This window comes from Hemicordylus capensis, chromosome 2, assembly GCF_027244095.1.
Source record: "Hemicordylus capensis ecotype Gifberg chromosome 2, rHemCap1.1.pri, whole genome shotgun sequence".
In the NCBI taxonomy this organism is placed as follows: Eukaryota; Metazoa; Chordata; class Lepidosauria; order Squamata; family Cordylidae; genus Hemicordylus; species Hemicordylus capensis.
In genome coordinates this window covers 102,680,163-102,752,251 of record NC_069658.1, presented here as the reverse complement: position 1 = coordinate 102,752,251, position 72,089 = coordinate 102,680,163, and the positions used below count along the sequence as shown (strand labels likewise).

General features: G+C 45.0%; 1 protein-coding gene across 6 annotated transcripts; it reads left to right on the top strand.

Annotated features, from left to right (window-relative positions):
- The first annotated feature begins 33,506 nt into the window (after window positions 1-33,506).
- On the top strand, window positions 33,507-68,465 carry GCNT1 (glucosaminyl (N-acetyl) transferase 1). Of its 6 annotated transcripts, none has more exons than XM_053287845.1 (5): window positions 33,507-33,681; window positions 56,103-56,211; window positions 59,328-59,487; window positions 63,967-64,037; window positions 64,423-68,465. In XM_053287845.1, the coding sequence occupies exon 5, from the start codon at window positions 64,504-64,506 to the stop codon at window positions 65,812-65,814; it is 1,311 nt and encodes a 436-aa protein (XP_053143820.1). In that variant the 5' UTR covers window positions 33,507-33,681; window positions 56,103-56,211; window positions 59,328-59,487; window positions 63,967-64,037; window positions 64,423-64,503; the 3' UTR covers window positions 65,815-68,465. The 6 variants fall into 6 exon arrangements, with proteins under 6 accessions (XP_053143820.1, XP_053143819.1, XP_053143818.1 ...); XM_053287844.1 differs by lacking the exon at window positions 63,967-64,037 and adding an exon at window positions 61,272-61,868; XM_053287843.1 differs by lacking the exon at window positions 63,967-64,037 and adding an exon at window positions 54,711-54,868.
- Window positions 68,466-72,089: the final 3,624 nt, after the last annotated feature.

Below are 72,089 nucleotides of genomic sequence, written 5' to 3'. Positions count from 1 at the left end.
AGTAGGAAAATTTCATACATTCTGATAAGTACAGCTTCTTAAAAACACTAAAATCATGATCTCTTTCATTATGCAGTGACAATGCCTTGCTGTCTAAGAAACAAGGCTTATACAGTTATTATACAGTTATAATGTATACAATTATACAGCCCAGACTCAGCAGTAAAGCTGGGGCCCTTCAAACTTTGTGGCTGGGGTGTGTCTGTTCAGTGTTTCAGCATGATAACAACCAGAAAGCGGACCCTGCCCAACCCCACCAAGGCTTAATGTCTTGAGGTACACCAGAATTTTCCCTCTTTGTCTCTGTGAAGACCACAAAGAACCAACAAACGGGAAGTACATGGTCATTTTTCTTACCGGATCAGAGAGGCTCTGATCGCTCCTACAGTATTTTTAATTGCCTAAATAGTTTTGTGCAACAGTATTCCCTCCCCCCCCCACTTCCCTGTAGCCTGTGATAATTTAAATTGGGTCCCTCCTGTCATCTTAAATGGGGTTACTTCACCATGCTAGCTTTCCCCAACCATGTGTCCTTTGATCCTTATATTTTCCTATGTGAAAAGGCTTTTCTGACCAGAGGCTTTATTAATTCATGTGTGGGGTTTTTTAAATAATAATACTATACTTTTAAGTTTTAGTTATTTGTTTCAAGTTAGACGTACTATAACAACCCTGTGAGGTGGGCTGCCTGTGAGGTGGAGTTTTCTAACTCCAGTGAGTTCTTGTTTTTAGAACTTGCTGGTGTTGCAGTTACAACAACCCTGTAAACCAATCCTGAACTATCTGGAATGTTGGCCTTTGTGAATGATATTAAAAATGATTTCCTGTATGCCTAAAGCAATGAGATATGTGCCACTCTGTGGGGAGGGGGTAGGAAGCCATGCTCTGATGATACACAGTCAGATTCAGATGTTGATCCTACAGATCTGTCTCAGACAAACTCATCTGCAGAAGCAAAAAACTATTGCTTACAGACAAGTTGGTACCAAACTGTCAGGCAGCTCTGAAGAATCAGATGTTTGTAAACTGACTAATTTTTTGAAACACCCTGTTAATCTTTTTCACTGAGTTAATTTTGACACATCTGCATGCATGGCATTATATTAAGGGACTAAATTCAAACAAGTATCCTCCCTGGCAAACTATGGACATGCTACCATATGTCTGTATGTCTGTATGTGAGTCCTTTTCAGGCATTACCAAGTACAGTATCCCTTGGCTGTGCTATGCAGGCCGCCCCCCCCGCCCCCGCCAACCAAGTGTCCAGCATTTATATATGAAGCACATCAGCATGGTGGTGGGGCATGCCAGTATGCTCTCCCCTAGACATCTGGGGATTTCATTATGTAACAATCTAGACAGCAATGATCTTCTACAATCAGAATATGTTGTAAATTAAAAGGAGACCACTGTAGCCATCTACATTGTACAGGTGAAACTCGGAAAATTAGAATATCGTGCAAAAGTCCATTAATTTCAGTAATGCAAATTAAAAGGTGAAACTGATATATGAGACAGACGCATTACATGCAAAGCAAGATAAGTCAAGCCTTAATTTGTTATAATTGTGATGATCATGGCGTACAGCTCATGAAAACCCCAAATCCACAATCTCAGAAAATTAGAATATTACATGGAACCAAGAAGACAAGGATTGAAGAATAGAACAATATCGGACCTCTGAAAAGTATACAGTGTACTGTGCTTGATTGGCCAGCAAACTCGCCTGACCTGACCCCATAGAGAATCTATGGGGCATTGCCGAGAGAAGAATGAGAGACATGAGACCAAACAATGCAGAATTGCTGAAGGCCGCTAATGAAGCATCCTGGTCTTCCATAACACCTCATCAGTGCCACAGGCTGATAGCATCCATGCCACGCCACATTGAGGCAGTAATTGCTGCAAAAGGGGCCCAAACCAAGTACTGAATACATATGCATGCTTATACTTTTCAGAGGTCCGATATTGTTCTATCTGAAGTTGAAAGGGGAAAACTTTCAACTTCAGAATCCGTAGTACAAAGTTAATGTGTATGGGTTCTTAAAATGCCGAATATACCCTATTTAGTTAATCTGAAGAGCATTTTATTTTCTCTCTTAAAAAAACACTTCTCTGGGGCTAACCCGAGGGTGCACAATTCAAATGTTTTGATGGGCTGGAACCAACCACAATGGTGTTCAGGGGTCAAGGTCAATTTTCAGCACATTATTCAATTAAAATTAATTATTAAAAATATTAATACAAGCAATTATTACATAGTTTTGGATCTTTCCCCCTTTGGCAAGGGACCCACAAATTTAACTAAGGATCATGGCCAGAAAATAGAGCCTGTATCCTTGCTCAGTCACTGGGGCATCTAGTGAGATCTCCCTTAAAAAATGCCAACCCCAAATAAATGCAAAATCCTCTCCTCTCTCTCAGTTGCTGTTGATTTCATGTTGCAATCCTAGTCATACTTACTTAGGAGTAAGCATGAATGGAAGACCTGTGGGGATATTTCCAAGTAAACATGCATAGGATGAGAGGAGAGCTGGTCTTGTGGTATCAAGCAAGACTTGTCCCCATAGCTAAGTAGGGTCTGCCCTGGTTGCATATGAATGGGAGACTTGATGTGTGAGCACTGTAAGATATTCCCCTCAGGGGATGAAGCTGCTCTGGGAAGAGCAGAATGTTTCAAGTTCCCTCCCTGGCTTCTCCAAGATAGGGCTGAGAGAGATTCCTGCCTGCAACCTTGGAGAAGCCGCTGCCAATCTGTTAAGACAATACTGAGCTGGATAGACCAATCGTCTGACTCAGTATATAACAGTTTCCTATGTTTTTGATGGTGCCGCAACACTATAAGCATTGAACGGCAGGGTGAGACCTACTTCCTATAGCTCTTCACATGTCAGGTGGGGTAGGCCTCATGGTACAGGAGGAGGGATGCTCTGGGCATGCCTGGGCATGTTCTCTGGAGGGCTTTCAACTCCTCCCTGCTGTGACATCATCATGCCCTTTGAAGGGCAGAACTTCAACTTGCCCTTACTAGGCTCTGGCTTCACCTTGCCCATAGTTCCTTGCCCTTATTAGGCTATGACTTCACTTTGCCCTTACTTAGGCTCCGCCTAGGTACGTATATAAACTACTTACAATTTTCACTGATGCTTGTTTTCATATTTTCATGAAAACCACTTCGCAAGGTTTACCTCAAAAGCAGCACATAAATTCCTAAACTACTGTATTCACCTGAATCTAAGACTAGGATTTTTCCAAGTTATTTGATGTTAGAAACTAGGGGGTCATCTGAAATGCAGAGTCCTCTTCCTTTTGGGTAAGTATTGGTAAAACCTGTACTTAACCTCTATTTTTAAAAAGGGGCTTGTCTTAAATTCAGAGTCATCTTGTATTCGGGTAAATATAGACCAAAGTACTAGCAAAGATGTCAAAGTCAAATACCCCTCTATTCTTTACTTTTAAAAGAAAACGAGCCTGTATTGCTCTGTCACACTGTTACTACAATTTTTACTAAGAGCAAAATCTAAAATAAATGTTCTGGGGTGGGGGGTGGACCCTAATGTAATCTTGACTAGATCTTGAATTTTGCTGTAGATGCTGTTCTGTCCTCCCAAATAAAACCTCAGGAGGGAATACATCTTAAAGCTTGTAGCTTCTGTGTACGAAAGAACACAAATAAGAATGCATAGAGTACATATTTATGTAAATTCAGAGAAACTGCATTTCTGAGGTCTTGAATATAGCTATTTAAAGCTGGCAATGTGGTTTCAGATTTTAAAAAAACATGTCACTCTAGATTTCTGGTCAACAGATAGTTTATAGAGAGGCCACTTTGAAGATGGGATGGAGGGTGGTAGTGGGACAGAGCCCCCTTTCTCTCCAAGACTGGACTGCCAGTAGGTCCTATGAATACAACCACTACTCACCCATTTATTTTGCTTCTGGCTAGGCAACTTGAAGGAGCAGCTAGTACTTCCTGCAAAGGCCAAATTTGGCCTGGTACCTCTGGTTTCACATCCTTATGTAGATGCACAGAAGAAACTAGGGATGTGTATGGAATGAATTTTGTGTTCTGTTTCAAGCTTGAAATGAAACACAAAATGGCTGAGACATTCTGTCGAAACAGTGGGTAGAGCTGGCTGTTTCAACAGAATAACTTGAAACATTTTGAGTGTTCCAGCCATAAGGAAGAATAGGGAACTCGAAACACCCAATTGTTCCCTATGGGGACACCAAAATGCATTGGACCCCAAAGGGCTGGATGGCTGTTACCCAGTTATGTAGTCACAAATTGAAGAAGTGCAGGTACTCTCCATGACAGCCCCCATAGCCACACCCACCTTGTCAGTCACGTCCCGTTGCCACACCCATCTCAATGGCCCTCACTTAGGTAGATGCTATAATTTAGGGTTTTCTGTTACAGGAAGTCAAGGATCATGTAGATTCTAGGGAAATACTAGAATAAATGACAGGGAATGCCCACTGAAAAGCACTGGTTCCTTCCATATGGCCATAGGAATGCATGGAATTTTTGAATGGCCATTGGCCATTTGGAAATTCAATGCATCCCACGACCATTTGGAAGGAACGAGTGCATTTCAGTGGGCATTCCCTGTAATTCATTTTAGGATGTTCTGGCACTAGTCCCACACAGGATTTGCATGCCGACAGTCCCAGGTTAAATCCCTGGCAGAATCTGCAGGAAGGGCTGGGAAAGATTCCTGCCTGAAACCATGGAGAGCTGCTGCCAACCAGTGTAGGCAATACTGAGCCAGGGTCTGACGCAGCATAAGGCAGCTTCCTATATTCCTCAGATAGGAAGAATGGTAATAAATGGATGGAATAGTAAAAGCAGCATGTTATTTCCATGCAGAAAGCCAAAGGCTCTGTGTCCCTACTGAGACCCTGGAGGGAAAAAGGTACTGGGACTGTGTCCCTGCCCATCCCTGTAGCACTACACCACTGGTGCTACCTACCACCCAACCCACAAAAGAAATGGGCAAGCGGGCAATTTTTAACAAATTTTTAACCTTTCCTCAAACCCCTATAGGATCCATAGAAGCCATGGGTGTAATCTTATGTGGGAGTCAGATGCACTTGGGCCAAACAGACATTGTGACTCAACAGCTAGGGGTAGGGTAGATGGGTGCCACTGCCAGGCAGGCACCCACCCACAAAAGTCAACAAGTTGTTCTAGTAAGAACTAATCTGCCTACTTTCCTTTCACTGTCTCTATATCTGGACTAAATCTGGTGCAAATCAAGGTCCACAAGTTAGATCTCTTGTGCCTCAAATGTTCATGTGTCCGCCATCTTGGATCAGGGTGGATGTCATCATTACAAACTGCACCATTGAGGTGTTCCTGTGTGTCACTCTCTACAGCTGTTCCAAATTTGGTTCTAATCAGTTAGACAGTCCTCAAGTTAGTGCACTCATGCCTCAAACGTTTATGCATCCTCTATCTTGGATCGGGGTGGGTGACATCATCACAAACTACAACTATGGGGCATCCCTATGTGTCCATTCAGCTGTAGAAAATTTGGTTCAAATCGGTTAGATTTCCACAAGTTAGTTGGATGACATCATCACAATCTTTGCTGTTAAGGTGTCCTTATGTTTCCTACAGCTGTAGCAAATTTGGTTCACATTGGTTAAGCAGTTCACAACTTAGTTCACTTGTGCCTCAAACATTCACACATCCACCATCTTGGATTGGGGTAGATGACATCAACACAAACTATGCCACTGAGGTGTTCCCACAGCTGCAGCAAATTTGGTTCAAATTGGTTAAGCGGTTCACCAGTTAGCCCACTTGCACCTCAAAAATTTGCATGCTGCCATCTTGAATCAGTGTGGATGACATCATCACAAACTACACCACTGAGGTGTCCTTATGTGTCACTCACTACAACTGTACGTAATTTGGTTCAAATCAGTTAGGCAGTCCACAAGTTAGCCCACCTGTGCCTCAAATGTTCATGCATCCACCATCCTTGATTAGGGTAGATGACATCAACACAAACTATGCCATTGAGGTGTCCCTATGTGTCCCTACAGCTGCAGCAAATTTGGTTCAAATCAGTTAAGTGGTTCACCAGTTAGCCCACTTGCGCTTCAAAAATTTATGTGTCCACCATCCTGAATCGGTGTGGATTACATCATCACAAACTATACTGTTGAGGTGTCCCTGTGTGTCATTCACTACCATTTTACATAATTTGGTTTAAATTGGTTAGGCAGTCCACAAATTAACCCACTGGTGCCTCAGATGTTCATGCAGCTGCCATCTTGATCTGGAGTAGATGACATCATCAAACACCATGCCATTTGGGCATTCATATGTGTCCCTACAGCTGTAGCAAATTTGGTTCAAATTGGTTAAGTGGTTCACAAGTTAGACCACCTGTGCCTCAAAAGTTTTGGTGTCCGCCATCTTGGATCAGGGTGGATGACATCATCACAAACTATGCCATTGAGGTGCCCCTGTGTGTCACTTACTGCAACTGTATGCAACTGCTTGCCCCTCAGATATTCACGCAGCCACCATCTTGGATTTGAATGAAAGACATCATCAAAAACCACACCATTTGGACATCCCTATGTATCCCTGAATCTGTAGCAAATTTGGTTTAAATTGGTTAAGTGGTTCACAAGTTAGACCACTTGTGCCTCAAAGGTTTACGTGTCTGCCATCTTGGATCGGGATGGATGACATCATCACAAACTACTCCATTGAGGTGTCCCTATGTGTCCCTACAACTGTATCCGATTTGGTTCATATTGGTCCAGGCGTTGCAAAGTTGATGGGAGGGACACACGGACACACACACACACACATAGAATGCCAGGTAATCTCATAAGCAACTGGAAAGTGGGCTAAAAAAGAAAGAGCTGGAGGGACCCCCAAAACACCAGGGAAAGACTACAGAGAGAGCCTGGCAGGCTGGGCACCAGACAGAAGTCACAGAACCCATCAGCATACAAAAGCAAAACATGAATTCCAATCCAGGCATGCAGCAGCAGCAGAGGTGCAGCTTGGGGCTGCAAAACAAACAAACAAACATTCAGCACAACACCCCAGTTATTAAAGCAAATGGGGGCTGCTTACAAGAAGAAGAAGGAACCCACAGAAGAACAAAAAATCCACCCAGCTTCACCCAGTTAAATTAAATCCACCCAGCTTAACCCAGCATCACCCAGTTAAAGCCTCCTGGGCTGCTGGTACAATCAAGGAAAAAATGAGGGGGGAGGAGCAGTTGGGTGGCACTGCAAAAAAGAAAAGAAAGAAAGAGAGATAAACCAGCAAGCACTCTCTGTTTCTCTCTCCACTGGGCCAGGCAGGCCGCCTCACCACCAGTCTGCTCTCTGTGCTGCTAGAGTCTTCGATCCTTCCTCCTCCTTATGTATCCTCTTCAAGAGAAGCACACTGTAATGGCTCTGTGACTCCAGTCCTTGTCCCCTTAAATACATTTTGAAATTCCATCCTTTGGCCTCCCCCCCCCCAGCCAATGGGGGCACAGTTGCCCATGACAACACTTGTTTTGTACGATAACAGGTCAACCAAGAAGCAAAGAGATTGCAAGCCAATTAGAAGCCAGTGCCAGAAAAACCAATCATCAAGGTAAAAACAGCCCTCCAAAATGGTGCTCGGAACACTTGAAATGTTCCAATCGAAATGGGGTGGTTCTGTTCTGAGCTCGAAACAGACCCTGCCTTTATTTGAAGGGTGTTCTGTTTTGAGCTTGAAACACTCAAAACGACCCATTGAGAGTTGGAACATTTTGCTGATGAAACGTTCTGCACATCCCTAGAGGAACCTGGTGGAAACAAGAACTTTCAACATCAACATGACAATTAGTGCAGAGAGCTCTTGAACCTCCTACTTGCAGGAAACCAAGTGCACGCTCCAGCTAGTCCTATGTGTCATATGACTCATTCAGCAGTATCCCAATTCCCTGTTTTTACCACATTGTGTGCCTTTGAAGCTTAAGCAAGTTAAGTCTCTATTAAACTTATGCAAATACTTTAGGTTTTTATTTGACAACTGCTCTAAGCTTCCTGCAAGCCTTACCACAAGCTATTTTCCTGTTTAAAAAAAGAAAAGAAAAAAGAATTGCAGCAACCTATATTTGTTTAGCGTGTGTATATACTGCCAAACACAAATATTTCTCGGCAGTTTTCAATTGGTTACAGGCCACTATAATCAAGAAAATCAAACCATTAAAACAGATGATTAAAACAAATTTATAATTCAACTAAAAGCCTGACTGAACAGCGACTTTTACACACATGGCTTCTAGTTCACATCTCCTCCGGAATGGAGGATGCAAGTCCACATATCAGCTGAATTTACCATAAGTCTTTGCGAGCTATCAGGGACCAGTCCACACACGATTCTGCTTTCCCCCGAATTATTGCTGCACATTCCAGCTTGGCCCAAATTATGTCCAAGGTAAAAAAAATCCTCTATTTGCAGCAGCTTTTAAAAAAAAAACAAAAAAAAACACCCCAAGCTTTCTGGTATGCCCCTCTGCTTCTCCCTTGATGTATGAGGGGCCATTGCCAGTAATTCAGCTTATTAAAAAAAAACACCTCGCACTTTCACAAGGTTAAATGAAGGGGAGTTTGACAGCTATGATCCGTATAGTCTGCTGTTTGAGTGGTTTGCAGTTGTGAGTGCTGGCGGGGGGGAGGGGTTGTGGCAGATTGGTGAAATTCTGTGGAAAGATTCCAGAAGGGGAGGGAGAAATTCCTGAGTTAGACGCACGCAGGAATGGGAATGCAAATGTGGGTCTTCCAATAAGGCTTCATCTTATTGAAGCTTGGACATCATGTGAACGACTGTAATTGTATAGAGTTCTGTACCTGTGTGCACTGTATGGTTGAACATACCTTGTGAGTGGGCCTAGAGAGGTTTGGATCCAGGGTACTCCCCAGCTGCACACTTGTTCTTTCCAGGGGAGTGCAACCCAATTCAGAACAGGCAGATCTATTCCAGCGTCTGGATTATGGCTTCCAACAATGAGCACCTCTGTCATTTGGATTCAGCTTCAGTTTGTCAACCCTCATCTAGCCCATTACTGCCTGCAACCAAACAGACATTTAGGGAAGTTAAAAGAGTCCTACTCCTCTTCTCTTTTTTTAATTTTATTTACATGATGTATTTCTTTGTATATTGGACTATGACTGTAATAAAGTTCTGTTCTGTTCTGTTCCAAGACTGCCTGGAGCTGAGAGGCCATCACCCTCTCAATCATCTTGCCAACCATGGGGCATTGGAGACAGGCCTATAATTGCCTAACACTGAGGGGGTCTAATGTAGGCTTCTTTAAAAGAGTTCTAATAATTGCCTCCTCAGGACTGGAAGGTATCCTGCCCTCTCTCAGAGAAGCTTTTATGATATCTACCAGGCCCTACAACAATCTCCCTGCTAAATAATATAAGCCAGGTTGAGCAAGGATCAAGCGAATCGGTAGTAGGCCATACCACTCCAAGCAGATTGTCCACAACCTCAGGAGTCACAAACTGAAACGGATTTAATTTGACAATACAAGGAGAGTTACTGGACACTCCCACAGATCTTAGCTCAATTGTGATACAGGGGCGTAACTACCATCAGGCAAGAGGAGACAGTTGTCTCGGGGCCCCACTGCCTTGAGGGGCCCCCCAGAGACACATCACATGACTCCCCACCCACCTATGTTGCACCCCCTATGAATTATGTTGAGTCTCTTGGAGATCGGCAGTAGCAGACAGTAAAAAAAGGGTTAATTTTTCTCCGAGCCCTATTGGTTCTCCTGGTGTCATAAGAACATAAGAACAGCCCTGCTGGATCAGGCCCACGGCCCATCTAGTCCAGCATCCTGTTTCACACAGTGGCCCACCAGATGCCGCTGGAAGCCACAGACAGGAGTTGAGGGCGTGCCCTCTCTCCTGCCATTACTCCCCTGCAACTGGTACTCAGAGGCACCCTGCCCTTGAGGCTGGAGGTGGCCCACAGCCCTCTGACTAGTAGCCACTGATAGACCTCTCCTCCATGAAGTCATCCAAACCCTTCTTAAAGCCATCCAGGTTGTTGGCTGTCACCACATCCTGTGGCAGAGAGTTCCACAAGTGGATCACGTGTTGTGTGAAAAAGTACTTCCGTTTGTTGGTCCTAGACTGCCTGGCAATCAATTTCATGGAGTGACCCCTGGTTCTAGTGTTGTGTGAGAGGGAAAAAAATCTCTCTCTCTCCACTTTCTCCATGCCATGCATGATTTTATAGACCTCTATCATGTCTCCCCGCAGTCGTCTTTTTTCTAAACTAAAAAGCCCCAGGTGTTGTAGTCTTGCCTCATAAGAAAGGTGCTCTAGGCCCCTGATCATCTTGGTTGCCCTCTTCTGTACCTTCTCCAGTTCAACAATGTCCTTTTTAAGATGTGGTGACCAGAATTGTACGCAGTACTCCAAGTGTGGTCGCACCATAGTTTTGTATAAGGGCATTATAATGTTAGCCATTTTATTTTCAATCCCATTCCTAATGATCCCTAGCATGGAATTGGTCTTTTTCAGAGCTGCCGCACATTGAGTTGACACTTTCAATGAGCTGTCAACCACAACCCCAAGATCCCTCTCCTGGTCCGTCACCGACAGCTCGGATCCCATCAGCGTATACTTGAAGTTGGGTTTTTTTGTCCCGATGTGCATCAGTTTACAGTCTTGTGCTCCTCCCCTGCTTGGAAGAAAGAGAAAATCCAAGCCCCAATATTTATATGGGGGGGATAAATCTTTTATAGGGGGGGAATTCTTGTTGCACCCCCTGTAATTTCCTGTTGGACCCACCCCTGTGAACTAGATATTCACCGTATTCATAATGGGGATGTGAGTGTGAGTGCACTATATATTGTGAAGGGTGTTTGTGTGTGTATATCAGCGAGGGGCCCATTTTAGAATCTTGTCTCTGGGCCCACTCCGACCTTGCTACGCCCCTGTTGTGATATCTAGTTCGGCTCAAATATGAGAGACTCTGTCTGCAAAAAAAACCCCACCTCATTGAAAGCGTCACAGCAGTCAACTACTACTCATCATCATCATCATCATCTTAGTTAGCCACCCCATAACAAATTGTTCACTGGGTGGATCACTCACACACAGCATTAAAACATCCAATAAAAACACACAACACATCAAATCACAACACACACACAAAATATAATAAAAAAAATTTTTAATCTTTTTTTTTTAAAATCAATTTTAAAAATCAATTTTATGAAGCTGGAGTGAACAGAAAGGTCCTCACTTGGTGTCTAAAAGAACAAGAGTGATGGTGCCAGGCAAGCCACACTGTGAGGCTGTTCCAGAAATGGGGTGCAACCACCAAAAAGGCCCTCTCCCTGATAGCCACCCAACTCACCTCATTTGGCAGGGCACATGGAGAAGGTCCTTCTAAGAAGATCTTAAGGTCCAAGTTGGACATATAGGGCAAGGCGCTAGGTTACCTAGTCCCATGCCATTTGGGGCTTTAAAGGTTAAAACCAGGACTTTGAATTGGGCCTGGAAATTGACTGGGAGCCAGTGCAGCTGATGAAGCACTGACGTAATATGATCAAAGCACTCAGTCCCAGTTAATAATCTTACAGCCCTATTTTATACCAACTGCTGTTTCCGGACCATTTTCAAAGGCAGCCCCACAGACAACACTGATGGTTCCAGGTTCAGGTTTGTAGAATGAGAGGGCTGGGTTAACCCCCTCACAACCTTAGACAGCCTCACTGGATGTGAGCTTTAGCGTGCAATGTGGGGAGAAAAGAACTGCTTCATTGCTGCACACATTGTCAGAACATAAGTCTTCAAGTGTGCTCTATGTTGCAATCTGTCAAATTCAAGACAAGTCTTTCTCCACTAGTCATCTAACTTGCACTTCAGCTCCCATAATCCTTCTGTATACCACAGGGCCAATTCCAAAGCAGGTCAGAGAGGACACTTTGGAGTGATTGTATATACTGCCCTATGAGTTTGTTATTCCGAACCTCCACAAGGGTATAAACAGAATCACCAGCAGAACCAATCTTAAAAACCTTCTAAGATTTATTGAAATCCGATTGGATCCAATAGCCTTCTTGCGTGGACACAGAGATATAAAATTTCTGGAAATTTTGAAGCCATGGGGGGGGAAACCATTTAAAAACACACACACATACCCAGAAATGTTGGGTGAAATTGAAATGTATGCAATACTCTATTTAAAGCTTCCTTTACAGGTCTAAAGTCACACTGTTTCTTTAGGAGCATTTATTATGTATAACCTGCTTTGCTCATAACACTGACCATGTTTGGTATATTACATTTAGAAGTATAGTTTATTCAGATATTTACTTTTAAATTTTATTTTAATTTTTGTTATAAATGGACTGCAATCTGCTGAACTCCAAGGAACCCAGCATCTATGTTAACCAGTTTCTTCTATTTTGTCTGATTTTCATCAACTGTTTAAGAGAAGCAAACAAAACGATAAGTTAATGTGTCTATATAACAATAATGTTATGCTTTGAATTTATATCCCACCCTTCTTCACAATGAACCCAAGGCAGCTAACAAGATGCAAGCAACCATAAACCACACACACACGTTTAACTTAAAGAACCCAGTTTGTTAGTTATAACCAAGACCCATTAAAATACATGGGACTTAAGTTAGTCATGACTGACTTGTCATGGCTAACTAGTTTGGATGTTGCCGGTAGTTAACAAAAGGCAACTACAGTAAGATACAATAAAAACAGCAGTGGAAAAACACAATTGTAAACTAGAGATAGCTACAGAGTTAAAAGCCTTGTAAAATACAAATGTCTTCTTCAGTAGCCAAAATTTTGGAAACAGGGATCTTTCCTGTCCAATCTCCTGTGCTCTACCACAAAGCTATTGGCTCTCCACAGAAAATCAAGAAGAACATGAAATTCAGCAGGAGTGCTTGGTAGGACACTCCATAACACTTTAATGAAAGTCATAAATATGCCAATTGTAATTTCACATGCCCAGGAACATCCAAACTAATTGTGATGAAACTAACTAGGAAATCAGTAAAAGTTTTACATATTATTTCATCCATTGCTGCCCTTTCATCCTGCCCTTTCTCCAGGGAAGCATACACAATTCATAAACTCCAGCCTGGGTAAAATGCAATATAATAAATGAAAGAGTTCTAACTTGCAAACTCTTGCTAACTGGCAAGGAGGCACTTTTTCAAGTGATGTCTCTCATATTTAGAAGGGAGAGAGCAACTGTTCATATTCAACTCAACAGACCCTCTCAGTTGCTATTTCTTTCTGGATTGTGAGCCCTTTGGGGACAGGGAACCATCTCTTCACTTATTTTGCTATCTAAATCACTTTGAGAACTTTTTTTTGTTGACAAACAGTACTGTATATACACATTTTAATGTAACAAAGGAAACCTTACTTTGTTGTACTTCCTTCTCTGAAGGAGGTTAGTAAATGTTAGTAAACTAACATTGGTTAGCGTTATCATACATAAAATGTTCCATAACTGAGTTCCATGAGCATTATATAATGTTTACTTTGATCAGTTACTAATTCTTAGATTTCTGTCCTTTTGTAAATTCAGCTGTAGGCACAATTGTAATAAACTCATTTTAACAAAATTAAATGTGACAGATTATAACTGTATTATTTTCCCATTGAACAAACAGATGTAAAAGGGCACCTGAAATACAGGCAGCCTTCATAATGTCCTGACTGCCTTGAGCCATTTGACCTTAGAAGCACTTCTGAGGTCCTTGGATTTGCTCCATTGCTTGTTCATATCATCCTTAGTAAATTGCATGTATAAACAAAGACAAAACAAGTTTGTTCTTTTCTTTTTGGGGGGTGGGGATGGGGATGTGGAGGAACAGAACCTTAAAAGGGAAGATGAATATTTTCCCATGGCAAAACCCCCTCAATTGCAAGAATTCACACAGATACAGAAAATAGGATATTACACTTCTTTATAGGGATGTGGGAACTGGTTCGAATTCAAACTGGGTCAGTTCAATGGTTCGAATTCAAACCAAACCAGCCATCAGCTTCGAGCTGCAAGTTTGAATTTGAACCAAACTGGGGTGGTTCAATTTGAACCAGTTTGAACTGGTTTGAACCAGTCTGAACCTCCAAAAGTGGGTGGGGTGGTAGCTGGCACTCATGGGTACCTACCACCCAAACCCCAAAGCAATCGGACACTCATACGATTTTTAAATAGTTTTTTGAATTTTATTTTTATTTTTTTCTCATAGGGTATAATGGGATTCAAACCAGCCCATTATCCCCTAGGTGGAGCACCTAGGGGCAAAAAATTGGGGTGGGTGGTAGGCACCTAGAGGTGCCTACCACCCACAAAACTCCAAGGCAATCAGACACTCCTCCGATTATTGGTGAATTTTAAAAGCAATTTTGAATTCCTCATAGGGAATAATGAGGATTGCAGCAAATGTATAGCTTCACGTCAGGGGCAAAGGGGTAGCCTAGAGCAGAATGTAGTGGCTGGTAGTTCCCAAGGGGGGCAAGGAAGCTACCAGAATTATTTGAAAGGAATTGGGCAAAGGGCTGATTTTTAAGTGATTTTTGAAGTTTACATGTCTTTAAGGTTAGCAAATGAGAGTGGATTCATGGTTTGTCATTGGACATTTCATATGCTACCAAAGAATCTACAGTCAGAACTCCCCAGAAACAACAAAAACCAGCAACCCATGGGGGTGGTTGGCACCCTCTGTGAACTAAACCACCACTCACTCTGGGCCACAACCCCCAAAGTGATGTTATGGGGCTGCTGAAACCTCCATTCTTCCCTATGGAGAAAAACCTTAAAGACACTTGGGGGGGGGGCGGCTGGTGTCTGATTGCTTTGGGATTTGGGTGGTAGGTACCCATGGGTGCCAGCTACCACTCCACCCACTTTTGGAGCTTCTAACCAGTTCAAATTCGAACTGAACTGGGGGGGGTTCGAGCAAAACCAAATTGAACCTCCCCCTCCTGGTTCAAACCCAGTTAGAATTCGAACTGAACTGGGCAAACCGGTGTTGTGCACATCCCTACTTCTTTAGTGAGCAATTCATGCAACCATTCTTTCCACATTTTAACTTCTGCTAGTAAGAAGCAACTGCTTATATAAGCATAGTTTAAAAGGGCTTAGCAGACGTATAAGTAATACCAGCAAGGCTGGTTTGGATCCTATCCAAAACTACTACTAGCTCTGACATAAACATGGTCTTCCAGTGACTATTGGGGGAAAGTGATACTCCAACCCTTCCTCACCTCTAAGTTCTACAAGAAGTAAGCATTGAACATACAGACAAGGTACTGTAAGACTGGCAATATTGACACAAACAGAAGCCAAGCCAGGCAAAACAGACTCTCAGAGCCAAAGCACACATTTGTGTAATTTAATGTTTTGTGAATTTTAAAAGTTCACATTCATTCCTGAAATTCTGCTGCCCAATTAAACATGGATGCACTACAGGAAATATTGCTGCTTAAAAAGCTGGCTCACTTCCTCTAAACATGCTGGAGTTCCAGTAATGCTATCTGGACACTTTGCTACATGCCAATGTCACTAGATAACCTGGGATAATAAAAGTCACAGCACAATCTTATACATGTTTATTCAGAAATAAGTCCCACTGTGTTCAAGGGAGCTTACTCCCAGGAAAGTAACTGACTGCAGCTTTAGTCTCCATGTCCCATTTGTAAAATGGCAAAGACAGAGATTAATGTGATAACTTTGCAGACAATATATATATGCTATAACAGTGACAAGTACTATTTTATAACTAATTTGCTTAAACCCAAAAGTTATAACTCAATTATGACATCTTTTAAAATCTGCAGATAGGTTGGAAAGACTCTAACCAAATCAGAAGACATGCAGTTGAGCTTGCTGTTCATTATTATATATCTTCCCAAAAGGATGACAACTTTAGATAGCTGTGATTGTTCTGCCCTAACTGGATAATGCTTACTAGAGTTGTCAACTGGCAGGGGTGGAAAAAGGCTTTCCTATTCCTGTCTCTTTAACAGAGGTTTGATCTGCAGTAATTGGTAGATGATGCTTTTCATGCTGGGGAACTCAACATGACCTGCTAATTGCTGCAATAAACCTGTTTTTTAAAAGGGACAGCATAAGGTCACAGGCCAAGAGTTGCTAACATCCAGTCTCCTAACTGGTCCCCCTCTCCATCCTGATAGCATTTTCATATTCTAGCAGTAGCTAGAATAGTAGCTTTGTGCAGTGATCAGAGAAGCATGCTCTGGAAACTTTTCCCTAGAACCCTAGATCCAGCCAATTACCAAAATGAGCACTATTACCTTTGATTGGCTGCCACTGATGCCTGTCCTACATTTCCTTTAATAAGGATGTAATAGTGTTGCTTTCAATCCTGACAGAGGCTGTCAGCAACATGGAAGGCAGGAATTCAGCAGATGAAGGGCATATTATGAAGAGGACCTGTTTGGGGGGCCCCAGTAGCCTCCAGGCTTGTGGTTCTCTGAACTCATGGGATCATGAGCTCACCATTTGCTTACATGAGCTAACTCATGAGCAGAGGTGTAACTAGGGAAAATGGCGCCTGGGGCAAGCACTGAAATTGCGCCCCCCCCCAACATCTGACACGCACTCTCTCCATTCAAGTATGTAGCTCAGCTTTCTCGTCCAGAATGATTAGCTTTTACTAAGCTGTTCCTATTTCTGTGCAAGCAACTCAAAGTAAATTTGCTCACAATTATGAATTATGATTCCATGTGGTTTCTTCCATGTGACATTTGCTTACAATTATGACTTATGATTCCATGTGGTTTCTTCCAGGTGACATGGAAGAAACCACATGGAATCATAAGTCATAATTGTAAGCAAATTTCCCTTTTTGCACTTGCAATATTTTTTTTAGTGAACATAAAAAAAGACTCACTTGATCTTCTAAATGTTGAAGTATATACTTTCTCCCCCTGCCCCAACCTACAATTAATTCCAGCTATTTTTTTCAAGGGCTACTAGTTTTATTTACAAACTGTTTGGCAGCACCATGCTTAAATAATCACTAATTGCTCCATAAAATTGAACCATAAAAGTTTTATTCACTGTTCATCTGATTTTCAGTCTAGTTAATTAAACTGGTGAAGGTTTAGACTTGGTGGAGGTTTAGACTTGGTTAATTAAATTGGTGGAGGTTTAGGTGCCGGGCAGCAGCAGGCAAACTGTGGCTGAGGAGAACAGCCCGTCCCTCCCCCTCCCCCCCCATTCCCTTTCCCGACTAGCAAGAGAAAATCTGTCTGTGCCAGTTACAGGAATGAGTTGGGCAGAGGAGGACAAGAAGGACAAATGGAGACTGAGCCTTTGAAGCTGCCTGCAAGAAGCAACAAGGGTGTGATGTTGCTTTGGGGGAATCAATGTTGTGATAAAAGTAGTAGTTGTCTTTTCTCTCCTTTGACATTTCAGACACACAATACTAGGGCTGCCAAATGGAAAAGAGAGCAGTCTCCTGTAGAGATGCAGAGAAGAGGGAATTTCAGCAGGTGCAGCTTGTCATGCAAGCGAAAGAAAAAGCTTTCCTTTCCCCACTTGGTAGCCCTACACAATACATTTCCAGTATACTTTTCTCACAAGGAAACGGAACACATAAAACACTGCTTTGAAATGTCCTAGTGAGCATTGACATATTTGTCATTTATTTACTGGTATTTAAAAAATGTGTGCCCTGACCTTCAGAATAGCTATTCTCAGGGTGACTGACAAATCATGGAAAACCAATGAAAAAAACCCACAACCAAGTAGAACAGCAGAACCATAAAAGCATAAAATAGTGAGAGAGAGAGAGAGAGAGAGGAAGGAAGAGAGAAAGAAAGCAAGTCAGACAAGAAAAGAGAGAGGGGGCAGAGAGAGAGAGAGGGAGGGAGGGCGAGATAGAGAAAGAAAAACAGGAAAAAAGAGAGAGGAAGGAAGGAATAGAGAGAGAGAAAGAAATTGAGAGAGGAAGGAAGAGAAAGAAAGGAAGGAAGTCAGACAAGAAAAAAGAGAGGGGGCAGAAAGAGAGGGAGGGAGGGAGGAAGTGATAGAGAAAGAAAGAAGGAAAGAAAGAGAGATGACTGAAGGGAGAGAGAGAGAGAGAGAAATTGAGAGAGGAAGGAAGAAAGTCAGACAAGAAAAAAGAGAGGGAGGAAGGGAGGGAGAAAGGCGCGGAGAGCCAGCCAGATGGGGTGATGCTGCACAGCAGAGGGTGGCAGAGCGCGCGCGCCCGGCGTGGGGGGGAGGGCTATTTCCACGTGCTGGGAAAGGGGGTCAGGTGCGACCCTGAGCTGCTTGACACAAAGAAGCCACCTCCGTAGGAAACGCGGAGCCTGAAGCCAGCCGGAGCTCTTGCAGAGAGGCGGCGGCGGCTGCTTTGCATCGGGCTCATTTCTCCTCACTCGGTCCCTCTGGCTTAACAGGCGACGGGCATAGCAGGTTTTCAGTTTATTCAAAAACAGCAACAACCCAGCAAACCCGCTGAGCCAGAAGGGTCAGTGGAACCAAACCACGTATCTTTGCCTGCGCGCTGAATGCCGACATAATTCACTTCATGCAATTCTCAAGTAAGGACTCACTCAGGAAGCTATTTCTTTAAGTCAGAATAAGAGATCAAGCTGGGACTAACTAATGCAGTTTGACTGAATTAAGCCCTCAGGGGCAGGATCACAGCTGGATTCCCCCAGCCCACACAATAGACTATTGAGCCCCCTAAAGCTGGGCTTTTAAGTCACTGCGGCTGGGAGGACGAGATTTCGCGAAAGAGAAAGAGATTATCTGATATCATTCACACACACACACCTATTGTTTCCTTGCTCAATGCTCCGTCCTTGCTTGACCTCATGCTCCTAAGCTGGCTGGCTACGGAATCCTTCCTTCCTCCGTCCTCCCCGGTCCACTCCTTTCCAGCCTGATGCACCGCACGGCAAGTGTGTGCACGTGCAGTCAACGAGCTCTCCCAGGCCAGACACGCATGCGCGACTGGCGTCAGAGGACTCTTGGAGTTTCGAGTGTGAAGAGAGACAAAGAGAGCTGCCTTGCCGATGCTGCAATTTGCAAAGCAGGCAGGCACTTCAAACGGGACGGCAAACGCAGCGCCCAGTGCCGGAGCTGGCGCCGGGACCGGAGGAATGGGAGGGGGTCTGACTAAAAAAAAAATTTTTTTTTCTTAAAAAAAAAAAAAATTCCCCCGAAAAAGGCAGGGGATCTTCGGGGGTACTTTTTGGCGCCCCCCACGTGGTCAATCAGAGTGGTGCTGGGGGCACGTGCACCCCCTGCCCCCCCTATCGTTACGCCCATGCTCATGAGGGTATGTTGCTTAGCAGGCAGCATGGGAAAGGTAACTTCAGGTCAAGCCTAATCCTTGACTGAAAGAGGACTATGCCTCATGCTCTTTGATTCCAGAACAGATGGGGAAGCTGAAGTAGAACACAATAATTAAGAACCAGAGGCATATTTAGGGAAAATAGAGCCTAGGGCAAGCACTGAAATTGAGCCCCCTGACCAAACATCTGACAGCCATCTTTCAGATAACTTTACCATAATATCAGTTGAAAAATACAACTCAAGCTCATTAATCTTTTAATCTTTCAAAAACTATTTAGCAGTGGATGCAGCCAGACCAAAAATGCTGGAAAACTACAAATTTCAGTATGCTGGGGCAGTGGGGCTCATGAAATATCCAAATACTATGTGGAGGTGTACTTGGAAAACTAAACAGAAGTGCCTGTCTAATTCTCTACTATGCATTGTAGCATCACTATTACATAAGTTTTAAAAATGAATGGAGAATTTTACTTTTCCCAGATACTCTGAAAATAATTAAAGGATATGCAGAATAAACTGTGTCACTGCCTGGAATGTATTCTAGTCTTTCAGAAAGACAGTTAAAATGAGAGAAAGAGAGCAAGAAGCTCCCAGTGGGCCTTAATACTAAGGATTTCACACTGATTCAAAGACAAACTCACCATTAATAGCCATATTATTAAGACATCACATTTAACTCATTTATCACAAGAAGCAAAATAAGAGCAAATGAATACAATCCTAGCTCATAAGCTTCAGCTCAGTATTCACAAGCCCTGATTCTCTGTACATAGTGCCAATCAGAATATGTGTACGTGACTTATATTATTTTTTTATTATTTTTTTTAACCTGTAGCCCCTTTGGTGGGCTTCCTAAAGGCCGTGAGGGGGTCTGAAAAGGGTCCCCCTCCCCCCACTGGCCTCTAGGGCCTCACAGGGACCATTTGAGCATGTGCGATGGCCATTTTTAAAAATAACTTTTTTTAAAAAATGGCCGCTGAAAACAAGATGGCCACCACACATGCTCAAATGGCCTCTGCAAGTCCTGGCATGGCCTAGGGCTTCACAGAGGCCATTTGAGCATGCATGGTGGCCATTTTGTTTTTGGTGGCCATTTTTTAAATTTTTTTTTAATTTTCAAAAATGGTGCCCCCTTCATGGGGTGCCCAGGGCATGTGCCCTGCCTGCCCTGCCTGCCCTACCCTAGATACGCCCCTGTTAAGAACTATTCTAACAGGGTCCAAAAAACTCCCCTCTATGCTGGTACATCAGATTAGCCTCCCAGCTTATCACAGGAATAACAGATAAGGTTTAATAGGCTCATGTCTCTAACAGAAGAGTTAATGGTTGGCTCAAACATTCCAATCACACCAGGTCTTCCTGCCTCAGGAAGACAACCTTTAGTGTGCCCATTCACTCTGTCCCATACAGGTTTCTCAAACCTATTCACTTCATTGTGCTGTTAGAGCACAACCACCAAAATCTGAATAGAACAAAATGTATTATTTTGTCTGTCACCACTGTCACCCTTTTCAGCAGAAAGGTGCGGTCAACGTTTGGCCCCAGGGCAAGATGTTGCCTATTTCTGTCTCTTCTCTGGATTCACCCACTGCATATGTTTGCGTCTGGTCACTAGCGAGACAATCTTGCTGTGCTTTGGCTCTTGTTTTTGTCCTCCAGATCGACCCCGCTTCCAGGCCCGATCTGTGCAGCACACTTGGCTGCAGCAAGGAACTGGTCTCTTTGGACTTTTACTTGCTTCCTGGCCTGCAAGTGGTACATGGGTCCCTGCTCTTGTATCCCATCCAGGGGCGTAACCAGAGGCGTAACAATAGGGGGCAGGGGGGGCACGTGCCCCGGGCACCATCTTTGTGGGTCACATGGGGGGCGCCTCCATGACCCCGCCGATCCCAATTTTTTTTTTAAAAAAAAAATAATTTTTTAAATAAAAATTTCTCTGGCTCAGCAGCAGCAGTCAAAGGAGCGCGTCGGCGCCCCCTCCCCCACAAGTGGTCCCTTCCGTGCCCACGCCCCCCCCCCCCATTACTTTGCTGGCCTGGCTTGGCGGCGGGCGCCTAGTTTCATGCTCACTGCTTACCTTGGCTTGCTCCATCGACGGAACATCAGGCCAGCCAGAAAGAGGCCCTCTATTGGCTTGCCAGCCAGGGTGCGGGTCTCTAGTCACGCACGCGCGACTTGGCCGGCGTGCCGAGTCGCTGCGCATGCGTGCGTCCATCCTCCCAGCTCGGCTCACCTTCTGCACGTGGCGCGGTCATGGAGGAGAGCGTTGCTGGGGCTGGGGCTGCAGGTGCAGGCAGGAGGACACGGCACGGACAAGAAAGGATTCGGTGGGTGGGTGGAACCAGACTGCAAGAGTCGCGTGTCATTATTAATTAAAGCGTGGTGGTCACAAGGTGTGTGTTTTCTCTTCTCTGTCGTGTCGTGTCTTGCCTTAATCTTATTCTTATCAATCCCCAATTCCCCGCCCATTCTGCCACTTCCTTCCTTCCTGCCTGCATCTCAGCCTTGTCTACATGATCTACGAGCAGCCCAACCCCTTCGTGAAACTTGCGGCCGCACCCCCCCACCACCACTTCAATCTCACTGCTTCCCCCTCCATTTGAAACCTTTTCTGGTGTAAATAGCACACGGTTTTGGAAAAGGGGAGTTTTTCTTTAACAGCGGGAGAATAAGGAATCTTTAGCACTATCACCCTAGTCCCTCGAATTACTCTGGAGTCTTTGGTTTCCGTTTTGGTAAAATATAGTCACTCACAAGGGAAAGTCAGGAACAGAACCAGGGCGTGAGGGAGGGGCATCATAATCATAATCATCATCATTGCATCATAATTCTGATGTTTGAGATACAAGCCAACTTCACAGGGTTGTTGTGAGGAAAAACCTAAGTATGTAGTGCACCACTCTGGGCTACTTGGAGGGAGAGTAGGATATAGAATGTAAAAATAAATAAATGGAAATACAAAAAATAAATACTATTTTCTCTCAAAAAACAATAATAGCACCTCTGCTGAGCTGACTGGAAGAACTGCAGGCACAACCAACCAGCACTTAGTAGCAAGCCTTCTAATGTAAGTGACTATAAATGTTTGCTTTAAGTCAAATGCAATTTGATGTTGAGCAGTGTAATTTATTGTAAATGAATTAATTTGAACACTTCAATCATGTCTCTCTCTAGTACTATTAATTGACTTGCATCATCCACAATTTAACAAACCTTTTAACAAATATTTTAGGATGATATTCTGTTTAATATTGCATATGTGTCAGTCAGATGTATGTTGGGGGCGTGGCGGGGGGGTGCAATTTCAGTGCTTGCCCCAGGCGCCGTTTCCCCTAGTTATGCCTCTGGGCGTAACTATAATCTGGCAAGGGAAGGCAGTTGTCTAGGGGCCCCTGCCTCTGGGGGGCCTCCCAGAGACATGTCACGTGTCTCCCCCACCCAGCGCCCGCTCCAGCTTCTTCCTGAATCATCATTTTATTTTATTTTTTAAAAAAATTCCCTCCTTGTTCGCGCCACCGTATTTCCTTGTCTCAGTTCTCCCTCCCTCCACCCTTTTACCTCGTGGGCTCCTCCTCCTTCCCCATCCATTGGCTAGCGGCGCCCCACATGATCCAGAAAGGCGCATGACTGGTGGGTCGGCTGCTGCCTGGAACATGCGCTGCCAGCAAGGAAGAGGCCACGTTGGAAGCCTGAGCTTTTCTAACTTATTTAAAAGTTAAAGAAGACATGGAGCGGCAGGAGGACTTGCAGCACTCTGAGCCCTCAGGTTAGCTGAATGGTTGTTGCTGCTTCTCCGCCCCCGCGTGTCCACATGGCTGGGCATTGGGCATTATGGACCACTTCTCTCCCCCTCCCCACCCACCCGCCCTGCGTGACCGCCGGCGTGGCTGAGCATGACCCGCTTGCTTCTCTCCCCATTCCTGCCCGCCCGCACGCTGCATGGCTGGACATGGCCCGTAGCTTTCCCCCTCTTCCCTGCCCACCCAGCTGCCTCATGGCTGGGCATGGCCCACTTGCTTCTCTCCCCCTCCCCGCCCGCTGCATGGCTGGACATGGTCTGCGCAGATTCTCCTCCTCTCCCCACCCACCCACAAGGCCCGCTTTCCCTCTCCCCCCCCTCCGCCTGACAGTGTGACTGCCTGCCACATGTATGCAGGCTCAGCCTGCAAAAGGGAATAGCCCGTAGCTCGTGGACACCAAGCAAAAGTGTATTTTTGCTAAAGCCTCTTGTTATGGGGGGAGATTCTCTCCCCCCACCCCACCCACCGCACCCACCACCAAATCAGCGCAGCCTCTGAAAGTTTCCTCTCAGATCCTGCAGCCATCCAGGTTTCTGCTTCCCTGCTCCCCCGCACGCCCCATTCCAGCGTTGAATGTGGCCGTTCCTCTCTTGCAGCTTTATAGAGTAGTCAGATTTCGGGGCTGGATGTGTGTGTGTGCTTGAAAGACTATGGGATAGGACCCGAGGTTGGGGAAGGTGCTTGGGTGACTTTGCCTTCTCTGGTAAGTGCTATCAGGTTAGGCTCTTTGAAAACAGAGGTCTTAGTGGGCTTGAAAACAGTGGGCTTGAAAGGGGTGTTGGAACCCTTTGAAAGTCAGGCAGGGAAGAATAGCCTATGCATTCTGGCAAAACTTCCTCCAGCACTGCTGTTTTGGCATAGATCTCTTTTTTAAAAAAATGCAGGTTCCCTATGAGAAATAATTCTACAACAGTAGCTGTGTTTAGTCTGTGGTAGCAAAACCAACAAGAGTCCATGACAGCTACCGTGTTTCCCCGAAAATAAGACAGTGTCTTATATTAATTTTAGCCCCAAAAAATGCACTAGGGCAATTAGCGGTACATCAGAAATTACTGCTAGGTCTTACTTTCGGGGTAGGTCTTACTTTCGGGGAAACGGTAACAGTTACTGGACAAGCTCTGGACAACCATGAAATAAACTGATTGCCCTTTAAGTAATGATGGTGGTATTTACTATGCTGTTTATCTCCTTAGATGATATTTCAGTGTGGGTCGTGCTGACTTTTATCTTGTACACATCTTGGCTCTACATAAGAATGTGACACGTCTACTACTATCCCTTATACTCTATGCCCATCTGGTCCCATGGTCTGAAACGTTTACTTCTCTATACTTATTCAGAAGTAAATCTGAGTTCAGGATAACTTACTCCCAAATACATGGTATCTAAAGACTGCACTCCTATTTCACATTGATATCTTTTCCCTCTTTGTTTTTAATTAGAAAGATTCCACCCCTCCCTGATGCTTTAATTATTTTTTTCCTTCATATTGTAAAGTAAGAAAAGTGGGCTGGGGTGGTGGTAATTATGATGATGTGCGTGGCTGTTGCTTAAATGAAAAAGGGTCGAATCGTTTTGGCATCATGGAGGTGTAGGATGAAATTATTAGTGCTTTCTTTTTTACTTTAAATATGGTTAACAAGGGTTAGAAGAGAACTTTCATGCACCAACATATTCTGGAGGAATAGATGGTCTGAATGGTCTTTGCCCTCCTCCCTCCCTTTGTGCAGGGGACACATCAGTTCAAGTTAGCAATCCTCAGATGAGGAACAAATAGTGTGTCTACAACATGAGAAGACAGAACTTCTGTCTCCTCATCTTGCAAACACACTATTTGTTCCCCATCTGAGGATTGCTGATTTGAAGTGATGTGCCATTTATTCTGTTGTATTAGTTGGTTAGAGTGCTGGACTAGGACCAGGGAGGCCCGAGTTCAAATCCCCACTCAGCCATAATACTAGCTGGGTGACTCTGGGCCAGTCACTTCTCTCTCAGCCTAACCTACTTCACAGGGTTGTTGTGAGGAGAAACTTATGTGTGTAGTACACTGCTCTGGGCTCCTTGGAGGAAGAGCGGGATATAAAATGTAAAATAAATAAAAATAAATACAAACTAAATTTACACCTTGTAACTAGTTGGGATATGTCACCTTAAGTGGCGCAGCAGGGAAATGCTTGACTAACAAGCAGAAGGTTGCTGGTTTGAATCCCCGCTGCTACTCTATCGGGCAGCAGCAATATAGGAAGATGCTGAAAGACATCCTCTCAGACTGCGAGGGAAGAGGCAATGGTAAACCCCTTCTGTATTCTACCAAAGAAAACCACAGGGCTCTGTGGGCGCCAGGAGTCGAAACTGACTTGATGACACACTTTACCTTTTAACTAGTTGGGATAGTTAGCAGAGACATTGGGCCAGGAGGAGAGGAAGGCAGTGATGGGGGGGGGGGCGGGGGTGTAGCTATAATTGGGCGAAAGGGTTAAAAGAACACGAGCCCCCAGCTCCTGAGGGCCCTCCAGCTCCACCCCTCCCTATTTTCTTCATTATCTCCCTCACTCTGGGGGGCCACCAGAGAGAAGGATGAACACGGGCCCCCTCTCCCCTAGCTACGCCCCTGGGGGGCCCATTTTAAAATCTCATCTCTGGGCCCCCTACAACCTTGCTATGCCCCTGATCCCATCTCCCTGCTTGTTCCGGGAGAGAGAGGGTCCATGGTATCGACCAAGCAACAAATGTCTGAACACACCACTGGAAGGAATCAGGTATACTAATCTCTGCTCTGAAATCTCTTGCTCCTCTCTCTCCCTACTCTCTTTAAAATCTAAAGCTATTCTCTAAGACTGTTTCTCTGGTCAACCTTGAGTGGCTGACTCCAGATTTTCTAATTCCCCACACAAGCCCCAAAGTTGGTCAGGAGTGCCTAGCCAACACTCCAGAGTAGTTTCATTAGCATGCAGTTCTCCTCAGTAAGCTATACCTGCTGAATATTTGCTATTAAAGGGAAAGAAAGGTCAATAACCCTTCCCCCTTTGGAGGCTGCCCGCTGGCCTTTTATTGGCTCTGCCCCAAGCCATTAACAAAGCCTTCATCCACTAAATTGTTGCTTATAAGACACCGTTAAGGGAACAGGAGAAAAAGTTCATTAAGGGGATAGCAATTCTATCCTCTATAATGTTCACTACTTTCTAGGGGGTTCAGGGCACAGTACGAACTCAACCTTTGCACACCCCTTTAAGTTCTGCTCTCCAGGTCATCACAGAAAAGAGGGTTGATGAAAGAGCTTTCCTTTACTAGGACTAGACTGATCGTCACACAACTTACTCAGATATGGAGACACAGGAACAGCAGCTAGTCTCGGCTCACTGCACACAGAGACTAAACTAAAACCATGCCCACAGAGGATCAAACAGGAAAATGGGCAGCTTTATCACAAACCCCTTGAAGGGACATAACAAACATACCACACCGTCATTGTGGCCAAGTCCCTGCAGCTGTGCTTCCAAGCTATGCTTTCTGGAGACCCATTGTTGCCTTCCCTATAGGTAGGAACATAGGAAGCTGCCATATACTGAGTCAGACCATAGGTCCATCTAGCTCAGTGTTATCTGCACAGACTGGCAGTGGCTTCTCCCAGGTTACAGGCAGAAATCTCTCTCAGCCCTATCTTGGAAATGCCAGAAAGGGAACTTGGAACCTTCTGCTCTTCCCAGAGCAGCTCCATCCTCTGATGGAAATATCTTACAGTGCTCACACATCAAGTCTCCCATTCATGTTTAACCAGGGTGGACCCTGCTTAGCTAAGGGGACAAGTCATGCTTGCTACCACAAGACCAGCTACACACATAATCTGCTCAATATGAGATATTTACTCTGCACTTAAGTGTTTCTATGTCTTGTCTTTTATTTCCCTTGATAGCAGCCACAGGAGATCCACCAATCCAGACTGCAGCTATGGCATGAGGAAACGATGGTTTAACCCTGTGGTTGCAGTCTAGACATGTGCCACTCACAGCTGCTATTTGTCTTAGAAGGAAAGCACCCATTGGCACCAACATTTCTTCTAGTTTGACCCCAAGTGCTCTGTGGTCACCAGGAGTTGACACCGACTCGACAGCACACTTTTCCTTTACCATCATTAGTGGGTACATATTTTAATTTTAAAATATCAAAATATTGCTTGGAGTTTAAGTTCTGTGTACATTAAGGACACATGCTCCTCCATTAAAAACACATAATTCTAGGTCTGCCTCAAAGGTTTTAGAAGAGAGGGTGTCAAAAGTAGGACTGCAAGATTTTAAAAAGCAAGAATCTTAGGTTTCCTTTGTTAATAGGGTCAGTATTACTATCACTGAAATCTCAGACCAAATAAGATTTGCAAGTGCATATTTTATGGCTGAAACAAATGCTTTCTTTATACAACTGGAGAAATGTTCTGAAGTATTGCAATCAGAAATATCTTCTGTTACAGCAGCTGCTACCAAATCAAGACTTAAAGTGTTTTCAGTTTCTTGCTTGCTGAGCTCAAGAACTCCACATACAAGTAGACAGTCATTACCTGTGGAATTTCTCAGCTCTTCAGGAGAAAGAACCCTCTTGTAACTTCTCTTTGGAAGCCTGTGTGAGAGAAACCACTTTCCTGCTGTCTAGCAGAGGCTTTTTGATTCAGAAAGAGTTAATGTTAAGCCATGCTACTAAGAGAAAAGTGGTGATTTTTTATTTTATTTTAAGGAGAGTAGAAGAAAACCAACAAAACCACACATTAAAATAATTGAAAACATGCCTGAACAGACAAGTTTTCTATTGGCAACCTACTGACCAGGGGTGTAGTTATAACTGAGCAAAAGGGTTCAAAGAACATGGGCCCCCAGGCTATAACTGAGCAAAAGGGTTCAAAGAACATGGGCCCCCAGCTCCCGAGGGCCCTCCAGCTCCACCCTTCCCTATTTTCCTCATTATCTCCCACACTCTGGGGGGCGCCAGAGAGAGGGCTGAACACGGGCCCCCTCTCCCATAGCTACGCCCCTGCTACTGACATACAGAGAGGGGGCTAACTGAATTCCCTGTGGCAAAAGGGACTGCCACTGAGATATTTTCTTTCTTGGGGAGGGGCTGTAGCTCAGTGATAGAGTGCATGCTGTGAATACAGAAGGAAAGACCATATTTCCAACCCTGGAGAGCTGCTAGCAGCCAGTTTTGACAGTAGTGACCTAGATGGACCAAAGGTCTGACTTGATATAAGGCAGCTTCATATGTTCTTGAGATGCTCTATATTCTGGGCACCCCATCCCCCCAAAAGCTGTCATCATGTACAAAACTTGCACTTCAGACAGACAGAGTCTTGGTGGACCAAACTGAGTAGGCAGGTTCATCAACAGGTTCTATTTTGATTCTTTCCTTATACCAGAGCATAATGAATCTCTTATTTAGAACTTATATATAGTATTGAACCCATAATTGTGCCTTAATTGAGCCCATAATAATTGAGCCCATAATTATGCCAAAAAACCCTAATGTTTCCCGTATTCCAAGACACATTCAACAAAATTTAAAATATTTATTTCCCCTTAATATCCTTTAAACACATCACAGTCAGGCAAATAAAAAGGTATACTGATAGGAATTTATTTATTCCCAATAGCCAGAATTTGACTGTGGGTTGTGAGATCATGATCCAGTGCTTTCAGTTCAGTATCTCAGTTTTTCAACTGTATGTTTGTAGGGGAAACAAACATACAGGCTCTACTTAACTTAAACAACTTTGGGTAAAGAATGAGAAATTCTTCCAGATTAAATATCACTAAATTCAAACACGTGATATGACAAGAAAGATCACTCCATCTTGTTATCACTCTTGTCACCCATAGAGATCTTCTTAAGAGTAAATGTTATGAAGAAAGAAAACAGCTCAGGACGAGGCACATCACATACTGGGATATTGACTTTTTTCTGGCAGGTGTCCTACAACCATAATAGTAGTAGGTTGTAGACATTCAATTAGTAAAACTTTCCTTCTCTACCTCCATATTAGAAAAAGCTTAACCTGTTGAATTTCTGCCCATGTTAGAGCTACTAAAGATGCAAGTAAGGTAAAGTGTTCCGTCAAGTTGATTTCGACTCCTGGCAAGTACCCACCCACAAAACCACCATATATAAGAATATATAGGAAGAAGACAGAAGGAGAACAGCTTGGGTGGGGCACTGACTGACTGCTGTCTTTGCCCCTGCCCCACCTTTCCTCAGGTGTGTGTAACATCTCCTTGGGCTGCTGCTGGGGCTTTGGCGGCGGCTGCTGCTATATAGGGCAAGCTAGCCCAAGGGCTCTCGTCCTTGAGGCTCTCTGCCATGGGGCGAGCTGCCTGAGGCCCAGAAGATCTCTCTGCTTCCGCCCTGAAGAGCCATCTTCTCACAATTAAGAAGTCAGCAGGAGACTACGCAAGCCTGGTTTGGTTTTGTTTTTAATTAAGCCAAGAAGCCGTGGTGGGTTAGTCTGGGGAGATGTGTCTGGGGGAGCAAAAAAGTGGGTCTGGAGTGAGAGCAGCAATATCACAGGTAGCAGGCAGAGGGAGGTATGGCGGTGGGAGCTGGGCAGGCCGTTACAGGGGAAAACGGTCCAGGCAATTGAGGCCTGTTCCTTTTTCCGGCCCTTCTCCCAACCCTCTGACCCTAGGGAGCTCTGAGATCACTCCTTCGAGGATTAGGGTGCTGCTGCTGAATGCCAGGTCAGTTAATGCAAAAACATCTCTCATCCACGATCTGATTGTGGATGAGCGTGCTGACCTGGTATGTGTGACGGAGACCTGGTTGGATGCGCTGGGCGGGGTCGGTCTCTCTCAGCTTTGTCCTCCAGGTTTCCAGATCGTGCAGCAGCCCCGCCTCGAGGGTCGGGGAGGAGGTGTTGCAGTCATCTTTCGAGAGACCCTCCCCGTTTCCAGGTGCCCGGTCAGGCCATCTCAGAATTTCGAGTGTTTGTCCTTGAGGGTGGGCCTCCGAGATAGGCTGGGGATTCTGTTGGTGTACCGACCACCCCGCTGCACTTCAGTCTCCCTACCTGAGCTGGCGGGGGTGGTCTCGGAGGTGGCCTTGGGTTCCCCCAGGCTTATTGTTTTGGGGGATTTCAATGTCCACGCCGAGGCCCCCCCTAGTGGGTGCGGCTCAGGATTTCATGGCCTCCATGGCAACCATGGGCCTGTCTCAATTGGTATCGGGCCCTACCCACGTGGCGGGACGCACTCTGGATCTGGTTTTTGCCGACCGGGAAATAAATGATCTGGAGGTGGGGGAATTTGAGACCACTCCCTTGTCATGGACAGATCATCACCTGGTGGGGTTTAGTTTGACTGCTCCGTCTGCCCTCTGCAGGGGTGGTGGGCCAATTAAGATGGTCCGCCCCCGGAGGCTTATGGATCCGCTTGGATTTCAGACGGCCCTCGGGGAGTTTCCAGTGTCCAGAGCTGGTGACCCTGTCGATGCCTTGGTTGATCTCTGGAATGGAGAGATGGCCCGGGCTATTGACACGGTTGCCCCCAAGCGCCCTCTCCGGCTTGGTGGAGCCCGTTCTGCTCCTTGGTTTTCCTTGGAGCTTAGGGCGATGAAGCAACTCGGGCGACGGCTGGAGCGATGCTGGAGGAAGAGTCGTCACGAATCCGATCGAACACGGGCTAGAACCCATTTTAGGGACTACGCCATGGCGGTGGGGGCGGCGAAGAAACATTTTTTCTCCGCCTCCATTGCATCTGCTCAGTGCAGGCAAACAGAGCTGTTTCGTGTGGTGAAAACATTGCTCCACACATCCCCTCGGACAATGGGGGAGGAGCCATCTACGGCTCTTTGTGATCGGTTTGCCTGTCACTTTGCAGATAAAGTCGCTTGCATCCGTGCTGACCTGGACTCCAGAGTTTTGGCAGTTCCGGCAGACGTGCCTTTGGTACCATCTGGTCCCGTTGTGTTGGATTCTTTTCGGTTGGTGCGGCCTGAGGATGTGGACAAGATCCTGGGCAGTGTGCGGGTGACTTCGTGCACTCTTGACCCTTGCCCTTCATGGCTAATAAAAGCTGCCAGGGAGGGGACAGGCAGATGGCTGGAGGTGATCGTTAATGCTTCGTTAAGGGAGGGCAGGATGCCATCGTGCCTTAAGGAGGCGGTGGTAAGACCTCTATTAAAAAAGCCTTCCCTTGATTCCTCCAGCCTGGACAACTATAGACCTGTGTCTAACCTTCCCTTTTTGGGCAAGGTGATGGAGCGTGTGGTAGCATCCCAGCTGCAGAGGGTCTTGGATGATACGGATTATCTGGACCCTTTTCAATCTGGCTTCCGCCCCGGGTATGGGACTGAGACTGCCTTGGTCGCTCTAGTGGATGACCTACGCCGGGAACTAGACAGGGGGAGTGCGTCCCTGTTGGTTCTGCTGGACCTCTCGGCAGCGTTCGATACCATCGACCATGGTATCCTTCTGGGCCGCCTCTCGAGTATGGGAATCGGAGGCACTGCGTTGCAGTGGTTCCGGTCCTTTCTTGAGGGGAGGGTCCAGAAGGTGGTGCTGGGGGACTACTGCTCGGCCCCGTGGCCGTTGGCCTGTGGGGTCCCGCAGGGTTCGGTCATGTCCCCCATGCTGTTTAACATCTACATGAAGCCGCTGGGAGAGGTCATCCGGGGATTTGGACTGAGTTGTCAGCAATATGCGGATGACACTCAGCTCTGTCTCTCCTTGTCATCTGATCCTAGGGAGGCGGTGGATGTCCTGAACCGGGGGCTGGAGGCCGTGATGGGTTGGATGTGGGCTAACAAACTGAAATTGAATCCGGATAAGACGGAGGTACTGTTGGTCAGTAGGAGAGCCAATCGGGATGAGGAGATTTTACCAGTTATGGATGGGGTTGCACTCCCCTTGAAGGAGCGAGTATGCAGCTTGGGGGTACTACTGGACCTGGCTCTGCTTTTGGAAGCTCAGGTGGAGGCGGTGGCCAGGGGTGCCTTTGCATGGCTTCGGCTGGTGCGCCAGCTGCGTCCCTTTCTCGAGAAGGCAGATCTGGCCACGGTTACCCACGCCTTAGTCACGTCACGGCTGGATTACTGTAACGCGCTCTACGTGGGGCTGCCCTTGAAGAATATCCGGAAACTGCAGCTAGTGCAAAACGCGGCAGAGAGGGTTTTATCCAGAGCTGCCCGTTGGGAACATATCACCCCCATTTTGAAAGAGCTGCACTGGCTACCGGTTCGTTTCCGGGTCCAATTTAAGGTGCTGGTTTTGACCTTTAAAGTCCTAAACGGTTTGGGCCTGGGGTATTTGAGGGACCGCCTGCTCCCAAGGGTTGCTGCCCGCTTGACGAGGACATCTGAGGGGGCCCTGCTCCGGGTGCCGACAATGAGGGAGGCCCGGCTGTCGTGCACTCGGGACAGGGCCTTCTCTGTTGCTGCCCCCAGACTCTGGAATGCTCTCCCAGTGGCCATTCGTTCCTCGGACTCCATCATGGCTTTTAGAAAGCTTGTAAAGACCTGGCTTTTTACCCAGGCTTTTACATAATCGTTTTTTACTGCTGCTTCTGGGTGTTTTTATTTGTTGTATTGTTTTATGCCTGTTTTTATATGTTTTTATACTTTTAACATGTTGTTTTTATTGTATGTTTTTAACTTTTGTAAACCGCCTTGGGGCTATATTTTAACGAAAGGTGGTATAAAAATGCATAAATAAATAAATAAATAAATAAAAATATATAGGGTCATGCCATTTTACTCAGTCAGTCCCAGAATGTCACCTATGCCCAGCTTTCTGCTCACACAGTAATACATATTTCACTTTTCCTTCACCCTTAAGCATGCATTGGGAGGATTCCCACCACAGTCATCCCCCCCCCCCACACACACCATCTTTCAGACCCATTGTGGGGGAAATGTTTGCTTAGATCATCAGCAGGCTGCATGTTTTTATGAGGGGGGAAAATCCCAAATCAAGTGTGCATAGAATTGTAGCTTTGCTTTGGGGACTAAGCCTCCTCATTCCACTTGCTTCCAAATAATAGCATCGCTCTGCCTCTTGTATTAGAGGTTCTAGCCTGCCCTTGCTCCAAGATGCTCAGTGGGGTGGTACGTGGTTCTCTCTCTCCCCACCCCGCGTTTATTCCTCACGTGAGGTAGAGATGCAGAGAGAGTGACTAGCAGCGCCGCAAGATCAGGAGAAGACCGTAGTCGTAGTGATGTGGGCAACAGGTAGATACAGTGGAAAGACAAACAGAGGAGGAGCTCAGCCAGCCCAAGTTCCTCTTTCTGCGCTCCAGCCTGAGGGGAAAGAAGCAAAAGGTTATTACCAGCCGGACTCCTCTCGAGGGGAGGGGCTTCTGAGGAAGCGGGCTGGGCAGGGGGAGGGGCCAGCGCCGGCAGCAGCACCACGCGAATGCAAGCGCAGGCTGGAGGAAGAGGTGAGAGGGGAAAAGTTCGCCACACCGCCTCCGCTCTCAGTCAGGACAGGAGGCAGCCCGGCTCGGATGTGTAGCTTGCTAGCTGCGCGCTGCGACCTCGTGGCTTGGCTTCTACAGGTAGGGGCTCCTTCGGTTGCTGCACCCCCAACTCTTTGGGGCAGCCTCGCGTTTCGCCTCCTTTTCTGCAACCTCAAGGAAACCGCTCGGGCTGAATGCGCGCTTGGTCCACCCCACTCTCTCCCCCACAGCCTCCCCAAGGGCCGGCTTCGGAGGGTTTCTGCTCCTTGTGGCCCCATGATTCGGTCTCAACTTCACTCCTCTGGCCGTTTGCTCGGGATTGCCCCTGCTTCGCTCCGAGAGCCTGGCATCCTTTATGTCCATCGGCTACCAGAGTTCAGTTTTGAAAATCTGCCGGCCCATTCCTAAACGGTTCCTTCCTCCGAAGTGTTCGTGGTTTAATGGAAAGCTAGTAGAGAGCGCATCGCAGCCAAGCTTTGACTCCTGCTTAACGGGGTCTAAAACATTAAAAACAAAAAATTTCCTCCGTTGATGAAAGTGCGCTCGCTGGAAGGAATTGTGAGTTTTTGCAAAACCTTATTTCCGAAATGAGGCTGCAAACTTCTTATCTCTGCGACTCTTTTTTCCGGCTTCGTTTGTCTCCCCGCCGGTGGGCTTTCTAGCAGAACTGGAGCCATTTAACAGCTGTTGGAGTCACAGGTGGTTCCTCTTGTGAGAGAGAGACTGAGACTTGATTTGAACAGTTGTAGTAGTTTTCCTGGTATTGTATTGGAGTGTGTGTTGTTGTGCAGGAAGAAACAATCTGCTTAATGCTATCATGGCAGTTTGGCATAATGGCCAAAAACTCAGTTTCATATTTTCTGTGCAGAGAAAGGGCAGAAACGATTGTTCAAGTATATTTATGAAAATGCCAATTTGGACTACTAAGTGACATTTCCAGGAACTTTATTTTGTTTTCCACATATAGAGAGGGCCCGTTTAAGATTTAAGTAGTTAGAGTGAAGGGGTTAGATTTTGAGCAAAGTTAAAAAGCCTGCTGTTTGACACATTTAAGATTAAACAGTGAAAATAAAATGTGTCTTCGGAAGACATGTATCAAAATACACTAGCAACATTATCGGCACAGGTCAAATACTCCTTTTTAAGCAAGGGGTTTGTATTTTTGGCACACACTGACGCATCTCATTAGACCTGTGCTCATGTTGTGTTCAACACACAATATGGCAATATTCAGTCATTGTGTTATATGTTTGTACAGATGTCTCTACACACAAACACACAGTTTGTGTAAATGGCTGTACATGCATTCACTTTAAAAGCATACAGGCACTCTAAATGTCAGTCAGTGTGCACATGGGAAACGTACTCCTGCATGTACATTAAACCTAATGTGTTGGGTGTTCAACTGACCTATTCACAAATTAGGTTCAATGCACATGCAGATTTGTATGCACATACAGTTATTCATACATTGAGTCTGTTAAGGCGGCACTTCATTTGCTATCCTTACCACCCATGATAAGGATGTGTAAAGGTAAGGTAAAGTGTGCCATCGAGTTGATGTCAACTCCTGAGTGACCACAGTGGTTTTCTTTGGTAGAATATAGGAAGGGTTTACCACTGCCATCTTCCATGCAGTATGAGATGATGCCTTTCAGCATCTTCTTATATCGCTGCTGCCCAATATAGGTACCTGCAGGGATTCGAACTGGTAACCTCATGCTTGCTCAGTAAGTCATTTTCCGCTCTGCCATTAGGTGTCTTATGTACACACCATGAATGTGCATGTCTCTCTTCCTGACTGGTTTTAAACTAGAAACTAGAATTTGTAGTGCATGTAGACAGGTAGTTTTGACTGAAGCATCCCCTGCATGATTAACAATCTGTGCTCCAGCATGGTGGAAGTGGGGGAGAAGGATATGTGCACATGCACATCTTTTTCATGCACTGCCAGGCTGGTGAGTGAGGTATTATCTGAACTGGCCCATTATGTTCAACACATATACAGTAGTATACTTCCTATCTGTACTCTGCATTAGAGGAAGCTTGTATCCAGGTTCACTTTTTAAATGAATACATTTGTGCAGTTATTGACTCACACACACAAACATGTACATGTGTACAGACACATATGGTCTAGAATTTATCTCTAATTTATATTGGTTGGCACACAATATCTAGAACCAGTGATTAGTCAGAATAATATAGGTATTACTTAATCAGTTGCGGCGGGTGGGGGGTTGCCCACCCTAAATGGTTCTTCTGGCCTTATAGCTGAAGTAGATCATGTATCTGTATTGGCAGATTTCAGTTCTTTTGGTTACTGAATCTAGAGGCAAATGTGATAGAGTGCAATTCTGTGCATGTCTATTCTATTCATTGCAATTATGTTTATGCTCCACTGAATTCAGTGGAGTTTACTCCCAGATAAGTGTTTAGGATTGCAGCCACATTGATCATAATTGGAGAGTGTGTGAGAGTGAGAGAGGTGGTGGTTGAATTACAAAGCTATCCACAGCTTAATACATTTTGGGCTTAAACAGCTCCTCATCGGAGAAGTATAGATTACCTGAAACACCTCCATTTATATGCTCCAAGAGGAGCTGTATAAAATGGAATTTCTCCATTTTAACCATTCTGCTGCATTTATAGTGCCAACAACATTATTCAAGGATGCTTAATGGAATAAGAGTGCTACCTGTCACATCTCTTCTGCTTCTGGAAGAAAGTACTGTGTGAATTTTTTTCTGGAAAATTTTGAATTGTATTTCCCCCCTGAAGACTTTCTTCTAACACCCTGAATTTATTGAGATCTGATTTAACATACTTTTATGTTAGTAAATTAAGCTACATGCATATAACATGTTAATTTTACATGCAGTTTAAATATTGCATTCTCCCCCACCTCCCTGCTGCCTAATAGTCAAAAGTAACTGAACTGAAATATTTGGGAGCATAAAACCATAACGTATGCTTAATGTTATTTACACAGTTTCAAACACATTTGAAGTTTTATTTTGAGTTATTTCTGTTGGAGTACTTCCCTAGCCTGGGTTATGGTGCATGTGAGAACAATGAATGGAAAAAATTCCTGTCAAATTGGGCAGTTTTAAGTTTGTAATTAACTTTAAACACACACGACTATGTCCTCACATTTCATCCACATTTCCAAATATGTAGAGGAGAACTGGGGCTAGAGCACCTGGTCCTGCTTGAACCTCCACACATCCCACAGATGTGAGAAGGGGCTCTATGGATCCAAGGATATACAGCCCCTTCTGCTGGATGTGTGGTGGTCAAAAACAAAACCAACAGGCTAATCCTGTTCAACCTCCATACACTGAGTGAATGCATGGAGGGCAGGTTCAGCTGATACTTTGCCTGACCAGCCCACCCCACTTGATTAAGAAGTGAGTGTGTCATGACACAAGCATGCATGTCACTCCCATAGCTTGCTGTTCCTTATGTTGCATGGTATTACTATAACATAATACTTGGAGCACATGTAGACAAACATCTCCCATTTGATTAAGGGATGCTGAACTGTAGGGTAACAGAGAGACATGTGTGCTCACAACATGCTCACTTGATCTCTTGGGACAAAGTATTGTCTGAACCAATGTGCGTTCTTTGGGCGTACTGAAATGAATATGTTAATTTTCACTGCCTAATGGAGGAGCAGGGAAATGGCTTGACTACTAAGCCAGAGGTTGCCGGTTCGAATCCCCCTTGGTATGTTTCCCAGACTGTGGGAAATACCTATATTGGGCAGCAGCAATATAGGAAAGATGCTGAAAGATGCCGCTTATTGAAGTGAGATTTATAGGTGATATTTGTGTACAAAATTCCCAAAGTGTCTACAGGTATTCCCCAACTTCCAAACACTTGTACTTACAAAGAGAGACCCACAACATATTATGTTAAGGAAGTTCCCAACATATAAACTCCAACCCACGCATACATACAAGTCCTCACACTTGGGTACTATATGCTTTCTGAGTTACGAGCCTCTGACTTGCAAACAGTTTTTTGGAACACAGCCTATTTGAAAGTTGGGAACTTCTTGTACAACTCTCTGTTCTCCTTATGAAGTAAGCTTCCTCTTTATGTTCCTGAGAACTGATTACATTCCCATTCTCTCTCATGGAAAAATTGAATGTAACCGGAAAATGTGCATGCTCAAGATTGAACAATTCTTTTAAAAACACCTTTGAACAGATTTCCTGCAAGCTTGTAACCTATTTTTAAATATAATCCCATCATAAATACAGTATATTCTTGGTACTAAATAACATGATCTTCATGGACAAAGCAACATAGGATATAGCTGTTCCATTTTTGTTGTCGAAACGTCCTTTGATGTTTAAAACTGATACTTTCTTTTGTGGCTTTCAAATATACTGTGACCCAGAATGTGTAGGCAACTAGAGATGTGTCAAAGAGTTTAAAGGCAACACGTTTTGGGGCTTTTTTTGGCTGTACTTAAATAGTGGATCTAACTTTCAATAAACCAGGGTTGCCAATTAGAACCAATGGCAATCCACCCTTCCCTTCCTATCCTGTGTTTCAGACTTTCAAGAGATGCTCTGTATCTGGACGATTTGCAGACTCTGTACACTGAAAGTCTATCTGTTTTACAACTTAACTGGGGTCTGTGTAGTAGGGATGCTTGCCAAAGATATAGACCCCTTTCCTTCAAAAAGGCTGCCTGTTTGTCCTGTGTCAAAAGCATAAAGTAACTGTAACAAATGTTCTTTAAAATGTACTATTTTCAATTAATCTTGATTTTAATCGCAACAAATACTCAAGTTGCCTTTTCACTTCTCAATTTCGAATGCTTCCAAGAGTAGACCTTTTGGACATTGCTGAATCATGCCCAAATGACTGTAATCTTGCTCCACCCAAATCTTAAATGGTGCCCCTGTAATTAACTACTTGGAACTCAAGATAGCAAGTCCCCAGGCAATGGCAAACTTGTTATCTGTTCACCTAGGCTTGATGAGTGGTTGGGAGCAGGCAGCTCAGTATTGATCTGGCACCATGCCTCCTTTTCTAAGCCGTTCTGAAAAGGATATCTGTTTAATGGGTGGTGGAGGGGTTAATGGCTTTTAAACAGGGGTGTGAGTTACCCATTTGGAGTCTGTGCTGTTCCAGACAGGTCTTCTAAATAAAGCTATAGGTAGCAGATTTCAAGTGTATCAAGAACAATAGATGCTGTTGTATCATGGCACAAAGACCTTTTCTGTTTTTGGTAGCTCTTGGCAGGCTTGTCCTTTTCTGCCGAGATTCTCTTATTTTCTTCTTTCCCTTTTTAATTTGTAAGAAGCAATTATTCTGCCATCACAGGATGGTAAAGGTAAGCTTAGGTTTCTTTTCTGAAACTTTAGAAGGTGGTGTCAGTAGAAGCCTTGATTGTCATAAGGAGCATTTGCGCTCTAGCTGGTCAACCACCATCAGTTTCAGTAGGGTGTGCATGAGAGTGTCAGCGACTTGGATAGCACTAGTGCGAAATGGATTGTTTTCACAAAGCACTTATTTGAAGACAAATATTTGACTTATTTGAAGACAAATATCATGGAAATCAGAAATAGCTGATCCAAGATTGTGCAATATAATTTATTCCGAGGCCCTCCCATTTATGATGCATGCCTTCGAAGCACTACCTTTTAAAGAAGCTACCACCTATAATGTCTTCCCTTATGAGATGTCTCTTCTCTAGAGGTTTTGCCATGCATCCATCAGTATTCACACCCTTGAATCTGTAGAATCTCTTGTCACAAAAAATAAACATTGAGAGTGTGCCAGACAGGGGCGTATCTAGGGTAGGGCAGGCAGGGCACGTGCCCCAGGCGCCACTTGAAGGGGGGCGCCATTTTTAAAAATTAAATTTTCTTTAAATGGCCACCAAAAACAAAATGGCCACTGTGCATGCTCAAATGGCCTCTGTGAGGCCCTAGAGGCCAGCGAGGGGAGGAGGGACCTTTGCAGACCCACCCACAGCCTTTAGGAAGCCCCCAAAGGGGCTACAGGTATTTTTTAAATTTAATATAATATGTCACTGTACACATATTCAGTTTGGCACTATGTACAGAGAATCAGGGCTTGTGAATAATAAGCTGAAGCTTATGAGCTAGGATTGTATTCATTTGCTCTTACTTTGCTTCTTGTGATAAGTGAGTTAAATGTGATGTATTAATAATATGGCTATTAATGGTGAGTTTGTCTTTGAATCAGTGTGAAATCCTTAGTATTAAGGCCCACTGTGAGTTTCTTGCTCTCTTTCTCTCATTTTAACTGTCTTTCTGAAATACTAGAATATATTCCAAGCAGTGACATAGTTGACTCTGCATATCGTTTATTGATTTTCAGAGTATCTGGGAAAAGTCAAATTCTCCATTTAATTTTAAAACTTAAGTAATAGTGATGCTACAATGCATAGTAGAGAATTAGACATTGGTTTTCCAAGTACACCTCCACATAGTATTTGGGTATTTCATGAGCCCCAGCATACTGAAATTTGTAGTTTTCCAGCACTTTTTGGTCTGGCTACGTACACAGCTAAATAGTTTTTGAAATATTAAAAGATTAACAAGCTTGACTTGTATTTTTCAGCTGATGTTATGGTAAAGTTATCTGAAAGATGGGTGTCGGATGTTTGGACAGGGGGCGCAATTTCAGTGCTTGCCCTAGGCGCTATTTTCCCTAGATACGCCTCTGGTGCCAGAGCTTTTCTCCATTGCAAGCCCTTTTGTTTGAACCTTAGATTATCTTCTTTGGGACAATGGTGGGCGGTTTCTTGCAGAAACTGCCCTTGTTTACATATTCCTTATCTACTAATTTATATTGGCTAAAAGTAGCCACAGTGCTCTTTGGTAATCTTCCTCCAACTTCTTTGTCATGAGGGAAAGAGAAAACTTAGTACAGATACATCTGAAAACTCAATGCATGTGCACATGACAGACTGACATTTTCAACAGGTACATTTGCCAGGGAGCCAGGATTGTCTAAACAGGCGTAGGGAGTTGCAGACATTATGTTGTATGTACATACAGGTATACATATTTTTCTGTGAATTACTATACATGCATTATTTTTAAAGTAAGCCTAGGTACAAATGCAGTCAAATGCAGATTACAGTTGGGAAGTTCACTGCTATGCATGCATTGAACATATGTCTGAATAACGGTATGCACATACAGATCTGTATGCATGTACACTGTACACAGATTTTGAGTTTGTTGAAGATGTCTAAATAGGGCTCCTGCAATGCACTTGTGTTAGCAAACATAAATTTGACACCTCATAATGTGTGAAACAGCTCATACATTCCACAGATTTTTTAAAAATATGAACACATTATCTTTGCACCCTGCTCTTGCTCCAAAGAGCCAAGTTTGGAACATATGGGTTCTTCCCATTTTTTTTCTTCACAACCATCCTCTGTGGTAGGTTAGGTTGGGAGAGAGTGAATGTTTGACTCCCAGCAAGCTTCATGGTTGAGTTGGGAGTCAAACTGGTCTCCCTAGTTCAAATGCAACCCTACTCATTACATCATTATTGGAATTTTTGAGAGCTTCTCCTTATTCTAAATTCTTTGTTCTGTTACCTGAGGCTGATACAGTATTTTTATTTTAATCTCTAGCCCTCAAAATGAAAATAATCAGACTAAATGCTTCATTTGTACATTCCAGTGGGTAGTTTCTATGACACCATAACAGCTGCTTGTCTTTAAAGGTAGATGGCTTTAGAGTTCAGCTGGCCATGTATTTCAAACATCTATTGCCTTCATCAGTGTGTAACTGGATTAGAAAAGGTGCTGTTCAGGATGAATTCAGAAGATAAGATTAGAAAATGTCTTCAAGCTACTGATGGTTCAAAGTGGTACAAAAAAGGGAGTTTTATACATGGCTTCCCTACTGGAAACTTCTGCAGTTGATAGAAATGAATTGGCAATGTACAGGAAGACTTTATTTTCCTGACCTTGATTGAGACCCCATGTGGTGTAGTGTTTTAGAGGGTTGGACAAGGACGGGGAGACCCAAGTTCAAGTCCCCCATTCAGCCATGATAAAACTCATTGGGTGACTTTGGGCCCGTCACTTATATCCCAACCTAACCTACCTCACATGATTGTTCTGAAGATAAACATAACATGTATACCACTCTGGAGTCTTTGGAGGAAGAGGGGATATAAATGTAAAAAATTTAAAAGGGGGAAAGAAATTTGAGTTTGAGGAAAACTATTAAGGCTTTGTAAGGAACAGAGTTTCTAGCTTGTTGCTTCTTGTTCCCTCCCATGCTAGAAAAGAGGGAACTGAAAGGAAGGGGACTCTCCTTAGTGATCCTAGAAATCAGTGCTCAGAGCTTGGATTCCACAGTTTCCGTGTGCATTAGAGTGTGTGTGTGTGTGTGTGCGCTGAAATGTGGCATTGTATTGTAATTTTTCCCCTGAGTAGGAGATCCTCATAATGGGTACTGTACTGCGCATGCCCGAGACAGGACTGGAACACGTGATTGATTTGTGGGCGTTACTGCCTCCTAGCCCAGTTCCAGTTCTGTCTCGCTCAAGATAGGTCGTATGGGAGAGAGCTCTTCTTCTAAGTCCGTTTTTCGCTTGTATGCTCCACTTTTTCTGTTCCTCTGCAGCATTGGAGGCTTTCCTGTGAGTTTCTTCCCCTTCCTGTCTACCACCTTGCTCAGTCTTCCTTTCTCCGCTACCTTTTTCCTATAGTGTGCAAGGGTGGGAAATCGATTTCGGCCCCAAAAAACTTCCAACCTACCAAAAAACGCTTTTTAATTTCGATTTACTATTGGCTCAACGAAAAGTTTTTCTTACGGTTTGCCTTTTTGCCGCCCCTTTGTCGGCGCCTCCACCATGGAGCCCGCCCACGCGGACGAGATCCTGCAGGGGTCTCTATTGGAATCCTCACAGCTGCCGCAGTACCTGGGCAGCGGGGGCTCAAAGATTGAATTGGCCGTGGCTCAGCCGGGCGTCTCCGCTCCCCCCACCCCGGTCCGCTAAAACAACCACTTCGGCCGGCGTGGGCTTACAGATAGACGCAGCCGCGGCTCAGCCTGGCACCTCCGATTCCACTCGCTCCCTTAAAGCGACAGCCTCAGCGTCGCAACAGCCTGGGGCACAGCAGTCTAATCTGATTGCAACTAAAGCCACCATAAAAAAGAAGAAAAAGAAAAAAGATAGCAATCGGGGCGAAGGGAGGAAGCGTCTTAGCGAACGCCTGTTAATACAGGCAGTCTGCCGCAAATCAAAAGCGAAAGCGGCTAAAAATGGCGCCAAGCACAGAACGGAAGCCCCTAAACATGCAGCAGTGGAGGGAGGCGATCGGAGCCCGATGGGCAACTTACCACAGCCAAGTGCGAATCCAGAAATTGTGGGGGGAACGAATAACCCCCATCTCCCCTCCACTCCGCCTGCTTCTTCACCCACTCCTCAGGAGCGGCACCACCACACGGTGAGTAAGGATCCCTTCTCACCCAGGGCTACCCAATGGCTGAAGGATTTTTTCAGGAGGGAATTCTCCATTGACTCCCTTGAGGCCCAGAGTTCCACTACTGGGGCACCATTGTCTGTTAACTGTCCCACAGATAACCAGTCCGCCCCCACGGGGTCACTTCCGATCTCCGCCTCTCGGGACAATATCCCTATTGTGGGGCAAGTGACACGCAGGCGCGGCACAGGCAAACTCTCTTCCTCCTCGCCTGACTCTAGCCCACGTCGCAGGGCTATTCCTAACTATGAACGCGGTCTCTTTGTCCCAAGGCAATGAACGCGGTCTCTTTGTCCTCTCAGGCACAAGCGTAAGCACAAATATATTTTCTCCTCTTCCCCGTCATCGGATAATGAGGAGCAGAGGCGTAAGAGACCCAAAACCCGGCCAGCCCCCACCCCTCAACCCCCTCCCATTCTCCCTCAACCCCCCCCACCTGCTAATCCTACACTCCCACAATCCTCTGCCTCATCATCTGAAGGGGAATCCACCCCCCCCATCCCCTTCCCTACCAGATAAAGAGGAGGGGGAATTGTCTGAGGAGGAAATCCCCCCTCCTATTACTAACTCTACTAGACTTTTTTCCTCAGCCAAGTTCGAGGTCCTCCTAGCTAAAGCCAAGCGCACAATCAACAATGTTACTCCAGCGGACCCAACTGAACCATCCTCATCCTTCGACCAGCAGGTCTTCCCTAACGCTGAACCACCCTCCCTGGCGGTACCTTTTCCACCGCTCTTCCGTAATGTCATGTGCGCGGAGTGGCAGCGCCCGATCTCAGCCAAGCCCATTACCAATCCCCCCAAAAAGCACTATCAGCTTCCAGGGGACCGATTCATCCGATTCATCCCCACACCAAGGTCTTCAAACCCTTCAAACCACACCGATTCATCCCCACACCAAGGTCTTCAAACCCTCACAAACACCACTTGATGTCCCAGGCAGTGAAACATCTACTTCATATGAGAGCCATAGAGCCTGTCCAACCAGACCACAGGCACCTAGACGTTTATTCCATACTCTTCCTTGTCCCGAAAAAGGACAGGTCCTGGCGGGAGGTCCTTGACCTGAAATCGTTGAACAAATTTGTACAGAAAAGAAAATTTCGGATGGAATCACTACATACGATAAAGGAGGCCATCCAACCAGGGGATTTCCTAGCCTCCATCGACCTCTCGGAGGCCTACCTCTATATACCTATCAATCCGAAATCCCGGATGTTTCTCCGCTTTGCATACAACGGCGAACATTTCCAATACAGGGCTCTGCCTTTCGGCCTCTCTTCAGCACCCAGAGTGTTTTCAAAGGTGATGGTAGCACTCATCTCCCACCTACGCCTACAGGGCATCCGGGCCCATCCGTATTTGGACGACATCCTTCTCTGAGCACCTTCGAGACCACAAGCCATCCAGGACGTGGAAACCACGTTTTGAGCCCTCTGAGACCATAGCTTCATGGTCAACAGGAACAAAAGCCAACTCATCCCCTCGCAACAACTGGTGCATCTGGGAGCTCTATTCGACATGGCATGGGGAACCATTTGTCTTCCCCCAGAACGTCGGGACAAGATCAAGAGTCAGTTTTGCCCGCTTCTACACAAACGCTCAGAAGACCTCATGGCATTGGCACAAGCCCTGGGCTCCATGATAGCCTGCATAGAATGCTCCCAATGGGCAAGATGGCACTCACGCCCCCTCCAGTGGCTACTGCTTCCGTGGCAAAACGAAATCATGTCAGCTCACCGCATTCAGATTCCGATACCCCACTCCATCCGTCAGTCTCTGGAATGGTGGCTATCCCTGAATCTCCGTCAAGGACGTCAGTTGGCGGAACCATGGCGAGTAATAATTACCACGGATGCCAGCCTGGCAGGCTGGGGGGGCCACTGTCAGGGACGACTGACCCAGGGTACCTGGTCCATGAGGGAAGCCAGAAGACCGATCAATTGGCTCGAACTCAGAGCGGCTCAACTAGTTCTCTTCCACTTCCAACACATGGTCAGGAACCAACACGTGCTCATCAGAACCGGCAATGTGACCGTAAAGGCACACATAAATCGTCAAGGGGGCACGAGGTCCAGACAGCTCATGAAGGAAACAGACTGCCTGCTCAGATGGGCGGAAAACAATCTGCAGTCCATCTCTTCGGAACACCTGAAGGGCGAGGAAAACTGTGTAGCAGACTGGCTCGGCCGCACGTCACTGGACCCAGGCAAGTGGGCGTTGTATCCGGCAATATTTCATCAGATCACCCAGCTGCTGGGGAACCCACAAGTGGACCTGTTTGCATCTCCAGCCAACCATCAGCTCCAGTGTTACTTCTCCAGGTACCACTCGCCTCTAGCGGAAGGAATCGACGCTCTACAGGCACCATGGCCAAAAGCCCTTCTCTATGCCTTCCCTCCCACGTCTATAATAATGAAGGTTATCAGAAAGTTGAGACTCAAAAAAGCAGAACTCATTCTGGTAGCCCCCCATTGGCCTCGCAGGCCGTGGTTCCCAGACCTAGTCGAAATGGCAGTCGGTCCTCCATGGTTTCTTCCACCTCGGAAAGACCTACTCAGTCAAGGGCCAACACTTCATCCCGACCCCCAATGGCTTCAGCTGTCCGCCTGGAGGTTGAGCGCTCACATCTAGAGGCCAAAGGCTACTCCCGCCAAGTTCAGACTACCATCCTAGCGTCCAGAAGGCAGTCCACCATTTGGATCTATCAGGCCACCTGGTCAGCATTCCGCAAATGGTCCTTAGCACGTCACCAGGACCCAATCTCTGCAGGGGTCCCAGAGATTCTAGCGTTCCTGCAATCTGGCCTAGATCTACAACTACGTCCAAGCACTCTCCACCAGCAAGCCTCTGCGCTCGCATCTGTACTCCATATCTCGAATTTGGGCTCCACTCAAGCCTCTCTGCATCCTCATATTTCTAAGTTCCTGAGGGGAGCTACCAACCTAGCCCCCCCCACCTATCCGAAGGTTTCCCTCATGGAGCCTTAACAAAGTCCTCAACGCGCTTACCAAGTTTCCATTCGAACCACTTTCCTCTATCCCGCTGAAAATACTAACATTCAAGGTCCTTTTTCTCGTGGTGATTACATCAGCACGCAGGGTCTCTGAGCTAAGTGCACTTTCTGCGGCAAAGGAATTTTGCGTATTCCAATCTGATGCAGTACATCTCCGCTTAGACCCTACCTTCCTACCCAAAATCAATTCGGTATTTCACAGATCCCAGATTATAGTCCTCCCCTCCTTTTGTCCATCCCCAACCCGTCCTAAAGAAAAGCTTTGGCACCACTTAGATGTCCGCAGGGCCCTGCGCACATACATCCGCAGAACTAGACATTAGGCGTTCAGATGCACTCTTCGTGTCCTTCCACCCACCTACCTTGGGAAAAAAGGTCTCCAAAGCTACCCTTGCCAAATGGATCAATTCCTGCATCCTCCTGGCCTATTCTGCTCTAAACATCCCCCCACCCGGTGGCATCATGGCGCATTCCACCAGGAGTGCCGCCGCGTCTGCCGCATTCGCAGCACACGTCCCCCTGCAGGAAATCTGCAGAGCGGCAACTTGGACGTCTCTCACACCGTTTATTAAACATTACAAGATAGCAGGCTTCTCTGACGCCCAGGCAGCATTTGGCCGCACAATTCTTCTTCAAATCGTATGAGATACAGCTTCCCATCCCTGAAACCTCTCTTCTACAGCTTGGGCAAGTCCCATTATGAGGATCTCCTACTCAGGGGGAAACGGAACATTGGTCTTACCGTGAAGGGTTCTTTTTCCCTGAAGTAGGAGATCCTCAGCCCCTCCCTAGCTGTATCTATTTTAGTTCAGATATGGGTACTGGGAAATCAGACCGACACCTTCACGTCCGGGGGGATAGAGGCGACCCACAGGGTTCATCAGTATTTAGTATGTTCTCTGTTAACTATCTTCTGTCACTGTTTTCTACTTTCTCCGAGCTCTCTCCACGAACCACTACTCTCCTTGCTCGTCAGCCCTGGAACTGGGCTAGGAGGCAGTAACGCCCACAAATCAATCACGTGTTCCAGTCCTGTCTCGGGCATGCGCAGTACAGTACCCATTATGAGGATCTCCTACTTCAGGGAAAAAGAACCCTTCACGGTAAGACCAATGTTCCTTTTTTAACCATCAAAACACATACAGTATGACACAACAAGAGCATAATAAAATGATAAGCACAACCATTTTATTTCCCCCTTCAACCAAGTGTGAGGCTGCATACCTATTGGTTGAATAGTGAGATCCTCCCATCTAAAAAAATAAGGAGATGGCATATTGCTGTGAATATACAATAGTTCCTTTCAAATTTCAAGCACTTCTTTGACTGCATGATAACTGTGTCCATGTGGACTTCATAGAATGGGTAAGGGAAAGCTCCTGTGTTCATGTGAAACAGTATGATGGGATCCCTATAGGGGGCTATAGCAGCTGATAAAAGAGGTTTTCAGTTTACAGAGATAGTTCCAGAGATTGGCTGGTATTGATGCACTCATCCAGCCTGATTGTAAACCAATTTACTCAGAAGAAGTCTTACTGTGTTCAGTGGGATTTGTTTCTGATTAGTATGCCTGGGATTGCAGCCCTCAACCTGTAGTTGTAAAGCACCAGTGCATAGTCCAGGATTCACCTTAAGGGAGGATGGACTCTACCTACAGACTCATGCATGCCTCACCCATATTTAAATCTCACTCTTCCTCCAAGGAACTCAGGCTGATTTCTCCAGATGGGGCTACTCTTCCTCTACCCACTTTATCCTCACAACAACCCAAGCCCTGTTGAGGCATAAGTGTTGTTGACACTGCTCCAGAGTATGACATCCACAAGATCATGTCTGAGGAGACAAACTATGTTCTTGGGCACAGCACGGGGCAGAGTTTTAGAGCATGTTGGCTTGTGAATCCCCAGAGCTCCATACTGTCTGTGTCCATACCAGGTGTGTAGTGGAGCAGGGATGTGCAGGACGGAGCACCAGTTTCCATGTTTTCTGCCTGTCTGCTTCTTTCCCCACTGTTTGCTCTCTGCCCCCCTGGGACTGGCTGCTGAGCTGTGGGAAGGCTTTGCAGAACTGGGGCCCAGGGGGGTGACTCGGCAGTTTCTTGGATACCATCGGTCCAGAGCCAGCTGCTCAGGGCTATTTAGGGTCCTGAGCAGGCCCACCACTGAAGGGGCTCCTATGCAGGAGCCTCTTCGGGGAACAGTGAAGATGAGGACCAATCCTATTGGCTCAAGAACTCACATGTGGGTGGGCATTTAACAGTTTTGCTGCTGTTTTAATTAAGTCCTGGGTGAGATTGGTTTACAGTTGTCTGGAGATGGGGAAACAAGAGGCATATTCTCAGATTATGGGGTGGCTATTCTGGTGGTGGTGGGGAATAGAAGAAGTAACGTTGGCAAGTGAGTGGGCTGTTACAGGGGAAGGGAAATCAGAAATCTAATAGCTGTTTCTCCTTCCAGCTACCCTGCCAGCTCTTTGACCTTGGGGAGCAGTGCCAGCTACCAACAGGGTAGTTGCACCTTGCTCCTTGTAATGCCAGGTTGGTTCAGAACAAGTCAGAAATCATCCATGATTTGATTCTGGGTGGAGGGGCTGACCTTGTATGTATTACAGAGACTTGATTGGGTGAGGCTGGTGACCCAGTCTGGCAGTGGCGTAGGAAGACTCCCAGCAGCCTGGGGACAAAGTAGTTTTGCGGGCTCTCTGCACACACCAGGGCTGAAGCTACACCCTCTACTTTCTAGCTCCGCCATGCTTCCCCCCTCTATTTACCTGTGGTGGCGGCGGGCAGGCGGGCTTCTTTGCATGTTGGCTTCTCCCTGGCCGGCATGCTGGCCTCCCCATTCCCTGGCTGGCACACCAGCCTCTCTCGCACCTGTGTGCAGGCCTCCCCATTGAGTAGGGAGAGCATTGCATGCCATGACATCACAGCATGCGGCGTTTTCCCTACTCAATGGGGAGGCCCACGCACAGGTGCAAGAGAAGCCGGCACACCAACTGGGGAATAGGGAGGCCAGTGTGCTAGCTGGGGTGGGGAATAAGCCCACCTGCCCTCGCCAATAGGAAATGGCAGTGTGTGGGCAGGGGTATGCGGGGGTGGGGCAGCAGGCCCCTTGACCCTCCAGGACATTTGAATCCCCTTATCTGTGCAATCTGGTCCCAGCTTCTCCCTCCTGGATACTCTGTTGAGCAGCAGGTGGGATGTGGGTGGGCAGGTGGAGTGGCTATAGTCTATAACATCTTCCTTACAAGGATCCCTGTCAAGTCTGTCAGACCCTACTGAATGTGTGTACTTAAGTTTGGGAACCAGGGACAGACTGGGATGTCTGCTGGTGTACCGATCACCCCGCTGCTCAACAGAGTCCCTAACTGATCTCAAGAACTTGTTCTCAGGTTTAGCAGTGGAGTCCCCAGGCTTGTGGGTGGTGGGGGACTTCAATTTTCACTTTGGGACCAATTTGTCTGGGGCAGCTTGGGAGTTCATAGCAGCCATGACAACTGTGGGCCTATCCCAAGTGTTCTCGAGACCAATGCATGTTGCTGGTCACACGCTTGATCTGGTCTTTCACTCTGATCAGGTGGTATTCCATGGGTGGGGACTTATGTGATTTCCCCATTGTCATGGACAGACCACCATCTGGTTAAGGTTGGACTCATGACCACATCCCACTTTTGCAGGGGTAAGGGGCCTATTAGGATGGTCCACCCGAGAAGGTTATTGGATCCAATAGGATTCCAAGAAGCCTTGGAGGGATTTAGTGTTGGTTCTGCTGGTGATCCTGTTGATGCCCTGGTGGAGAACTGGAACAGCAAGCTCACCAGGGCAGTATACATGATCGCTGCTAAGTGTCCTCTCTGACTGGCTTTGAAATGGGCCCTTTGGTATATGGAAGAACTGAGGGAGCTGAAGTGACAAGGTAGACGACTGGAGCATAAGTGGAGAAAGACTCTGTTCGGATCCGACAGATTACAACATAGAACACATTTGAAGATCTATGTTCAGGCTATATGTGTGGCAAAGAAGTAGTTCTTTTATGCACTTATTGCATCTGCAAGCTCACATCTGGCAGAGTTGTCCAGGGTACTGAGAGGGCTAGTATGTGCCCCTCCTCCCCTGAATCAGTATTTGGAACCGTCCATTACCCACTCATTTTTAATGAGTTTTTTATGGACAAAATATCTCGTATTTGAGCCAACTTGGACTCGGACCCCACAATTACTGAATGTCTGATGCTGAAGTCTCCACTGACTCCTCTTGTGTGGTTAGGCTGGATCAGTTCCAGTTTGTGACTTCTGAGGATGTGGACAAGCTGCTTGGAATGGTGCAGCCTACCACCTGTTCTCTTGACCCTTGCCCAACATGGTTTATACTATCAGGCAGGGGGGTTGTTGTAGAAGGCCTGGTAGAGATTACAAATGCTTCTCTGAGGAAGGGCAAGGCAAGGATTGCCTCCTTGTCTTAAGGAGGCAATTATTAGACCACTTCTAAAGAAGCCTTCCTTGGATCTCTCAGAATTAAGCAACTGTAGGCCTATCTCCAACCTTTGGTGGTTGCACAAGGTGCTTGAGAGTGTGGTGGCCTCCCAGCTCCAGGCAGTTTTGGAGGAAACTAATTATTTAGATCCATTTCAGACTGGCTCTCAGGAAGGCTATGGGGTGGAGACTGCCTTGGTCAGCCTGATGGATGATCTCAAATTAAGAATTGACACAGAGTGTGTGACTCTGTTGGTCCTTTTGGATCTCTTGGCGGCTTTCAATACTTTTGAACATAGTATCCTTCTGGAGTGTTTGAGGGGGTTGGGGGTGGGAGGCACTGCTTTGTGGTGGTTCTTCTCCTACCTCTCAGGCAGGTTCCAGATGTTCTGGATGGGGGTCACTCTTCCCCAGAAGGAACAGGTATGCATTCTGGGGGTGCTTCTGGATCCCAGCCTCTCTCTCGTTGAGGTGGCAGCCAGACGTGCCTTCTATCAGCTTTGGCCGATATACTAGCTGCACCCATTTCTTGAGATAAATGACCTCAAAACAGTGCTACATATGCTGGAAACCCCTAGGCTTGACTACTGCAATGTACTCTATGTGGGGCTGCCTTTGTAAATAGTCTGCAGTTGGTACAGAATGCAGCAGCCAGTTTGGTCTCTAGGTCATTTCGGAGAGACCATGTTACCACTATATTGACAGAGCTATGCTGGCTACCAAGAAGTTTCCAGGCAAAATACAAGGTGCTGGTTATAACCTACAAAGCCATAAACAGTTTAGCCCCTGGGTATAGTAGTGTGCACGGACCGGTTCGGAGGCCATTCTACTGGCCTCCGAACCGGTCTGGACAAGGGGTGGTTTTGGTTCGGGAGGGTTAGGGTGGGGGATTCCATTAAGGGCGGGGGGGGCTTTACTCACTCCTCCCGCGCTTTGCAGCTTTGGCGCCATAATTCTTAAAAAAAAATGCGGCTGCAGAATCGCTCTCCGCCCACTCCTATGGCTCCGGGGCTCCTTCTTGTTTTAAAAATCGGGCGGCAGGATACTTCCCTGCCGCCCCCGAAGCCCCCTCAAGCCATTTCGCTTCTTTAAATCTCGCCCGGACTGAGTCCGACCACACTTGGGCGGGCGGCAGCGAGATGTCCTTCCGCCCGCCCGCCCCCTTCCCTGCCGTCTGTGAAGAAGGCTTCCTGCACTTCGCAGACGGCAGGGAAGGGGGCGGGCGGGCGGAAGGACATCTCGCTGCTGCCCGCCCGAGCGTGGTCAGACTCGGTCCGGGCGAGATTTAAAGAAGCGAAATGGCTTGAGGGGGCTTCGGGGGCGTCAGGGAAGTATCCTGCCGCCCGATTTTTAAAACAAGAAGGAGCCCCGGAGCCATAGGAGTGGGCGGAGAGCGATTCTGCAGCCGCATTTTTTTTAAGAATTATGACGCCAAAGCTGCAAAGCGCGGGAGGGGTGAGTAAAGCCCCCCCGCCCTTAATGGAACCCCCCCCCCCAGTGCCGGACCGCAGCTCCGCGGTCCGGTGCACACCCCTACCTGGGTATTTAAGAGAATGTCTTCGGCATGATTCCCACTGCTTATTAAGATCATCTGGAGAGGTTCGTCTGCAGTTGCCACCAGCTCATCTGGTGGCTATTCAGGGACATTCCTTCTCCATTGCTGCCCCGAGGCTTTGGAATGCACTCCCTGTTGAAATAAGAGCTTTCTCATCTCTCTTAAAAAGTCAATCAAGACACATCTGTTCACCCTGGCTTTTAATTAGATTTACAGTTTTAATTCGTTTAACTTGTTTTAAGTTTTAAATTGTTTTGTGTGTCTATTGTGAACCGCCCAGAGACTTAAGTTTTGGGCAGTATATTCATTTGTTAAATAAATAAATAGACATTATCAGGAGAAGGCGTAACCTCCCTAAATGCCTGCCTGGAGGTGGTAATGGGCTGGATGAGAGATAAACTGAGACTGAATCCAAATAAGATAGAGGTAGTTATTCTGAGGGTCAGAACTCAGGAGATAATTTTAATCTGTCAGATCTGGATGGGGTCATACTTCCGGAGAAGGAACAGGTATGCAGTCTGGGAGTGCTTCTGGATCCAAACCTTTCCCTGGTGTCTCAGGTTGAGGCAGTGGCCAGAGGTGCTTTCTATCAACTTCAGCTGGTAGGCAAGCTGCGTCCATTTCTTGAGATAAACAACCTCAGAACCATAGTACGTATGCTGGTAACCTTCAGACCTGACTATTGCAATGAGCTCTATGTGGGGCTGCCTTTATATGTAATCCAGAAACAGCAGTTTGTACAGAATGCGGCAGCCAGGTTGGTCTCCAGGTCATCTTGAAGAGACCATATTACTCCTATATTAAAAGAACTACACTGGCTACTAAGAAGTTTCTGGGCAAAACACAAGGTGCTGGTTATCCTATATAATAAAAGGCTAAGTGAGTGTCCGTGGCTTTGGAATGTTGGCTTCTGCGTCCCTGTCTCCCTGGGCTGTTCTGGGCCTGCGCAAAGCGCAGGCCCAGAACAGACCGAGGGAGACACGACCGCTGACACCAGGCGGCCATGCTGGCCGGTTCTGTTGCTGTCGGCTGGCACTCTGGGAGGCGGGAGGGAAGAGGAGGCCGGGGCGGGCGGGCAGCAATCTGGCCACCGGGGACGGCACTCTGGGCGGCGGGAATTCCCCTCCCGGGCTGAGGAGAAGCGAAGATGCCCACCACTGCGGCAGCGGGTGGCTCCCGGTTTGTTTAGGGGTTGGGAAAGGCGTCAAGAAGAGGAGGACGCGCAGGAGAAATGCAACCTGCCCAGCGCTCCTTCCGTCTCTTCTCGAGTCGCGGAGGAACTCTGCGCGGCCTCACGCGCCTCCCCACTGGCCAACTCTGTTGCATAAGGAGCGGAGAGGCGGCGGATGCTCCGGCCCCCGGCGGCTCCTCCTCCTCTCAGGCCACTGAAGCCGGCTGGTGCGTGAGGAATGCGGACTGGCGGCAGGCCAGCATAAGCCCAGAGCAGCCCTCGCCTCTCCCCGGCCGCAGCTGACCGCCTTCACCGCTTGCTGGCTGCGTTGGGTTCGGTCTGCTCCAAGCAGTTCCAAAAAGCCCTTATTAAGCAGGAGCTATTTAGTGTGGGCATGAGAACGAACAAGCCCGCCCCGCAGCTGCAAGCTTAACTCAGGAACTTGAGCACTAATACTAATAGACGAAAGTGGTCCTGGCCAGGTGAAAAAAAGTGCACTGAGAAAGTGCAGATTAAAGTAAAAGGGCTTGAGGATGTCGGAAGAGCCCTGCTGGATCAGGCCCAAGAAAATGTAAACTGTAAACTGTTTGCTGCCCGGGAGGAGGAGCGGAGGGCCGGTAAGATAAAAATTTAAAAATGCAGGGGGGCAAGGGCAAGAGGGAGTGGGGAGGGGCAAGGGCAAGAGGGAGTGGGGAGGGGCAAGGGCAAGAGGGAGTGGGGCCGGGGGGAGGGGCAAGGGCCAGAGGGAGTGGGGCAGGGGGGAGGGGCAAGGGCCAGAGGGAGTGGGGCAGGGGGAGGGGCAAGAGGGAATGGGGGAGGGGAAAGGGCAAGAGGGAGTGGGGCACTCTTGGCGGTGGCGGCGGAACTCTCCCCTACTAGCGCCCGTTATTTTAACGGGCTTGAAAACACTAGTAACCTATAAAGCTCTAAACAGCTTAGGCTCAGGGTATTTAAGAGAACATCATCTTCACTATGAGCCCCACTGATCATCTGGAGAGCTTTGTTTGCAGTTGCCACCAGCTCATCTCATAGCTACACAGGGAGGGGCCTTCCCTGTTGCCTCCCCAAGACTCTGGAATGCGCTCCCTGCTGAAATAAGTACTTCCCTATCTCTGATAACTTTTAAAGAGTATTTAAAGATACACTTAGTCACCCAAGTATTTTAACTAGACTAGGTTTTAAATTGTTTTAAGGTTTTAATTTGTTCTGTGTTGCTGTAAACCACCCAGAGACGGAAGTTTGGGGTGGTGTACAAATATGATAAATAAATGGGGGTGGAGGTTTCAGGCGTGCTCCTGACAAGCAGCCCAAATCTGTATATTGAGCTCCAAAAGGCAGTTTTTGATGTCATTGCTAGTTTAGTTATGGATACCCTCGACTTTACTTTGAATGTTTCCTATTCTTCAAGGGGCCCCTTCTCACTCAGACTCACCCATGTGGATCTGCTGTCCTGTTGTGCTGTTCCATGTGACTGTGAATCTGAAACCATGTGAACAGGGACAATTGTGTGAGTCTTTCCAATATGATGGGCAGCTTCTCTTCAATATGGGACACCATCATGGAGAAGTGAGTGTGAAACTGAGGGAGAGCTCAACGTCCTGATTGTGATAAGAAGACATGAAAGATGTTACTGGCAGCAGCATGAAGGATATTTTCCCAAGAATTCTTCTGATGCTATTCTGATACCAATGATGTGTTCCTCACTGACCTATTGATGTCCTAGCTTAGAAATAATTGTGTCCACATATGTAACTTAAGGATAGAAGTGAAAGTGGACAGTGTGAGAAGAAACCACTGAGAAGTAGCTTCCATGCTGCTGCCAGTAACATCTGAATTTGCACCCATCACAGTATTCTATGTAATATTTTAACCAACATAGAGTCTAGTAATTCCATTATATGCATGAAGTGATTCTCCTGTTAATACAAACAAAGCATCTAGGCTCAGTCATAAATAAGCTCGGTGGCCATAAGCAAGCTACAGTCAAGTGTCAGTTATTGGGCTCCTAACTTTTGGACTGGCTCCTAGATCCAAAGAAAATTTTGTCAAGACCTGATTTAGAAGCCTATGTAGAATTGGAGAAAATGCTCCATACTGGGAATTTGGCAGCACTATTACAGAAGAGTGTTATCTTCATTGGTAAAGATTTTGTGGGGCTTAGCAGAAAACCTGTGGAAAGCATCTCTTTTTGGAGCCGGGAGGAGAAATGGATTCTAGAGGAGCTGGGACTACTCTCTGTACTGTCTTCATTATCAGTTACTTTTTTACTTCATCTAACATAAAAACAAATGTTATTTTGGAACTGCAGATTTTTTCGGACTGCTGGCTTGTATCTGGTTGCACTTAAAAAAAAAAAAAAAGTCCTGCTGCTTTGTATCATTGGCTCTGTCCAAGTAATTAATGAGAACACTAACCAGCACTCATGTTGATGAAGTGCTGCTGCCTGTCTTTCCATTATGAGTACCCTTTGCAGGCATGCTTTTTACTAGCCCTTTCTAGTAAAAAGCTTAACATTCTATAGTAGGTTTTTTTTGGTGGCTTTTAAAAAGAGGAGATTTTCTTGCTAAAGTCAGACTAAGTGGTGTCCTCACCCCATCTCAAGCTAGAATTAACACTTTACCAGAAACAGATCTTCCTAAATCTGCAGTGATTGCTAGTAACTAACATGAGTCATAAACATTTGCTCTCCCAAGGTGTACTCACAAATTTTTATTGTTCTAATGTTCCTAGAAAATCAAGTGAATTGATTCCCTTGTTTTTAAAGATTTTAAAGATGGGTATTACATTTGCTCTTTTGCAGGCTCCTGGGCTCCCAACAGTTTGCCATCAGCTTTCAAATGTGATAATTGATGTGTTAGATCTTCTCAACTGTTTCTTTTAAGATCTGCTCATGAATGCCATCAAACTATGTAAGTTTAAAAAAAAACACCCCACATTTCTTGTTTTCACCTCTGATCTTTCCTCCGTGTGTTTTGTCAGTGTTGTAAGGTTGTTGGGTCCCCCCACCCCTCCGTGACTGTAAAAACTAAAGTGAAGTAGATCTGGGGTATTCAACTCCCCCCCACCCTTGCTTGTTGCTCTTGAATTCAACAACAATTTGTGGCCCCACTTACTACTGGTATCAGGGAATGCCTGCCCCCAGTGTGCTTTCTTCCATGCAGTAAACTGGATGTGGATCCAGATCAGTACATTGATGGAACTATACATATCATTGCATTTTAATGCCATTACTATAGCTGTTTTTAGTTTTATTTTTTTATTTGGACTCCATGTGTGTTTGTATAGTTTGAATCTTCATAAGCTGTCTTGAGTATTACTCCAAAAAGAAATGAAGGGATATAAACTGGAAAACTGAAAAGAAAAAAACCCCAAACCCAAACTAGTGGTGTACTACCAGTGAAATTCAGAGGCAGGTGTAGTGGATGTGGTTTCTTGCAGGAATTAATACCAAAGATAACACCAGTGGCAATGGTAATGTATATAAGCGACTATTCCACTGCCACATGAACACTTTTTAGGTACAAATACATTCTCTCCTATGCCACATGGCTAATGGCAATTTTGGTGCTTGATCTTAATACACTGGTGAAACACCATCATTATTATAACTCCTGATAAAAAAATATGAGCTTTCTACACATTAGTAGAACACACTTTTCCCACTAGTTGCAAAATTCTATATTGTTCATTTAACCTGATTTTTGCTGCTGCTATACTAAAATGGCTATCTCAGGTCCTCCTATTTTGTTCTTCTGTTTCTTCCTTTTTTGTCTTTTTTGGTTTTTAGATCATAAATCAATTTGGCTACCCAGCATTTCTTTAACACTCCCCCCTCTACTCCATGCACTGGTACTTTCAACCCCACCCCCCTTTTCCTATCATTTCTTCCTAGGGAGCTTTGCTTACTAACTCTCTTGAGAAAATTAATCTTGTTTTTCTATAACTTTATTTACCCATAAGTTGATATGTTGGCAATGCAATATGCATAATAACTCTCAACAAAAGACCTTTATTGCACAAAAAGAAATTAAAGATGGTATACAAAAAATAAAATAAAAGACATTTTAGTGTAACACACCACCATCAGTTAAACAGATGTGCACAGATAAAAACCTCCTCTGTTCCCCAGCTGTTAAATTCCATAGACCTGATAATGTTCTTTTCCATGATTGGTGGAGAGATAATGAGGGAAGGGGCGGGGGGAGAGAAAGGGAATCACCAGTTTTTTCTCAAAGGATAATGAACCTAAGAGCATCAGCCAGTACCTCCTGATCATTAATATCTGGTCTCAATTCCTTTATAAATAAAGCTTCCTTTATTTTCCCTTTTTGTAAATTCCTTTCAATTTCCAAAATAGATATTTTAGTAGACACTGTTTTGCTTTTGTGCTGTTTTCTCATATGCATTGACCAAGGTTTTGTTCTCTGTGTACAATTCCTCATATCTGCTAGATGTTCTTTATATCTATCTTTCAATGGCCTATCTATCTTTCAGTGGCCTACTGGATTCTCCGAGCCACCTAATGGCACAGCAGGGAAGTAACTTGCCTAGGGAGCAAGAGGTTGCTGTTTTGAATCCCCGCTGGTATGTTTCCCAGACTATGGGAAACACCTATATCTGGCAGCAGTGATATAGGAAGATGCTGAAAGGCATAATCTCATACTGCGCAGGAGGAGGCAGGCAACATTCTGTAGTCTACCAGAGACAACCACAGGGTTCTGTGGTTGCCAGGAGTTGACACCGACTTGATGGCACACTTTACCTTTACAACCTAAGCACTGAATTTTATATATTGCACCTTACTTCCCACAATTTCCTTCCCCCTGTTCACAAATCTCACAATCTTGTACATCACATCTATCATACAACTTAGAATTTACTAGCAATTGTTTTAGTGTCATTTGTGCTGCGCAAACAACATTCACTTAAATTCCTTGTCTTTCCAAGATTTTCTGGGTATGCCATGTAAATCTGTCAGTGATGAATGGTATTTTAAATACTGGCATCTCCTCTCTCATCAACTCATTCTACTGACCACCCTTGGTCTTATTATGTCAGACTCATGTATCTCTCTGGACCTTTCCAAGACTCTTGTACAACTGATTTCAGTGAACAACTTGGAATTGCTTTTTAAACTGAGTCCCACTGACTTTGGGGCTAGGGGGTTAAAGCCTAGAACCCAGCAAAAGCCTATCTAGTTGTGGCTATATGTTCCTCTTCTGATAATGGCCAGAATGACTTTGGATAGTCTAAAATAGGGGTTTTCAAACTTGAGTCCCCAGATGTTGTAGTACTCCCATTATCCTCAGCCACAATGGCCATTGCAGCTGGGTATGATGGGAGTTGTAGTACCACAACATCTGGAACCCAGGTTTGAGAACCCTGGTCTAAAATAGACTTACAGTTGCTGTTTGTAAGAAATCTCAACATCAAAAAAGAAAACATGAAGCTAATTACATCTCTTTTCTCTATGTATCACTGTTTGGTACTGGTAACTACTGTATTTCTGAAACATGTCCAGTGTTCCCTCTAACAAGGACCCAGACATTGTGAACTACAACTCTCATAATCACCAAGCAAAAGCCAATACAGCTGGGGATTCTGGGAGTTGCAGTCAACAACATCTGGGAATCCCTGCTAGAGGGAACACTGAACATGTCTATGAGTAAGGCTACTGGTCCTTCCACCATACATATAGTTCATGTAAAAATGAATATGTATCCATTTGTCCAGTCTGAGAGCAATGCACTCTGATACTTTTGACAATTGCCTAATGAGGAAAAGAAACTATTTTTCAGGCCAAATTTTACAAGTGCCCTTTTTAGTAAGTGGCAGCAGCAGCACAGGGTGTCATACGTCAGCAAGGATTCTGTCTATCCTGATGGTTGAAATGAAGCTGAGGGTACAAACTGGATGCCATCTGTTCAAAAGTGAAAATAGCCACTGGACAGGGAGCAAAGAAGTAAATAACTTTATAATTATATTGGATCTAAGAGGGCTTGCAATATTTTTCTCTTTTTTACAGGTAACTGGTGATTGAGTCCTCACTTCCACTGGCCTCATTGCTTTATCAACAAAACTGAATGCCAAAGACTCATCCCCCATTTCCTTTCTGCAACATCACAATATTTTGTATATTCAGCTTCTTGCAGGGTGATGATTTTGCTTCTAATAATGAAATAAAGGTACTCCCTTTATTTATAAATAAAGCCTTCCTTAGAGCTCATCTAATTTCCTATGTTTTCTTTAAATAATTTGAAACAACTATCTCCCCCGTGTAGTGTACCTCTACGCAGATATTGGCTGGGATTAGAGTAATGCCTTTTCTGAGTCTAATATTTGATTTAGTTGGGCACAAGGCTAATCTGAAAAGAGCCTTCTAATCTGTAGTAAGAACATTAACATGAGTTAAGTAACCCATATATAATGTGGTTAATTAAGCCTATTATATAAGTGGAATGATGAACACCCCTTCACAACAACATCACTGTATTCCTTAAAAAAAAAACAACCCCTATGTAAATCCATAGAATAAAAATAGTGGCTGACATCCTGACTAATGAAGCACCAGTGCTTCTGAAGAGTTCCAAATTAACACTGCACCAGTGTTATTGTGTGTCGGGGGGATAATTTCAAAGATCTCCCTTTTCCCAGAAGCCCTTTGTGTCACCTGAAAATATGTCCCTGAGGTATGCATTACTCTCAGGAACATATATGTGTGTGGCACACAGTGCTTCCTGGGGAAGGGAAAAATTGTTCCACCACTGAGCCAACAATGGAATTGAATGGATTGAACTTTTCAGAAGCACCGGTGCTTTGTTAATCAGGATATCAACCAATGAATGTAACTAATAAAGGGTAATTCTTAGTTCTTATAAGTGACTAATTTAGTTATGCTTTGCCCTGCAATAAGCATCCACGCCCCTGAAATTCAAATTTAATTTTAATGTAAACTTCCTTGTATATTAAAGAGGGCATAGCTTATACAAGGGGAGGGAATGATGCAAAAGTACCTCCCACCCCATAAGCTGCCTGCCTTGTGCAGCCACTAGCCACGCTGTCTTAAAATGAAAAAACAATGCAAAAATGGGGCTATCTTCCCTGCAAGCATGAATAGAACCACTAGGAACTGCCTCTATTCCAAATTATAATGTATTTCTAAAGGAGTGTAAAACCCAAAGGAGTTGAAGGGCCAGATTCCAGGGCTCTGGAAGTGCCCTGTGTGATCCTCTGGGACATACTTTCAGATGACACCGGGCACTTCTGGATGCAAAGTGAAGTGTAAAATTCACCCCCCTCCCCATGTGCGCCCAATGCTGCATAGCTAGGAAAGCACTCCACAGCACAGATGCATCTTCCTGACACATCTACACTCAGTTAATGTCAGCCATTATTTCAGTTAGAGAATAAAACCAAATAAACAACCATCATGGTGCTCTAACAAAAACTGTGTTCCAGTTCAGTTTGACAACTGGAATTATACACAGCTTCTCTAATTTCCTTCTGCAACCTTTATGGCATGGAAGCCAGTTTAGCCCATGTTTAAACTTTAGTGTATGTTTGTTTTACTTTTACAGTAGTTAAAGTAAATGTGCCCTGAAAAACAGCATATTCCTTTATTCTAAATGTGTGGGGTTAACAGTGGTATAGCTTTAAGATAGTTAAGTGTTGATCAGATCACACCATTGTTACATTTATATGGGATTTTGGAAGGAACTGAGATTGGGCTGGGAGGAGCTGGGTACAAGTTAATATTGCTTATTGTGATTATATGTAATGGGGCATCGGGCATCATTGATTACCAAACCGTGGTGTACCTGCAGAACTAAAGTATCCCATTATGTAGCTGACTATTGGAAGGAATTTAAGCAAAATTCAACTTCTCCATGCTAGTCAGGATCTACAGAAGATAGACTTTTGACTATCACAGAGCAGGTGCCTCTAACTGCATTCAATTTGGAACTCTCAGAAATAGAACAGCAGAACTGTGATCATGATGAAAGTGTTTGAAGAGTGCTGCATTCAAAAAAGAAATGAGACCTTCTTTTGAATGGAATGACTCACTTACCAGGAAGCAAGAGAGAAACATAACACAGGAATTTGTAACTGACCTCCAAATTGCTGAGACACACTTTTCCATTATAGAGAACTAGCAATCTGTGATAAGAGACTGGGCATCAGAGATACTATGCTCAGGAAGAGACTATGGGAAGATCCTGAGTTTACCTCTAAAAGGTTCTTGGAATCTGTCAAGCTGTAACAGCAGACTATAAAAGCCATTTCAATCCAATGACAGTGAGCAGAATGGCAAGTTGTCAGGAAATAAAATGGCTGGACGTCTTCAAAATGATGCAAGTCAAAAGGAACCACAGAAAAAAAGCAAAAGCTGCTGCAGAAGGTATGGAGGAAACGGCATGGACTTGCACAATGCCCAGGAGAATGAAAGCAATAATGTCTTGACTAATGTGTGCTGCAAGACTCTGCAGTCGGTGATGGCGGCAGCAGCAGCAGGTAGAACACCACAAATGGACAGTACAACTTTCGCCTAAGGATGAAGATGAGGAAGGTGAAACATTCTTCTTTTCATTGGAATGATATACCAGCTGAAAATGTAACTGGACAAGGCTATTTCTCTAGAAGCTAATGGAGTGATGGTAATGTTTAAACTGGATATTGGGACACAAGTGAATGTTATACCTGAATTTACTTCTTATCTGGTAAAACCAAAAACTAAACCTGTGTGATTGTAGAATAGGAAAGTAAAGCAGAGTTGCACAATGCTATGAGTGCAACTTTTTAATGGATTGGGAATTTAGGCACAGAAATACTGTTCCAATGGTGCTCCAATGTCCTGATTCTCCTAGGACAATCCCAGGCATTTCAATGTCCCAGGGAAATTTTCTGTTGCCCCTTGCTGATTCACACATGCACTAGGGAGGTTAGGAGTGCTGGTGTTATTTTTTTTTTTTGAGCAGCAGTGCGGCTTCCTGTAGAAAACAGAAAGAGTGTGGAGTTTTTTGCAAGGAAAAGGGAACTAAAATTCCTCTCCTGAGAGCTCCTGAACTGTTCAACAGGCAGGAGACTGGCAGAATGCTTAGTCAAGCCTTCTCTTCTCTTTCAAGTCTTCTCTTAGTCAAGTCTTCTCTTTTCGGTTGTGTAGGAGGCTTAACTGTGAAACGCCAGATTCTGAAAATGGCCAGCCATTCTGAGGCTGTTTAAATGCATTTTAAGTTTGGAGGTAATTGGTCTCCAAACTTAACTTTGTCTAATCAAGAATACAAAAAGCACTATACCAGGTGCTCTTCAGATGCTCTGGTAGGAGACATGGAACGGGGAATTGTAGCAACTCTTCCCCTTATTTTTCTGCTTAAATTCATTGACCATGTTGCCCTTGCACTGAAAACTGGTCAAAATATCCCTTTATAGGAAAGTGTAATGGCCATATAAAAGTTTTAAGTAGTGGAAGAGTACCATTCAATTCCTCTCCTTCCCTTCATAGTTTTCCATCATATTTTTCTTCACTGATTTATCTGTCTGCCTCTGTGCTTGTTCATTATGTTTTGTGAACTCTAACGTCTGAGGTCAAGCCTGTTATTTCTTCAGCATTTTCTCTTTACCCATTTGTTTTTTCAGCACCCTGTACTTTTTGAGTTCTTTTGCTGCCTCTTTATCTTCAGCTAGAGGAATACTTAAATTTTTTCTACCTTAAAAAAAAAAAGATTCTTAATCCGTCATCTAAATTCTGGTTTAGAAACTCTGTTGATCTGATTCCTTAAAAAAAAAAAAATTAACTTTGAATGAACACCAGCATCAATAAGGAGTGTATAATGAAATAATCACATGACTCAGAAATATAACTAATATGAATACATGGTTTATTTTTAAGGCATAAACTAGTATAAAGGCAAAGGACTGAAACAAATTCTTAAATAAATTATAATCATTTGGCAAATAAAGAATACTTAAACAGTGGAGAGATGAACCCACAATGCACCTAGATACATTTTTAGCAAAACAAATGCTGATAATTACTAACTATTATCAGAAATGCACTCAAATCTTAATCTTCTCATTCACCTGCCTTATATTAAAAGGCTATGTTATAAAATTCAAGCCATTGTATAGGTACCTCTCCAGGAACTCCAGTAGTCCAACAACTTGAAGGAAAGATGCAGAGACAAAGAGAAACTAGCACATTTGGAGAAGACCTCTCTCTCAACCTGTTTCTTTTCAGGAGACCCAGTGACATTGATGAGTTCAACAAAATTCCTCGTTACATGCTATGTCTCAGACAAGCATCAGGTCTGAGATGCTTTTCCAAGGCACCATCTTCAGCATTGCCAAGGAACCATCTTCTTGGCAGCAATTCCATTGTCATGGCTCCACAATCAGCAGGCTGCCAACCTCACCCTTGAAGGTTCTGGCTTTTGTCAGACATACAGCATCTCTAGACCATCTCTAGCAGGTGCAGGCATAAGATCAGGCAGGTTCCAATGAACAAAGGTTCTATCACTGTTCAGCATGGTTGAACTGAGGCACACAAGGCCCTTGTATCATCAGGGTTTTTGCTAGTGTTAAAACATCCAGGCCTACAAACTCATTCAGCAGCTCCCCACCCCCCACCCACTTCTAATTCCCCATTCCCCCTTTATTTCTTTTTGTAGGGTTTGGATTACAAGCCTGCAGGCAGAACCCTATGTGTATGTTTAATTTTGAAAACCCCAAGTAACTTAAGGTAAATAAAATCATGATGATTTTGAAATGACAGAAAATATAATAATGTGGCTAAGTTATTGGCTTCTGCTTTAGGCTGCCTGTGTAAATGGGATTATTCCTAAGAACAACTTTCAGCCCATAAGAGTTCACTGTGTAAAATGGTTCTATGAAGCCCTGGATTGAATATATGAAGACAGACAGGTCAGATACAACAGGTCCTACAATATATCCATAGTTGTCTTAACATCCTAAACTGAAGCCCAATGCTAAAATAATCTTTTGTGCTCTTAAATAACTTAACTAGTAGTGTTTAGATTGTCTACCTTTTAACTGGGATTGAAGGCCAGAGATGATGATGCAACTCCTGTTCTCTGAATTTACATGTACTTTGCTTTCATTTACAGGAAAATAGCCTCCTTTTGAAATATGCAGACAGACAACTCTGAAGTTGGAACTTGATCATGTATACAAGGAAAGTCTCTTAGATGTGTGGCAGATTCCTGATGCTTTCTGAAATGCTGAGAAGGAAACTTCGTCACTGCCACATTCTACGCTTCAAATTTCTCCTGGTGTTAGTTTTTACAGCAGGGACCTTTTCGCTGATCAAAATTAATCAGAAACCAAACTACCTGCAACATGAGGATTTGGAGCTGACCAGTGAGTATGCCAATAGCAATATAAACTGCTCTAAGATATTGCAGGGTGACCCAGAGGAAATTCAGAAAGTAAAGCTGGAACTCTTAACGGTGTCTTTTAGGAAGAACCCTAAGCTAACAGCAAATGATTACATTAACATGACAACAGATTGTGCCTCCTTTATTAAGAGACGGAAGTATATTATGGAACCTCTGAGCAAAGAAGAAGCAGAATTTCCAATTGCTTATTCAATAGTGGTTCACCACAAAATTAACATGTTGGATAGACTTTTGAGGTCCATCTATGCTCCTCAAAACTATTACTGCATTCATGTTGATAAGAAGTCCCCAGAATCTTTCTTGGCAGCAGTTAAGCGCATTGCTTCCTGTTTTGACAATGTCTTCATTGCGAGCCAACTAGAGAGTGTAGTGTATGCTTCATGGAGCAGAGTGCAAGCAGACCTCAACTGCATGAAAGATCTCTACAGGAGAAGTACAAGCTGGAAGTACCTGATCAATCTCTGTGGTATGGATTTCCCTATCAAGACCAATCAGGAAATAATAGAGAAGCTAAAAGCCCTCAAGGGTGAAAACAGCTTGGAAACAGAAAAAATGCCTTTGAACAAGGAGATACGGTGGAAGAAGCATCATGAAGTTGTTGATGGTAAGGTAAAGAATACGGGAATAGACAAGCAACATTCACCTCTTAGTACACCAATTTTCTCTGGCAGTGCCTACTTTGTTGTTAGCAGGAAGCTTGTGGAATATGTGTTGGAGAACAGCAAAATCCTTGCTTTTATAGAGTGGGCTAAAGATACCTACAGTCCGGATGAATATTTGTGGGCTACTATTCAGCGAATTCCTGAAGTCCCTGGTGCAGTCTCTGCCAGTGAAAAATATGATGTGTCTGACATGAATGCCCTTGCCAGGTTTGTGAAATGGCATTACTTTGAGGGGGATGTGTCCAAGGGTGCCCCATATCCACCTTGTAATGGAATTCATGTCCGCTCTGTGTGTGTCTTTGGAGTAGGAGACTTGAACTGGATGTTACAGAAACACCACTTCTTTGCCAACAAATTTGATACTGACACTGACCCATTTGCAGTTCAATGCTTGGAGGAGTATTTAAGAGACAAAGCTCTACATCAGCACAGACGTTAGGTTGCAACATTCTTCATGGTACACACCCTCCCTCCCTCTGATAAGGATGTCAAAAAGATGAGATAAAGATGAGGTCCACCTTTCTCCTCCGCTTCCATCTTCTGTGGTTTTCACAAGTCTTGCAGGATGGTTGCTGAGCTGCTGCTGTTATTGTTCTCTCCCCTAAGGATTCCCATTAGCATTCTGCTACCCTTTAAAACAATGCATGTAGACATGAAGCAAATTCCTCAGGTTGACATGGTTAACACTCTGAAGTGCTATCCTGTCATTCATCCTGCCTTTAAAGTTTCTTGTTAGCTAGCAATCCAAATAATCTTGATCAGAATGGCTGACATCCTGACTAAAGCAGCATATATGCAGTGAAAAGCTACAACAGCTGCAGCAGTAGAGACTCGCTACTGAAGTGTGGGTTCTCACATGCAGGGGAATTCTTGCCAATCTCTTCTTTCCACAGAAGTGCTTTGAGCAACACACTATCCCTGAGACATGCTACTGCAAGTTGCTTAGTGTGTTTCTAGGGGAAGGGGAGATTGGTGAAAATCTCTCTCTCTCTCTCTCTCGTGCGTTTGTGTATACACGCACCGCTACGAGCAGTTTCAAAAGTGGGGAAGCTGTGGCTGTGCATCCTTTTGCTGCACACATGTTAGCCACTATGAGGCTGTTCTCACGAGCAGCTAAGACAGGGCTAAGGCAGCCAAGCCCAACTGGTGTTGAGACCTGCCCATCGCCAGTAGGATACTAGTTGTGGGGTTTCCGGGGGCCTAGATGACATGTCACGGCTACATGCCCTATGTGTCTGCTAACACAGTCTTAATGGTGGGGGGAGATGGTTATTAAGGGGGAGGAGAAGGAAGGGGCCAAAGACTGAGCAATAATCATGTGATAGACTCTCAGGGAATATGTAACAGGAATTATCAACAGAAGAAGGAGGAACCGACAAAATGCCAAAACTATGAATTATGCAGAAATGTACATAGTTTTTCGGCACAGACACATCTAAATCCAGGCGCATGTTGTGTGTTTTTCTGAGCAACTCTAAAACTTTAAATATTGCACCAACAACATTCATTGCCTTAGATTTAATGTATTTTTTTAAAGTGTGTGGTTTCTTTGAAGTATAAAGTTTAGGTATAAATTGTATTCTTAATCACAATTTGTATCTGTTTCAGAGGTCACGCAATAGGACTGCCAGATAAAAAATTTCTCAGGGAAATATTTAATGTGCCTCATTCTGTTAGCATAAACCCTTTAACATATATAACATGACAGCTTTTGTATGTGGTTTGACATACTTTTCAGAACTCTTCCCTTCATTGACTATAGTGAGATTCGAACTTAGCAATGCTGGTGCTTGACTTCTTGCTCTAGTTCCCTTTTTATTCCTGGAGTGTTAAATGATGAACAATATAATCAGATATTATTACCAGTATAAACATTTTTTACACTTAAAAAATAAATCCTGCTATGTTGTGGCTCTTTTTGAACATGGAACTAACTATTGGTATGACTTAGACAAATTCCCTTCTCAAATTCTATGAGGAAACCTTAAGCAGAGGGTAAGCTGGAATGCTTTGGAATATCTCAAATATAGGTTGTGTCTTCTAAAGCTTGTAGTCCTCAACCATTTTTTAAAAAACACCACAAAGGCTTTTCATCTAAGTGAGTAATAGGAAGACTTCGCTTTGCTGTAAGCAAAAAAGCTGTATGAAGATGGTTTACTGCAGAAGTGAAATCAGTCAGCCAAAGAACTAGTTTACCAGTACTGTGGCATGAATTTTTAAAAATATATTATTGAAAATGTTTTGCATCTGTTACCTAAATAGAAACATCTAAGTCAACCTTTGCATAATATTTACTTCCATTTTCTTTTGGGCCTAGTATAATTTTGAATTCTTCGTAAATCTGAACCATAGTTGTAGATGGTTGGAATCCAAAGCTGTTCTCAGGCGCACACAAACACACACTCTCTCACACACACACACACATATCACTCCAGGGTTTCCCTGTTTTCCCTTTCCAGGTACAATTTTTTAAATACTGAATTGAAAATTGCTTCCAAAGCCTTTTGCGGGGGTGGCTTGAGCAGGGTCCCAAGGGGGCATTATTTGGATGCTCCTCATGTGGCACAGACCATTAAAACTTGTTCCAAACAATTCAGGTAGCATTGCATATAAAATGTGTGCTAACAATAAGATGTTTGTAATGTTTTATTTATTTTAAGATTTCTGTACTGCCTTTCTGTGACTTGTACTCAAGGTAGTATACAAAATTTTAAAGCAGAAATATTACAATAACAAAAAAATCCAGTAATATTTGAAATGTTCTGTACCTATCACAGTCAAGAGCGCAGGAAGAGCAGAATTTTAGAAACCTATCAAAATTTACATTATATATAGCTGAGTCTCTTAAAGAGGAAGATATGGCTATATTCCTCTGGTTCTAGCAACCTGCTGGCAATTATGTTTTCAAGGCTAGAACTGTGTAGAATAATGCTTATGTGTAGTGGAGTGGCTGCTTCAGGCTCTCTTTGTCTGTCTGAGTGCAGGAACTGCTTTCATTTGTATTGGTCACAAGTAACCTGCATTTCCAGTTACTTTCTCTTGGTACTGACTGATATTCAACCCTTTTTGCAATAAAGCACTTTTGAGTATTTTTGCTATTGATCATTGCCTCTCAAACTATAATGTTACTACTGGTTCCTAGTTCTTTCTGCTTGTGGACTTTCTTTTTGGAATGTAGCCCTTGGTGGACTTCAATATCTTGAGTCTTTCCTGGTGCAACTGGTGAATCCTTTGATACTGACCTTGGCATCTCTTGATTCTTGATTCACAGTAGCTTTTGGGTCCTGTTGGAGGGGCTCTTGCTGAAATGTCTGACTTGTAATTATCATAAAAAACTAACCGCACCCTGACCCCTGCCATACCCGTGACTAAGAGACCAGGTTCTCACAGAACATGACACAGATAGCAGTGAAATCCCCATGTAGGTGAAATTCTCAGATGTATATGAAAAGGTGTCCACTGTGTGTATCTTCAAAAGAATGTTTGACTCTCACCTGATTACAATTGAAGCTGTAGCAAGGTATTACAACATGTTAATATGGAGGGAAGGCCTTGCAAAACTAGGCTATAGGCTGCTATTCACCTGCAATGCTGTGCATGTTTACTCAAAAGTATGCCCCATTGTATTAAATGGAACTTCCTCCCAGGTAAGTATGCATAAGATTGAAAATTCGATCAACTACCAACCTGATCTGTTGCAGAGTTGGATAGGCACACCTAACTTTGAATAGGCACAAACTGTGTGTAATTAGAAGCAAGTCCTATTGAAAGCAGTGGTATTTCTGCCCTTGTATTATTATTTGGAATATATACTGTTTTTCAAAAAAGCATATGGAATAAACAGATGGTCCCCTGTTCCAAAGGGGCTCATAATCTAAAAAGAAACATAAGGGAGCAACAGCCATTGGTAATGATGCAGTGCTGAATTGAATAGAGGTAGTTGTTCCTCGCTGACCCCACCACCAAGAGGAATGTGCCTCTTTGTCCAGTTAGCAGCAAGGTCACATCCTGGATATGGTCAATCTCCCTGGAAAATGTGTAGGGGCCAGGGTCTAAAGCTTTAACTTGGGGCCAAAGCTTCTGGAATTGAAACTGGAAAGTTATAGCACTGAGCCATGTGCCCTAATTCCTCATTTTGAAGAAGTGAAACTTGCAGACTGGAAGGGGGGGCAGGGGTGTAGTGAGACCCCTGGGGGCCAGAGGATAAAATCTTGGCAGGGGGCCACCTCTATAGCATACACTTCAGTGCCCCAAGCCCCACCCCCTGCATCTGATGTCAGATGCAAGGGATGGGGCAACCAACATCTCCCCACTGCTCATTGGCCTCTGTGGTGGCAGAGGGTGTGGCTGTGCACCTCTCCAGCTGAACTGTGCAGGTGTGCAGTTTGGTCAGAGAGGTGCACAGGCTGGCTGGAGAGGCCCAACAGCCACAGCGCCCACTGCCGCCACCACCACAGGGGGTTGGCCTGCACTGCTCAGCTCACCCCGACCTCCCAGAGGCCAAGATAACAAGTGGGGGGGGGCAGGGATGGCAGCAGGGTAGGGCAGGGCAGGGGAAGCATTGGGGTGGTCTTCTTGGGGCCCCATGGGGTGGGGGGGGAATAAGATAACATCTTCTATAATATCAATGGAGCCATTTTGGCTCTAGTGTGTAATTGTAATAGGAAACTTTCCTATGACTGGGACTTCTGTTGGTGTACTGATCGCCACGCTGCCCGATGGAGTCCCTAACTGAGCTGACAGACTTGGTCTCGGATTTAGCATTGGAGACTCCCAGGCTTGTGGTGCTGGGGGACTTCAATGTCCACTTTGGGGCCAATTTGTCTGGGGCGGCTCAGGAGTTCATAGCAGCCATGACAACTATGGGCCTATCCCAAAGGGTCTCGGGACCAATGTACATTGCAGGTCACATGCTTGATCTGGTCTTTCACTCTGATCAGGATGGTGTTCGGTGGGTGGAGACTCCTGTGATTTCCCCATTGTCATGGACGGACCACCATCTAGTTAAGGTTGGACTTACAGTCACATCCCACCTCCTTAGGGGCAAGGGGCCAATTAGAATGGTCCGCCTGAGAATGTTATTGGATCCAATAGGGTTCCAAGAAGCCTTGGAGGGATTAGTGTTGGCTCTGCCAGTGATCCTGTTGATGCCCTGGTGGAGAACTGGAACAGCCAGCTCACCAGGGCAGTAGACATGATCACACCTAAGCTTCCTCTCTGACCCGCTTCAAAATTGGCCCCTTGGTATATGGAATAACTATGGGGGCTGAAGCAGCGAGGTAGATAACTGGAGCGCAAGTTGAGGAAGACTTGACTTGAATCTGACAGATTACAACATAGAGCACTTTTGAAAATCTATGCTCTAGGAACACAGGTGGCAAAGAGGCAATTCTTTTCAGCCCATATTGCATCCTCAAGTTCATGTGGAAGGGAGTTGAGGGCTAGTGAGTGCCCCTCCTCCCTTGAATCAGTACTTGGAACCATCTATTACCCACTGTGATGTGTTTAATGATTTTTGTGTGGATAAAATCTCTCGTATTCAGGCCAATTTGGATTTAGACCCCACAATTACAGCAGTGTCTGAAACGGATGTGTCCAATGACTCCTCTTACGTGGTTAGGCTGAATCAGTTTCAGTTTCTGACTCGTGAGGATGTGGACAAGCTGCTTGGAGCAATGTGGCATACCACCTGTTCTCTTGACCGTTGCCCAACATGGCTAATCTGGCAGGGAGGTTGTTGTAGAAGGCCTAATAGAGATAATAAATGCTGCTCTGAAGGAAGGCAGGATGCCTCCTTGCTTTAAGGGGGCAATTATTAGACCACTTCTAAAGAAGCCTGCCTTGGATTCCTCAGAGTTGAGCAACTATAGGCCTGTCTCCAACCATACGTGGCTGGGCAAGGTAATTGAGAGGGTGGTGGCTTCCCAACTCCAGACAGTCTTGGGTGAAACTGATTATCTTGGCATGTTTCAGACCAGTTTTCAGGTGGGCTATGGGGTTGGGACTGCCTTGGTCAGCCTGATGGATGATCTCCAATTGGGAATTGACAGAGGAAGTGTGACTCTGTTGGTCCTTTTGGACATCATGGCAGCTTTCGATACTATCAACCATAGTATCCTTCTGGAGCATCTGAGGGGGTTGGGGGTGGGAGGCACTGCTTAGCAGTGTTTCCACTCTTACCTCTCGGGCAGATTCCAGATGGTGTCACTTGAAGACTGTTGTTCTTCAAAAACTGAACTTTGGTATGGTGTCCCTCAGGGCTCCATATTGTCTCCAATGTTGTTTAACATCTACATGAAACTGCTGGGAGAGATCATCAGGAGATTTGGTGCAGGGTGTTAATCAGTATGCTGATGACACCCAAATCTATTTCTCCATATCAACATCATCAGGAGAAGGCATAACCTCCCTAAATGCCTGCCTGAAGGCAGTGATGGACTAGATGAGATGTAACTGGCTGAGGCTGAATCCAGATGGCTCAGGCTGAATCCAGATGGCTCAGGCTGAATCCAGATGGCTCAGGCTGAATCCAGATGGCTCAGGCTGAATCCAGATGGCTCAGGCTGAATCCAGATGGCTGAATCCAGATAAGACGGAGGTACTTATTGTGTGGAGTTGGAACTCGGGAGATGATTTTGATCTGTCAGTTCTGGATGGGATCACACTTCCCCAGAAGGATCAGGTACGCAGTCTGGGAGTGCTTCTGGACACAAA

What these genes read in the sequence shown, in the direction of transcription:
- GCNT1 (XM_053287846.1), top strand. Translation starts at nt 64,504, where the DNA reads ATGTGTGGCAGATTCCTGATGCTTTCTGAAATGCTGAGAAGGAAACTT.